General features: G+C 48.1%; 2 protein-coding genes and 2 pseudogenes across 3 annotated transcripts in view; all 4 read left to right on the top strand.

The window, feature by feature from the left end:
- LOC100067019 (equilibrative nucleobase transporter 1-like) overlaps positions 1-9617 on the top strand; it is an 18391-nt gene extending 8774 nt beyond the window's left edge. Inside the window, 7 exon segments of the mRNA XM_070229106.1 lie at positions 927-1066; positions 2212-2306; positions 3404-3562; positions 3791-3910; positions 7305-7491; positions 8154-8277; positions 9413-9617. Of these exon segments, the coding sequence (XP_070085207.1) occupies positions 927-1066; positions 2212-2306; positions 3404-3562; positions 3791-3910; positions 7305-7491; positions 8154-8277; positions 9413-9514 (927 nt within the window). The 3' untranslated portion in view covers positions 9515-9617.
- Positions 9618-31470: 21853 nt separating this feature from the next.
- LOC100629840 (bone marrow proteoglycan-like) lies at positions 31471-33956 on the top strand (annotated as a pseudogene).
- Positions 33957-37786: 3830 nt separating this feature from the next.
- LOC100066973 (proteoglycan 3-like) lies at positions 37787-42405 on the top strand (annotated as a pseudogene).
- Positions 42406-47896: 5491 nt separating this feature from the next.
- Positions 47897-58314, top strand: LOC100062827 (proteoglycan 3). 2 transcript variants are annotated; one of them, XM_070228674.1, is made up of 6 exons: positions 47897-48243; positions 54736-54869; positions 55319-55632; positions 56303-56434; positions 57265-57376; positions 58137-58314. In XM_070228674.1, exons 2-6 carry the CDS (start codon positions 54809-54811, stop codon positions 58193-58195), a joined length of 678 nt encoding a protein of 225 aa, XP_070084775.1. In that variant the 5' UTR covers positions 47897-48243; positions 54736-54808; the 3' UTR covers positions 58196-58314. The 2 variants fall into 2 exon arrangements, with proteins under 2 accessions (XP_070084775.1, XP_001504966.1); XM_001504916.3 differs by lacking the exon at positions 47897-48243 and adding an exon at positions 54298-54362.
- The last annotated feature ends 293 nt before the right edge of the window (positions 58315-58607 follow it).

The following is a 58607-nucleotide window of genomic DNA, read 5'->3' as shown; positions in this document are numbered from 1 at the left end:
TGTAAAATTTTGTTTGAACAAAAGGACTTTGCTGCCATTAAAAAAAAAAAGCACCATGCTGCAAGATGTCTGAGAAGCTTCACTTCACTAGGAGGCTCTATAAGGCTGTGGGGATGGATAATACGCTGCCTCCTCTGCTGCTGGTTGGGCCCTGGGGTGACAGGGAGGCTATGTGTGTACGAGGTGTAATTAATTAGCTTCCAGGGTGGAAGGCAACAGCCTGTACCAAGACTCATTCTTAGAAACTGGGGTTCCAGCTCCTGCTTCTTACCTGGACTTTTCTTGGGTGTGGTAAAATCTATAGAATAAAATTTACCATCTTAACCACTTTTAAGTGTATGGTTCAGCGGCATTAAGTTCATCATATTGTTAGGCAAGCAACACCACCATCCATCTCCAGATTGAAGTCTTTTCAATCTTGTGTAACTGAAATTCTGTCCCCATTAAACACTAACTCTCCAGTATCCCACCCCACCCAGCTCCTGGCAACCACCCTTCTACTTTCTGTTTCTGTGAATTTGGCTACTCTAGGGACCTCATCCAAATGGAATCATGTAGTAGTTATCCTTCTATAACTGGCTTATTTCACTTAGCATGATGTCCTCAAGGTTCATCCATGTGATAGCATGTGTCAGAATTTCCTTACCTTTTTTATTTTTGGTGAGGAAGATTGGCCCTGAGCTAACATCTGTTGCCATCTTCCACTTTTTGCTTAGGGAAGAGTGTCCCTGAGCTACCATCTATGCCAGTCTTCCTCTATTTTGTATGTGGGACGCCACAACAACATGGCTTCATGGGCAGTGTGCAGGTCTACGCCTGGGATCTGAACCCACGAACCCCAGGCTGCCAAAGCAGAGCATGTGAACTTAAGCACCATGCCACAGGCCTGGCCCACACACTGACTTTTTTCCCTCCTTTGTCTGCAGCTCCTTTATGAACAGGGCATCACCCTCAGGGCCTCCTTCCTCTTCTTCTCTGTCTTCAGTGTCTGGCATGTTGGGCACACTTTCCTCCTGCAGTCCCGGGGGCACATCCCCTACCTGCTGCCCCCCAACGACCGCTATGGGTAAGGACTATGATCTAGCGATTGTGGGCCAGAGCCCCCCATGTGACCTGGGATAGGAAGCAGGGGATGGGAGAGTCGTGGTCACAGTAGGGCAGAGGAAACCTGTCACAGGAGAGGAAGACCAGAATGGGTGTGTCAGTTGGCAATTGCTGCATAACAAACTACCCCAGAACTCAGTGGCCTGAAACCTTAAGCATTTATTTTTTTCCTGGGTCTGTGGGGAGCTGACAAATTCTACTGATCAGGGACAGACTCGGATGATCTTGACAGGGCTCATTCTTGCCTCTGATCATCTAGTGGGCAAGCTCTGGGCTGGCTTGTCTAGGATGACCTCACTCACACGAGTTTTTTTCTGGAGGTCATTGGGGGTAACAGGGATGTCTGGGACACCTGGCTCTCATCCTCTGGCAGGCTGGCTTGGGCTTGTCCATGTGGTGCTTCCAGGGTTCCAAGAGAGAGAGTGCAGAAATGCACAAGCTTTCTTAAAGTTCCGGGCTTTAATCGGCACAGCATCATTTCTGCTGCATTCTCTTGGCTGAGGCAGCTCACAAGGCCTGGTGCAGATGCAGGGGATGGGGAAATAGTCAGAGCTGCAAAATTCCATCGCAAAGAGTGGAGAACAGAGGAAGTGAAGAAATGTGACCCTTTTTGCAGCTCTTCCCCACAAGCAGTAGAGGGAGAGCTTTCATTTGCTGCTGACTTACTATCTGCCAGATCCCAAGTGCTCTCTGATTTCATCTCACCATGATCCTCTCAGATAGATAGCCTTATCTCCATTTTCCAAATGTTAAAAACTGGGGTCGGAAGTGTTATGTCTGAGCTGTATTGCCACAGCCAGCAAGAACAAGAGCTGGGATGTGAACTCAGCCTCTCCTACTCTGCCCACGCCTCCAGTAGTTCCCAAACTTTGCTGGGTATCAGAATCACAGGCTCACTCGGAGATGTTCAAAAAGTCTGGAAACCTGGCTGCCACTCCCAGACACTCTGATTTAACTGGTCTGGCTGTGACTTGGGCTTCGGGGTTGTTAAGAGGTGATTTCACTGTGCTGTGAAACGGGGGATCCCCTGCACTATTCCCTTCAGCATGAGACTCAGGCTCAGCTCACAGCCCTTGGGCTGGGCTGAGGGGACTTCTGTTTCCACAGCCTGTGCTCTGGGAGGGACAGCAGGGAGGAGGAGCAGAAGACAGTGGAGTCCAAAGAGCTGGAGGGACAGTCGGAGTTCGTTTCACCAAAGGAAGGTGAGCCCTGCTGGTGAACCCAGTTCCCTTCAGAACCTGGTCTTCGTGGAGGTCGACCTAGTCCCTCACCTCCAGAGCATCCCTAGAGACTCAATCAGGAAAGCTCAGGTGGAGAAAGGACCTGTGGGGTCTTCTCGACCCCCTCACTTTATAGAGGGTCCAGACAGGGGCAAGACTTTTGTTTCTTTTCTCCTTTCTGTCCCTCTCTTCTTTCTCTCATGTCATTATCACAGTACCCCCTGAATTCCATCTTCCATCATTTTCCTTCCTGTCCCCCGACTCTTCAGTCCTAAGTCTGCCTTATTTGTCCCCATTTCTGCAGGTCTCCTGGGTCTGCCCTCTCACTGTTCCATTTCCATCACCGCCTCTGTTGCCTCCTCATCTCTTGGGTCTTTGGTTACAAACATCACAAACCACTGCTGGCTGAGGTAGAAACAAGAACAGGATTCTGGGAAGCTCACGGAATCAAGAGAAAAATGAACTCTCCAGGCTCCAGGATGAGCAGGACCAGATTATGCCTGGGGGTCCCAGTCGAAAGTCACAGCCAGTCTGCCTCTCTAGGGAGAACGATCGGATTGGGCCACCCTGGCTGAGGAACAGAATGCTTAATTCACAGGCCCATCTGGACCAGGATGAAAAGGGCAGGGGAAGATTTCCAGAAGAAACCAGGATCCTGGTACCGAAAGAGAGGGGATGCAGAGCAGCTGAGACAACAGCTGTCAGCCCCTAACCCACATCTCATGTCTAACTTTCTCCTCTCCTTGTCTTTTTTTCACCATCCTGGCTGAGAAAGATCAGGAAAGTGTTAGTGCAGGAAGTGTCGGTGAAATCAAACTGTGAAAGACAGACCAGATTTCAGTCGATGAGAAGAACATGGAGAGGGTCATTCAAGGTGGTAGGGCCGGGATGACCAAGGCGTAGAGGTGAGCATGTGCCACTTGTGGGCAGCTGCGAGAGCACGCCGGATGAGTTCTGGGAGGTAAGAATAGCAGGTGAACGTGGACCTCGGAGTGTTCCATTAAGGCCTCGACACTGCTGTTCACCCTCATCCTCCACTTTCCTCGTAATTAATGCCCAGATCCTCCTTTCTCCATCAGAGTTCCCAGATCCAGGGCAGCAGAAGGAGCTCCGCTCTTTCTGGGGCTACGCTTTCTCTCGGCGCTTTGCCTGGCACCTGATGTGGCTGTCCATGATGCAATTGTGGCATTACATCTTTATCGGCACCCTCAACTCTCTGCTCGCCACCTTAGCCAAGGGCACTAGGTATGTGGCGGGGCTGGGAGGCATCCCATCTGTGCATCCCAGTTGGGGACTTGGAACCTTGAGTGGTGTGGGGTGCTAAGCCCAGTAGGGCTATGTGCTCCAGAGAAAGGTGTGAGCAGGGTTGTGGGGAGGATGGTCGGTCAGGGCAGGGTGGGAGGGTCCCCTCCTGTAAGGCAGTCCTGGAAATTTCTTATCTCTCAACCCTTCTCTGCCCTCTGCAGTCAGCATCTACACAACTGCCTTTGCCATCACTCAGTTCTTTGGAGTGCTCTGTGCCCCCTGGAATGGCCTGCTCATGGACCTGCTTAAACAGAGGTACCAGAAGAAAGCGAGCAAGACAGGTGAGACCTGGGCTCGGGATCATCAGGGAACCAGGAGAGGAGAGATCTTCATTTACCTGTCTGCCCATCTTCTCTTTTGTTCTTAATCTTTTTCTACTTGCATCCACCCGTCTATCCCTCCATTCCTCCATCCATCTATCCATCTGTCTGTCTAACCACTAGTCGCTGAGTGCCAATTATGGGCCAGACATAGATCAGATTCAACAATGGACAAGACAGATATGTCCTTGTTCTCAGTGTAGAGAGTGGAGAAAGGAAAGTAATTAGGCATTACAATCCAGGAAGGAAACCCACAGGGGGCTATGGGGACACAATAAGGGCACATAACCTGTTCCAGATGAGGATGAGATCGGTGTATGGTAAGGCTTCCTGGAGAAAGTGGCATCTAAGCTGAAACCTGAAGGATGAGTCAGAAGTGAGGAGATGAAGAGGAGGGCCCCGGGAGAGTGGCCCAAGAATACGGTGGGCTGAAGGTGGGGACAAGGTTGTGAAGGAGAGAGGGAAATGTTGAGGACTCCGAGGAATCCCTTAAAGTGATTCAAGGACTGGCCGGTGGTGTAGTGGTTAAGTTCAGCACTCTCTGTTCCGGTGGCCCAGGTTCGTGGGTTAGGATCCCAGGTGCAGACCTACACCACTCATCAGCCATGCTGCGGTGGCAACCCACATACAAAATAGAGGAAGATTGGCACAGATGTTAGCTCAGGGTGAATCTTCCTCAGCAAAAAAAAAAAAAAAAAAAGTAATTCAGGCTGGCCATGGTACAAAGGAGTATGGAAGGGGCTGGAGAGAGAGCCGTGAGAAGGGGCAGGCTATGTCCCATGCCGAGAATCTTTGACAAGCTCCTTGGACATAAGTCAAGGAACAGAGGGGTGCTGAAGTATTTTAACCTGCAGGGGTTGGGGATGAGGAGGGACAAAAGTAGAGAGTAACATTTCTCCTATGACTTTCATCTACACCCCTCCCTGACTCCCCTGCCCTGCTTCTCCTACCCTGCTGGAGTGTTCTACAGCAAATCTCAGTCATCAAACCATTTCATCTGTAAATACTTCAGGTTGTACCTCTAACGGATGAGCCCTCTTTTACTTGAATATCACCATAGTATCATTATCACATCTAAAAAAAACCCTCAATGATTTCTTAATATCATCTACTATGCACTCTGCTCAAACTTCCCTAATTGTCTCAAATATGTCTTTTTACAGTTAATTTGTTCAAATTAAGAGCCGCACAGTATATTTTGTTGATGTGCCTTTTATGTCTTTTTAAACGTATAAGCATCGTCTCCCACATGCTTTTTGTCCTTGTTTATTTGTTGAAGAAATGGGATGGTTTGTTCTGTCACATTTCCACATTTTGGATTTGGCATCCTTTTGGTGTGATTTAAAATGTTTCTCTGGCTATTTCCTGTAAACACACAGGTTGGAAGCTCAAGGAGCCTCAGTTTAATATTTTTGGCAAGAGTAATTCAGAGGTGGAGCTGTGGGCTTCCCAAGGGCTCCCGTCAGCAGGCCCCTGGTACCTATTGTCCTGTTCTTATCATGTTAAGATTGATCAATGGGCTCAGACTTTGTCAGTCTCATCCACTTATTATAAAGTTTCCCATCGACTGTGCACCTGATGATTGTAGCAGCCATTGATAATCAATGCCTAGACCCAGTATTTTATTAGGGTTGCAAACTGGTGATTTCCTATTTCCATCTTTCCTTCTGCTTTCAACAGCGAGAATTCCTTTAGAAAGAAAAACTTCCCCTTATTAACTATTTTGTTACCCTGGCATAAATGCTTGGTTTTTCTTCTTTTTACCAATTTTAAGAATAATGAATTGATGCCCTAGCAACCTCCAGGGGTGACTACTCATTATTTCTCTGTCAAAGTCTCATTTTAAATATACTTGATGTGTTTCAATCCATTTTCACCACGATTCCTTTTGATGTTCAAATCATCACATCTTTGGCCATTGGGAACTGTACCAATCCAGTATCTGTGTCCTTTAGACATCATCCCATTAGTTTTAGAGAGTGTCTTTAGTTTCTAGCACAATGAGATATTCACATCCATCTGATCAGGTATGTTTCCTATCCCAGACCTGAAACCAGACGTTTCTCCAAGTAACGCTGGGTCCCTTTAATGGGAAATGGTATTTAAAGACTGTAGTCTGCATGATGGCATTTCTAATTCTCCTGGGTTGTCATTGCTTTTGGGCTTTGGATAGAGTTAAAGCATACATAATTTTTTGGAAGAAAAAATACATCATGAATGCCTAATAATGATACTTTAATTCAAATTTTACTTCCTTAATTTTACATTCGTATCTCTTTTTCTCTTCCTCTGAAAATCTTGGTTCCTAACAATACTATACAGACACACACACGTATAGTATTTTAAAAGTATGTTTTATATATTATCAGTGGTTTTAGCAATGTTGATACTATTAATAAAAATACTGTGGCTGAATGCTGTGCCTCTCTGGCTCTGTCCTTCCATCCTTCCGTGCTTCCTTCCATTCTCCTCCTTAGCATATATCCCACAAGAGGATGTACAGTCAAATCACTGTTTTAAGAATCACCAACTTGACATAAAGTTGTGTTCATTGGCTTCATTTTGTTCCTGATTTTGGAGGGTTGCTTTGCTTGTTCTCTTCCTATTATTTTATTTTAATTGAATTTTTAAACATTTGTATATCAAACATTTACATTTTCCCAAAGCCAAAACCATGAAACAATATACATTCAAAGAAGCTTAGTTTTCCTCTCTGTTCCCTGCACCCTATTCGTTCCCTCTATCTTCAGGCAATGATTTTTTTCTTAAAGACAGACTACATAGACATAATTTCGCTCTCGGATAAAGGCCACATACTGCACGCCCTGTTCTGCAGTCTTCCTGCTGTGTGACTCTCTGTCCAGAAGATGCTCCCCAGCAGGGCCTTCTCCTCACTCCTCTCACGCTGCCTAGTTGTCCGTGACGGGGCTGCAGGACAGCCAAGACAGCTGTCCCTCCGGATGGCTGTTTGGATCGCCCCTGTCTTTTGTTAGTACCTGTCATGCTACACAGACTGCCTGGCTACAGCTTGCAGGGGCCAGAGCAGGTGGCCCTCTTAGGAGGCCATTGCAATCTGTGTAATTTGTGAGTGAGTGATGGTGATGAGGATGAGTTGGTGGGGATGGAGAAGAGTGGATACATTTGAATGATAATTGGGAGGTGGATCATCAACATTCATTGATGGACTGGAGATGGGGCATGTGGGAGAAAGAGGATTCGAGGATGACCCCCTGGGTTTCTGCCTGGAAAGTTAGATGGATGGTGGCTCCTCCCTTTACCCAGATCTCTCTTGCCTCCTTCCTGCCCTCCATTGCGCCCGCTTGCAGGCAGCCTCTCCTCTTCCCTTTTGGACCAGGTTTCTCAGCCTCGGCGGTGGCCCTTTGCTCCACGGTTCCTTGTCTGGCCCTGACGTCTCTGCTGTGCCTGGGCTTCGCCCTCTGTGCCTCAGTCCCTGTCCTCCCCCTCCAGTACGTCACCTTCATCCTGCAAGTGATCAGCCGCTCCTTCCTCTATGGGGGCAATGCTGCCTTCCTGACCCTTGCATAAGTGGGCTTGAGATGTGTTACATAATGGGGGACACACGGGGCAAAGGGAAGTGTGCTGGAGGTACAGAAATTGGGAGGTGAGGATGGGCCTGAGATGGTCAGGTGATGGTGACAGGGTCTGGGAGCAGGTGTAGAGGGTGGTGCCTGGAGGTGAGGCTGGCCGGAGGAGTAGAGCTTTCATGTACTTGAGCCTTCGTATCAGCTCTCCCTCTGCCTCTGTTCTCTACCTGGTGAACGCTTATTCACCCTCCGAGGCCCACTTCTGTTCCAACACTCCCAGGGAAGAGTTGGAAAGAAAGTGTTTTCCCTTATTTGTGCTCTGGACACTCTATTCTTGCTGCCTTTGATGGTGCACACATCATCTGGCATATAGTGATGTGTTTTTGTGTTCATCTTTTTCTTGCAACTTCCCTGGGGTGCAGCGTGTGTCTGGGTCCCTGCTGTTTTCCCACTGTCAAGCACAATAACTTCTCTGTGTTCTGTGGTTTGAAAGCCTGACCAAAGGCAAAGGGGAGAGGGCTGTGTGGTGTGGGTGGGTGAAGGCAGGCTGAGGACAGGGGAGTTGTGAACAAGTAGCTGACAAAGGCCCACCCAGATCAGGCCCTGCCTGGAGGGAGGGTCCCTGAGTCTCACTGGAACCCCATTTGTCTCTCTCCCAGTTTCCCTCCGGAGCACTTTGGGAAGATCTTTGGGCTAGTGATGGCCTTGTCAGCCATTGTGTCTCTGCTCCAGTTCCCCATCTTCACCTTCATCAAGGGCCCCCTCCAGAATGACCCGTTCTACGTGAGTATTGTGGGCCTCAGACCACCAAGGACATCCAGATCGGGGTGACTCAATGGGCACCCAGCAGAGGGCGCCCCAAATCTGGCTGAGGTATTTCCTGCAGGAACATTGCTGCACACGGGTACATCCTTGGTCTTGCTTCTCAAACTGGGCTCAGTGGGAGAACCCTGCCTTGTGCTGTGGGTACCTGAAACCACAGGGCTATCATGGGGTGGCTGCCCAGGGGGCCCATGTTCTTCAGAGATTTGGGGAGAAAATATTTTTTTATGTGTGTGGAGACAAGTAATCATATTCTGGAGGAGAACGCAAAATCCTCACAATGATTCATGAAAACCTAAGACTTCAAAGATATTTCCTGCTTGTGATGAGCACAGGCAGACCTTCGCCTCGGCCTTAGGGATGCAATGTGCATTGGATTCCACAGCTGATCTGAGTGGCAGGAGCTCTGTGCTCTCACCCCTGCATCCCCACACCACCAGGGATGCTCACCCCCCCAGCCCTGGGAGGTGGGTGTGACTCTCCAGCTGTTTGAGATAGAAGAAACAGAGGCTCAAAGATTTGGGTTGTGTGACTTCTATGTTCAGAAGCCCACAGCAAAGGAGCAGAAGTCCTTTGACTTTGAATTCAGTGTTCTGACCACTGCACAGCCCTTTAGCCTCATTTTAAAAAGATGAGCAAAGTGTAGAACAGGAGTTTAAATCAGTCATTGGGAGAAAAAAAAAAAAAGCCCTGAACTGAAAGACTGAGGAGAATTACTTTATTGTGATATTGGAGCACCCTAACTGAGTATTCGGAAGATATAATGTACTTGAGCCTTCGTATCAGCTCTCCCTCTGCCTCTGTTCTCTACCTGGTGAACGCTCTGGTCCCTCCGTCAGCTTCCTGTGTGACCCTGAGCTGGTCACTGAATGCCACCTGGGCCTCTCTTTCTTCATCCATGAAATGGGCACAATATCCCTCCCCACCTGGCTCCACAGGGCAGAATGAAAAGTAACGCAGAGTCCTTCCTCCAGGGCACCAGAGTGTCTGAGTGGAAAGTGGAAGATAAACTAGGCAGAATTCTGGTCCCCTCATTGGTCGTGGGCATTGCTCAGAGTTCCTGGACTTCACCTCCCTCCTTCCTGTCCCTCTCCAGGTGAACGTGATGCTGGTGCTCGTCAGTCTTCTGACGTTCATGCACCCCTTCCTGGTGTACCGAGAGTGCCAGCGGAAGGAAGGCTCCCCTGCAATTGCTTAGTTCGGGAGCCCTCTCTTTTCAGCTCTGCAGATGCTTTTGCTAATCTTCCTCTACCTTTGAGGACCTCGTATCCAGAAAGTCTTTGCTCATCAGGCTTCTTGTATTAAGCAGACATTCCTTTTTCTCAAAAAAAAAGAAGACACGTAACTGCTGGCTGAGACTTCTGATAGGCAGGAAAAGAATTTCAATGCCAAGCTGATTGATACCATACAGACCCAAAGCAAAATCTTGTGGAAGTTCTCCTTAGTCCCAGAGCAGGACGCACATGTCCTTGGCAGACCCTTGACCCGAAGGGAGGTGCCGTGCTGGGAGAGGAGATGTGTCACCTGCTTCTCTAGGCCTCTTTGGCCCTGAAGCCCATGTGTGCCTGGGCCCTGTACCGCCAGGTAAATTCCCAGGTGAAGGGTGAGGTTGTCATGGCCTCAGCTATGCCCCCTGGCATTTGGAGGTGGTGCCCAGCTCTCCCTCAAAGGCACAGCCTTGGTTAGAGAGTGGCAGCGACAAAGGCTTGGTTAGAGAGCCTTGGGAGAAAGAGGAGTGACGGGGTCGGGTGGGGAGGCCCCTGGACCTGAGATCCAGCTCTGCTACTGATGCTCGAGGCCCTTGAGCAGACCCTCCTCTGGGCTGAGCATCAGTTTTCCCATCTGTAAAATGAGAGGATTATGCAGCTGGAGGTCTTTCTGAAGCTAACATTCTAGAAGGTTTTAAGAGGAGTGGCAGAGAATCAGGCCACCCAGATAGCCTTGGGCACCAGCTGGCCTGCTCGACTGACGGATTTCTGACAAAGCCTCTTAGGGATGTTTTCCTCAACAAGAAAGTAGATGATGATTGACTTTGGGAATTATATAAAAATGTTCTTGGGTGAATAATTTTGCAGAACAATCATTTCTTTCTGCTTAAGGCAACTACTGTTTCACCACTTCAGGCCTGGGTGCTGTTGTGTGTTTGTGTGTGTGTGTTCCTGCCTCATGCCCCAGCTTCCTGGGGAGTGGACACAGGAGTGGAGTCGAGGAATCTGGCTTCAGCAACCTGATGTGGCAGCTGGACCCAGAGAGGGGTAGGAGCCTTCAGATTGGTATCCAGCTACCTGGTTCTAGGATGGGCTTGAGAAGCCCCTCCACCCCTGCACCCTCACCCCTTCCCAGGAGTCCCTTCCTTTGCCTCCTCTTCCTCTGTACCCCATCCTACTCCCACCACAATACTCCCCACCCCCAGCTGGAAGCACTAGATGGAATCAGAAGGGCCCCGGGTGAGTCTCAGTTCTGTCACCCAGCATCTGGGCAAGTCCCTTAACCATTCTGGATCACAACTTCCTCACCTGCAAAAAGCAATGAATCATTTCTATCCCTGAGGGCGACAGTGAGAATTTAAGGTAATTGCTACTGCCTAGCCCATGGTGGGAGCATGTGCACATTTGTTCCTTCATTTACTCATCACCAGAAAGGAAAGGGGTAGCAAGGAGGGAGAAGGGGAGGGACCTGGAGGGAGAGAGATTGTAGGTGGGTGAGATGGGACAATCTGGAATACACCAGGTGTTTTCTTCCACTTAGCCCGGAGAGGAGCCAGGAGAGGACAGTGAGGGGGAGGGGGCTGGCAGGCAGATTCATTCATCCAATCAGTCTGTCAATCAACAAATGTTTACGGAGCCTCTACAATGCATCAGGCACTGTCCTAGGGGCTGGGGACACAGAGATACACAAAGGGCTGAAACACAGCTCTTCTGTGAACAGCTGGAAGGGTAATTTCCAGGGGCCTGGGGACATCAGAGTGCTCATGAATGGCTTTCATCTTGTCTTGCTCCAAAACTTTCCACGGCTTCCTGCTGTCCATGGGGCAAAGCTCCGACTCCAGCCTGGCACTCACAGCTCTCAGCAATGTGATTCCAACCACTCCCCTACCTTCCTCACTCCCTTCACTTCCCACCTCCAGGAGGACAGAATTCCTTCTTGTGGACCAAGGTTCCTGGTCTCGGCGTCTGTGAGCACACCAGTTCCTCTGCGTGGTGGCTCCTCCCATCTCTGCTGGGGAAATTTGCCTGGTCTACTGGGGTCCTGTTCAAAATGCCATCTTCTCTAAAAATCTTTCCTTGGGCTCTCCAACAGCTCTCAGTTCTTGGCACTTGGTCACACCCTTTTTGGTGACTGGCACCTGCCTCCTTGCATGATGACCTCTCCTCACCTGGACAGCCAACTCCAGGAGGCGGCATATGGGTCTTACCTGGCTCAGTGACTAATGCATGCTTGCTGTCCATGTGGTGCTGGTTACGGCTCGTTGAATGAATGATCACTGAATGAGTGAATTCTTTCTTGTTCTGGCCTCAGTGCCAACTGGAGGGAGAGAGCAGAGCACATGGGGGTGGGATGGGGCAGTGGGAAGAACATGGACTAGGGGGCCAGGCCAATCCTTTTTTCATCCCGGCTCTGTCACTACTGTGACCTTGGATGGGCCACTTCACCTCTACATGTCAGTTTCTTTATCAGTATAAAGGGAGAAATAGACCTACCCTCTGGACTGTTGCAAGGGTGAGAAATTAGGTCAAGTGCCTAGCACATGGTAGGTACTCAACAGATGATAGCTATGATTGCAGTTAACATATTAAGTCAAAAAGGATGCCTAATGCCCATCAACTGGTGAATGGATAAATCAAATGTAGAATATTTATACAATGGCATATTATTTGGCAATGAAAAGGAATGAGGCATTGACACATGCTACGACGTGGATGAACCTTGAAAACAGTATGCTAAGTGAAAGATGCCAGTCGCTAGAGACTGCATACAGTGTCATTCCATTTATATGAAATGTCCAGATGAGGAAACTCTCTAGAAGCAGAAAGTAGATTAGTGATTGCCTAGAGCTGGGCAAGGTGGTAGTGAGTGCTAATGGGTAAGGGGTTCTTTTTAGTGTGATGAAAATTTTCTAAAATTGATAGTGATTGTACACCTCTGAATATACTAAAAGCCATTGAATTGTATACACTTCAAATGGGTGACTTGTATGTGACTGTATCTCCATAAAGCCGATACTAAAAAAGATGTCTGGAAAATTGCCTTAATTTTAATGGTATAGACAAGATCAATATATTTTCCTTGAGTTTTACTTGGAGAAATAGAATGGGATATTGAAAAATCATTGTGGTACATTTAAATACTTTGAATTTAAATCAGGATTACCATGTTTTTAGAAAAGTATCATTGGATTAAAAAAGATAAAAAATTGTGTTAAAAACTTCAAAAAAGGAAAAAGATGTCTGGATTCCTCAGCAAGTGCAGGAAACACTTGGATCTAGAGAGAGAGAAGCGCAGCTGTGTGCACAGCCGCCTCTTTCTGCCCCAAGAGCCCCTTGCTGCAACTTCTTCCTCAGATGGGACCAATTGCTCTTTTAAATGAGGAAGCAAGCAACAGGGGTTTCACAAGTTTTGGGTTCCTGGTGCAACCCTCCTCTCCAGCTCCAGCCTCAGCAGAGAGGAACTGGAGGCAAGTCTCCCCCTCCACAGGCCATGGTGCCAGACGGAGCCTCTCCTGGGGCAGAGGACACTTCCATGAGGAGCAGAGTGCCTGCCGTTTAAAGAACAGCTGGACAAGTAGAATAAAATAAACAACAGCTGACAGCCGGAATCAGGAACTCTGTGTGACAATCTCCTTTCACCCGCCACATTTTACAGATGAGGAGAGTTAGGCTCTGAGCGGCAAGTTATGTCCAAGAGCATCTGTCTGGAGCATTGTGGAGCTTGCGTTTAGACCCAGATTTGTCTGTCTCCTAAGGTCACGTTCATTTTAGGTGTTACCTTCTCTTTACATTCATTCTTACGTCAGAAACATGTGGTGGTTGTGAAAGAAGTCAGAAAAAAAAGAAGTGCATGAAAAACAAATATCGTTGTTAACTGCACTGCTCAGAAATGACCATGGTTAACACGTTGGTATGTACGCCTCTCGTCATGTGACTATGTGTGTGATAAGGGAAACGATCTCATAGACTTTTCTTTGTCATCAAATAGTCGTCCAAAACGTGGTTGTAAGTGGCTGCTTACAAGCCCATCTTAGGTCGATGTCACATTTTATTTATCCCCCAGCCACCCCGTCCTGGGGGCTCCCCTCACTCACATCTTGGGACATTGGGTCCACCCCATTCTGTTCCCCCTCTGCTGCCTCAGCTGGCGTCGGGGCTGCCTCCTGACAGGGAACTGTGTGCACAGCCTAGGTAAGCACACTGGAGAGTGTGCCTAATAAGAGAACTCAGGGGTCCAGATGTTGCCAGAGAGCCACCTTTGGAGCTTCTAGAGATGACGTCCATCCATTCATCATCATGTGTGAATCTGGTGCTAGCTGTTGTTCAGCCAAAGGTGTTGGCTGCCCGCTTCCCAGGTGCTGTCGACCCTCTTCTCTAAATTTAAAGCTTGGGGCAAAGACTCCAGTGGTTATTCCTGGAGCTCCTCTTCCTGCCAGACCCCCAGGGGATAGATGATCCCCAAATGTGCTGGGTGTGACTCCAGGGCACAGAGAGGATGCCTCCTCTAACATTCTTTGGAAAGGACACTGCATCCAGGTATCAAGGCACGGGCTCCGATCTGTCCATTCTTTGGCGATGACAATTTCCTGGGTGGGACACGTCTGACCCCTCCTGGGCACACTGCAACCCACATCTCTGTGCACAGCGGGGCTGACTTACTGGCAGGTTCATTAAATGCAGGACCACAGCTTGTGGTCTCACCAGCCCCCACTCCAGGGGTTTTGATTTTTTTTTCTAACCTCAAACATCTGCTTATCGGCCTCTCAGCATTCTGTTTCCTGAGTCCAGTGTTCCTTCCCAGGCCTGAAGGTGGACTCAAGCAGTAGGTGCATGAGAAAGGCTCTGGGCTTTGCAAGTGCTGACCAGCTGTGTGACCTTGAAGAAACCCTTAATCATGTGGAGCCTCAGTTTCCTGCCCTGTAATGGAGAAAATAAGTACCACGGGGACTTGTAGGGAGGACTAGAGAGAACATTTGGGAATAATAGGTGAGGCAGCTCGGGCTCTGCGGCTGGACTGTCCAAAACCAACCTCCAGCTCTTCCCCACACAAGGTCTGAGACTGAGATTCACGGTGCCTCAGTTTCCTCATCTGTAAAATGGGGATAACAGTAGGACTACATCATAGAGTTGTAAGGATTAAGTCAATCAGTGAACGTAAATCACTTCAAACAGGACGTACAAACCACCTGGCATGTGTGACTGTGGATGTTATCGGTACAATCTGAGATCCCCTGAGGGGAGGGCAGCACGAGGTGTGTCTACATTTCACTCCTGGTGGAGCCTGGAATGTCACCACCTGGTTCAGGACAGAAACCACTCTGCAGGCATCTGCCCAACCTGGTTTCTCCCTAACAAAACAGCCTAGATTCTCTTGTAGCCTTTAGAATGGGAACAATATGAAGGCAAAAAAAAAAAAGACTTTCTAGTTACCCCAAATCTTAAGCCAAAGTCAATGAAAAACATCAATCTTCATATCCAAGTTTTGTACTACTCTGTTTCTCCAGGAGTCAATGCGGAAAACCAATGAGCACAGAAATGGGAATCATCAGGGGCTGGGCTGTACATTCCTTCAGGAGCCAGGGGCTTGGGGTCACAGATGGCTGGGGCTGGGGAAGAGCACAGGCATGCAGCCCCGCGTCTCCTTCTCTCCTTCTCCAGCTGCTTGTCCTTGACCGAGTCATAGCCGCTCAGTTGCCTTTGTCTCCTCACCTGAAATGGGGGTATGGAGCCCACCTCAGAGAGTAGTAAGGATAAATGAGACTCCACATGAACAGCGCTTGGCCCTGGCACACAGTGGGTCCTCAATTAAGGGCAGCTATTAATTTTTATTATATATAAAAAATCACATTAAATCTCAAGGGCACCATTTACAAGTGAACTGGTTTAGTTTTCCTTACTTGGAATGCACCCACCCAACCCGCAGTTAACTCCTACAGTTCCTTCACCTCTCTGCTCAGACTTTCCTTCTGATCTGTTAACTAGAACAGAGTTTCTTCACACCAGGCACCTCTCCTGCATAGAGCTTGTCACAGTTGCAGTTTGACATAGGATGAAAAAGAGTTAATGTGTGTCTACCATTAGGCTGGGAACTGCATGTGGGCATTAACTGTATCTTTGTTTACCCACTGTATCCTCGGGGCTTTGCACCTTACCAGGCACAGAATGGAGGGTCAAGAAATACTGGATATATAAGGGACACGCACACACATACACACACACAGACAAACACACGCACACACACACACAGACACAGAGAGAGACACAAAGAGTGGGGCAGAAGGAAGGAGGGAGGGAGGAAGAGAAAGAAAGAAAAAAGGAGAGGGAGGGGGCCGGCCAGGTCGCGCAGTGGTTAAGTTCACAAGTTCTACGTCGCTGGCCCGGGGTTCGCCAGTTTGGATCTTGGGTGCGGGCAAGGCACCAGGGGGTAGGACAAGGCCACGTTGTGGAAGGCAACCCACATATAAAGTAGAGGAAGATGGGCACAGATGTTAGCTCAGGGCCAGTCTTCTTCAGTGAAAAGAGGAGGATTGGCAGCAGTTTGCTCAGGGCTAATCTTCCTCAAAAAAAAAAAAAAAGAAAGAAAGGAAAGAAAGAGGGAGAAAAGGGACTAAGGGAAGGAAAGAGGGAGGGAAGGATGAAAGGGAGGAGGGAAGAAAGGAAAGAGCCTCTTTAGCCCTCCACCACTCTGATATTTCTGTTCCCCTACTCACAGAGACTTGCTTGCAGAAACTGCAGGAAGACATGAGCCAGAAGGTGTAGGTGAGGGTTGGGATGTTTCTGGGGGTGTCATGTTGGGCAGGCATAGAAGGATGTATGGTTTGGGTCAGAATGCTGTCCTCTTAGAGCTGACCAAGAGAGCATGGCCTATATAGGAGGAAGACCCTGAGGTACCCAGCTCCTCTCCAGGAGTCTTCCTGGGGCCTGACAGCAGCTGCTTCCGGGATGGTGTGTGGCCAGCCTGGTGCTGAGCCCAGCAAACCTGAAAGCCCACTACAGCAATAACCACAGGCCAGCCCACCTTTCTTGTTCATTGCCGAATCTGTGAGTTGGCTTACATCCCTAGGCCCTCACTGCCTGGGCGCAAACCTTCCTTGCTGTGTCTGTGAGAGCCCCATGCCTGGGCTATTCCCACCAACTGAACATCCGATTCCAGCTCTGAGCTTCCAGCTGGGGAGAGCAGAGTTATAACTCCAGGTGCTTACGACTCGGTTCCTTAAGGGTGGAGCTGTGACTAGTCCCACGCAGTGATGAGTACGTAGAAGATGCTAATAAAACCTCTCCTCGTGGATGACAGATGAGTTAAAGTTCGTTTTCAAGCTCTGTCATTTGCTAGTTTGTGAAATTTGGACCATTGCTTAACCTTTCTGAGCCTCACTTTCTCTATGCCTAAAATAGGGATAATATTCAGGATTGTTTGTTGAAGATCTACCCTGTATCAGGCACTTAGTAGATTATTGCACAACCACCTTCGCAATTCATCCTCCCCAAAGCCTGAGTGAGGTTGTCATCCTTAACTCACAGATGGGCAAACGGAGACTGGGAGATAAGGTGTCTGCTGAAGTGGGCCAGCTCATGAGTGTCAGAGCCAGCAATGGAGCCAGGGTCTTTCCAATTCCAAGGAGCACCTTCTTCCTGCTTCCCATATCGTCATCTGTCCCACTAACTTACAGGGTTGCCGTGTGTGTCACTTACATTAGAGAATGACCTTCAGTGCTTTGTGCTAGTCATTTGCCACCACAGGCTGAGAGGCGTGAAGGGTAAGAGGGCAGGCTCCCATTCAAATCCTGGCTCTGACGCTTACCTGGAGAGTAACTTAACCACTCTGAGCTTCAGTGTTTTATCTTTAATTTATGGATAACAATGGTACTTGCCTCATAGAGTTGTTTAGAAGATTAAATGATACGGACAACTTAGCACATAAAAAATGCTTCCTAAATACTAGTTGCTGCTGTTGTTATTGTTATTAAAGTTCCTGCCTAAGATGTCATTTCAGGGAGCTTCTGCCCAGTTCAGTCTGTGACACTCTTCAACAAGAATTGCCTTTTGTCGTTTATTCACTCATTTGGCAGACATGAATTGTGCCCTGAGCATGTTTCTAGGAGTGTGGAGGTACCAGAGATACACAGGTGAGTATGCCTTGGTCCACCGAGGAAACGAAATCAGAAGAAAGCTGCAGTGAGATGGAACAGGGACTGGGGTAGAAATAAGCCCTGATTAGACTCTTTTCTACTTCTCTCTGGGAGAACCAGGGCAGGAGTCATAGAAGAGGCAGTCCTTGGCTGAGACATAGATGAAGAGAAGGAGTAAGCCCAGTGGTTATGGAAGAAAGGGCTTTCTGGGCAGATGAAATGATATGAGCAAAAGCATGCAGGCCTGAGAGCTCATGGCATGTCAGGGAAATAGCAGGGTGTTCAAAATGATTGGAGCACAATGTGTGTGTGTGTGTGTGTGTGTGTGTGTGTGTGTGTGTTTGGGAAGTTGAGGTGGTAGAGCAGGGGCTCTCAACTGGGGGAATTTTGCCCCTGAGGGGACGTTTGGCAATGTCTGGAAACATTTTTGATAGTCAGAATCTGGGAGGAAGTTGCTACTGGCATTTAGTGGGTAGAGGACAGGGATGCTGCTAAACATCCTACAATGCAGGGGAGGACCCATACAACAAAGAAGTATCCAGTCCAAAGTATCAATAGTGTCAAGCCTGAGGTACATAGGGGTCAGACCATGAAGAGAGTATCTGCCCAAGAGCAAGAAGAAGTAATTGAAAAGTGTTGGTGTGATTAGCTCTGGGTTTTAGACAGCTCATTTTGGCAGCAGGTGGACAACACATCAAAGGTGGGAGAAGGTGGTAATCCTGGAGGCATGGAAAGTAATTTGTGGGCCATTGAAATGATCTAGGTGAAAGATGGTCAGCCATTGATTAGGAGAGAGGCAGAGGAAATAGGGTTGGGGATGGGGGTAGACAAGGTGGGGAAGAGAGAGCACTGTGACTTATGGATGCATGGGTGATGGAGGAGGGCAGGTCAAGGATGGTCCCTGAGTCCTGGCTTGGGGATCTGGGTGCAAGGGGATGATTTCTCCTGAGAAAATGACCACCAGTAGAGGAGCAGGTTTGTGTAGGTGCACGTGAGTGTGTATGTGGGTGGTTTCAGTCTGACGCATGTTCAATTCTTAATGCTCGTGGAACATCCGGGTTGGGAAGCTTATTGCGTGGCTGTGTATGTGAGTCTGCAGCTGGGGACCAGACCTGGTGAGGAACAGGTCTGGAGCTGGAGTTTGGGAGTGATCAGCATATATTTGGTAGCTCGAGACATAGGGGCAGATGAAATAGTCCATGTTGGTTCTGCAGAGTTAGGAAAAAAGAGCACCGAGGGATGAGGTGATTACCAATATTTAAGTTTCCAGAAGAAGAAGGGGAGCCTAGCAGTCCCAAACTGGGAAGAAACAACCAGAAAAGTTGCTAAGAAAGGAGACAGCTTTTAAGAAGGAGGAAGTAAAGATGTATTGTGTATGACAGAGGTCAAGTAGGATAAGAAATGAAGAGTGTCTGTTGGGTTTGGCAAATGGTTTGCCAGTGGGGACCTTGGTAAGAGTAGTTTCTGTGGACCGAAGGGGTGGGCAGAAAGTAGATTACTACAGTGTGGGGAGTAAGAGGGGTTTGAGGAAGTGACCGCAAGTCTACACTGCTGGAGGAGCTGGGCTTTGGTGCAAAGCAGAGAAGCCACCTCATTCTTTGACTTACCCTCCAGGAAACACCAAATCATCCATATCTTGGCTTAAATTCCAGCAGTATCCCGGCCATGGTTGGGCCCCTAGAAGTGCTTCCCACCACTCCTTTGTCTCTCTTATCCTGTCTGTCAGTCCTCCAGAGCCCAGTCCAGGTAAGATCTCTTTAAGGAAACCCTCCCTGACTGCCCTTGCCCTTAATGTGACTCGGGTAGCACTGGAAGTTTGTATCTTCCTGTTTATATAGGTGCCATCCTTCTAGATTTCCACTCAATCCAGGGCCTTGTCTTACTGACTGACTAATAGGTTCGTTCTGTTTGCCATGCTTTATCAGCTACATGAAGCCTCCCTGAGACTAGAGACTACCTCTGAGTATTTGTGAATGAATGAATAAATGATTGAATGATCCAGAGCACACAGCCTGGCCCAGGATTGTGCCTATGGCAAGTGGAACTCAGAAAAATACCTGTAGAATCAAAATTAAGGGACTTAGACTCTGAGCTAAGCTCAACTGCACTTTCTCCAGGGGGTAAAGCTGAAGTTGATTAATGAGTTGATTAATTATTTCAACATATACTTGAAAAACTCTACCCAATGATCTGGGTAGAGTCCTAGGTAGTGAACAAAAAAGACGAGGTCTCTGTTCTCATGGATCTTTCTTCCTACTGAGGAGACAGACAATAAACAAGAAACTAATAAATAAGAAAGATGATATCATTGTGGTAAATGCTCTGAAGGAAATAAATGGGAAGATGTGGGACAAAGTAACTAGACACAAGTGTGGGATGAGTGGGCTTCTTTATTTAGAGAGTTCTCAAAGAAGGGTTGTCTGAAGAGGCAACCTTTGAGCTGAGACCTGACAGATGAGAAGGAGCTAGTACAAAAACTCTAGCTTGTCCAATGGAGCTGAAACCATTATGTTTGGGGTCACTCATACCAGTGAGGTTGGACAAGTAGACAAGAGCCAGCCACGAGGAGCCTTGCAGGCAGTGGTAATGAGTTTGGATTAATTGCTAGTGCAGAGGGAAGGCATTGAAGTATGGGAAGTATGGGGATGATGGGCTCTGGTGTGTGTTGTCAAACATGGCAGCTTGGGCTAGGGAGATGGCAGCAGAGGTCAAAGGAGTAGATGGACTGGGGATATATTGAAGGAAGACGGTGGTGCAAGGGGAGGCACTGACTGCAAAGACATATTCCTTCCAGCCTTGTGTGTATGAAGTCTCTGGGAGAGGAGGTGCCTGGAGGGGAAGGAGGTGCCTGGAGGGGAAGGAGGGTAATCTCACGGAGGGTGCAGGAAGAGCACTGAACTGGGATTCAGGACATCTGAGTCCAGTTCAGGGCACTTTCCACATCTGAGACATGGAGACTGGACTGGATCATCTCTAAGGGCCCTTCCAGCACCAGTATTGTTGGTCCATGTCAGTCACTGGAACATCGAAATGGGGAAGTGTCTGAGGAACTGTTGTTGAGGCTGATTTCACAGAGCAACGGTCCAGGTCTCTATCTCCTGGGCTGCTCACTCTTGGATGATCTCACTCCTTTCACCATGTCTTATCTGCCCCACAGGGATGTTGGCCAAGCCCAGTCAGCAGCCAGTCGATCAGCCCTGAGGGTCTGGTCCCTGAAGTCCATCATGCCTCTGAGGGAAGAACTTGGAACTAGAAGTGACTTCCCAGACTGGTATGGTCTGAAAGGAAGGGTGGTGGGACATCTGCCTTGAACAGAACTTCTCTTTTTCTCTGTCTGTGCTGCCTGATCTGCTATCCCTGGGATCTTTTCCAGGAAGTCCTCAAATCATTCCTCTGGGACACTCCTCCGTGTCAATCAGCCCTGCCCTTGCCCACCAACTGCACCAAATATCAGTTTCATCCTGGGAGGAAAATGGGCCTTGAGGGCTGTATTACTCTTCTATGCTGCATGACAAGTTGACACAAATTTAGTGACTTTAAAGAACATACCTTTATTAGCCCACAGTTCTATAGGTCAGAAGTGAGCACAGCATGGCCGGGTTTTCTGCTCAGGATCTCACAAGGCTAAAATGAAGGTGTTGGCTGGGCTGCGGTCTCGTCTAGAGTTCAGGGTCTTTTTTTAAGCTCACCTAGTTGTAGCAGAACTCTGCTCCTTGTAGTTGTAGGACTGGGGTCTCTGTTTCCCTGCTGGCTGTCAGATGGGGGGTGCTTTCAGGTCCTAGAGGCTGCCCACATTCCTTGTCACATGGCCCCCACCATTCTCAAAGCCAGCAGTGGAGAATCTCCCTCAAGTTGAGTCTCCCTCACGTTGTGAATCTCTGACTTCAGGAAGAGCTCAGTCCCTTTGAAGGGCTCCCCTGATTAGGCCAGACTCACCCTGAATAATCTCCCTTTCCTAAATTGGACTGTACCCTATAACATAACACAACCACAGGAGTAAACACACATCATATTGACAGTCCCAGGGATTGTGCAGCATGGGTACATGGGGGAGGGGAAGGATCTTGCAGGACATCTTAGAATTCCAACTATCTGAAGGGCCAAGCAGGACTTTTTTGATGAAGAAGGTTAGAGGTCATTCGTGGCAATGAACAAATTTGAGATGAGATTTGAGAACAAGCCATTCAGTAAATGTAGAGGTCCTTTTCCTTTTGGGAGCCCATAAAAGAATGTCATGGAATGTTTGGACCCTCACCCTAGGAACATCACATCATATGTTGTCCAATCATAGGATTGGAGAATCCGTGGCCCCTTGAACTCACTCATCACTTCCAGGTTGATAAACCCTGGGGCAGGGTGTGGGGAAGAATGCAGGTTAGCATGAGGGCTAAACAGTTTGATATTAGTATCTGGAGCTGCAGAGCTTTCTATCTTCAAGCTGCTCTGTGTTGGTCATGGGAAGGATGTAAACTTGTGCTCCTTGGTATTGGCCACCATAATCAAGGTGACCTCTACCCAGTGCTCTGTACACACACGTTGTACATGTTGTGCAGCAGCCCAACTTGTGCCGTGGGAGAGCCCTCAGTGCCAAGACTTCCCCTGGACAGGCTGCAGCAGAGCTACAGCAAGCTCCCCCATGAAGTCATAGTTGGAATGAGTCCCTGAGAATGAGATTAGGAAAGATCAAATGCAGGGGTGGTCTCTTGGGATCCTCCATAGGAATGCTGATATGGAAATGGGAAACCAAGTCTGATTAGGGAAATCCAGGTGCTATTGTAACTTTGGGGCCAGAAGATGGGAATCCTAAGACTTGGGATCTTGCAGTATTCACCTAACACTTCTTGGGGGAAGGGGCAGGTCTGAGACTGGAGTAGAGATGATGGGCATCAGGCCTCCTTGCTCAAAGTTACTGAACTCCAAGACCTCCAGCTTATTGTTCCAATTAAAAATCTAGGTCTACATTAAACACCCATAGCTCTGCTGTGGCCTAGAGGGGGCAAGTGAGATCCAGTGTGACTGCATGGGTGGGTGGTGACAATCTGGAGCCCCAGCGTGATTGCTGTTCAGTCCAGGGGGAAAATCTGCAGTCCCATGGTGGCCCCAGGGAGAGTCTCTCCTAGACCCTAGTGGAGAGGCCCCACTCACCAAGCACAAAGGCTGGGCGACCTAGGAGCAGAAGTGGCATGGCTGGGCGAGCTACCCATCAGCTGCATTAAACACCCTTGGCTCTGCTGTGGCCCAGAGTGGGCAAGTGAGATCCAGCAGGACCAGATGGCGACTGGGCTGTGAGTCAGGGCGAACCAGCTCCTGCCTACCATGAAAGCCCATAACACCACTGAAGTTCCCAAGGAGGGAGTATTTCTAGGTGGGTCTGAGGGACCAGACAGCAGCAACCCGAAGCCCCCATATGATTGTTGCCCCAGTTTACAGGAGATCCTACATGGCCATTGCAATCCCAAGGAGTGGCCCGGGCTTGGTCAGGAACAGCTGACAGGGAGCCTGGTCTGTGCAGATTACACGGCTGCCGCCCCTTCCCTCACAGAGGCAGCAAGTGAAAGCAGCCATCAAACTCTATCTCTTTGTTGAGGCAGAAATCCACACCATAAAGCAGTATGAAAAAATATACTAAGTCTCCAGAACAGAAGGAAAATGACAAGTACCAAGAAAACAATCCCAAAGACACGGAACTCTGTAACCTAAATGACAAAGAATCCAAAATAACCATCATTAAAAAGCTCAATGTTGGGCCGGCTCAGAGGTGCAGTGGGAAAGTTCGCACATTCTGCCTCGCCAGCCTGGGGTTTGCTCGTTTGGAGCCTGGGTGAGGACCTACACACTGCTTGTCAAGCCATGCTGTGGGGGGCCTCCCACATATAAAGTAGAGGAAGATGGGCATGGATGTTAGCTCAGAGTCAGTCTTCCTCAGCAAGAGGAGGAGGATTTGTAAAAGATGTTAGCTCAGGGCTAATCTTCCTCAAAAAAAAAAAATCTAAATGAGTAAAAAGAGAATAAGGATAGACAACTCAATGAGTTCAGGAGCTACATCACAAAAGAGCTTGGTACTATAAAGAAGAAACAATCAGAAATGTCGGAGATGAAAAACACGATGGAGGTGATTAAGAAGAATGTAGACTCCCCGATCAGTAGAGCTGATAATATGGAGGACTGAATTAGCAGTTTGGAGGATAGGAATATAGAAATACTACAGATAGAGGAGGATAGAGAACTAAGACTAAAAACAAATGAAGAAATTCTCCAAGAAATATCTGACTCAAATAGAAAATGCAACATAAGGATTATCAGTATCCCAGAGGGAGAAGAGAAGAAGAATGGAGCAGAAAGCTTGTTCAAAGAAATAATAGCTGAGAACTTCCAAATCTGGGGAAGGAGCTGGAAATCCATGTGACAGAAGCCAATAGATCTCTAAACATTATCAATGTAAAAATCCCAACCCAAAGGCAGATAGTAGTGAAGCTTGCAAAAGTCAACGATAAAGAGAAAATATTAAGGGCAGCAAAGAAGACAATAACCTACAGAGGAACCCCTATCAGGCTGTCAGTAGATATCTTACAGGCTAGGAGAGAGTCGAATGATATATTCAAAATTCTGAAAGACAAAAACTAGCAGCCAAGAACACTCTATGCAGTGAAAATATCCTTCAAATATGATGGAGAAATAAGAAATTTCCAAGATCAACAAAAGTTAAGGGAGTTCATTGCCACAAGATCCCCTCTATAAGAAATTCTCAGGAAGGCCCTCATACTTGAAAAAAAAAAGAGGAAAGGGGTTACCAAACCCTGACCAAAGGATATAAGTAGAAAGGCAAAATCAGAAAATCACAGCTATCCATCAGAACAGGTTAGCGAATGCTTAAGCATAACATTGAAGAGAAAGGGAAGGAAAACACCAAGAATAAATGTCATCCTGTCATTTTGATCACAAGCTCACAACACAAGAAGAAAAAAACATGTGACAATAACAACTTAGAAGGGGGAAAGGAAAGGGATGGAACTGGCTTAGTCTAAGGAAATAAGAGGCTATGAGAAAATGGACTATCTCATGTATGAGATGTTTTATACAAACCATATGGAAATCACTAAGCTAATGACTATAACAGAGACACAAATTAAAAATAAGAAGAAACGCAACATGGAAAACTACCTAATGAATTGGTAGTCGAAAATTCATGGGAGGAGAAACAAAGGAAACACAGAAGAACTGGAAAATGAGTGATAAAATGGCAGTATGAGGCCCCCATATTTAAATAATCTCTCTAAATGTAAGTGGATTGAATTCTTCAATCAAAGACACAGAGTGGCAGGATGGACTAAAGAACAACACCAAACAATATGCTGCCTCCAGGACACACGCCTCAGCCCCAAAGACAAACACAGGCTCAGAGTGAAGAGACGGAAGATGATACTCCAAGCTAATAGTGAACATAAGAAAGCAGGTGTCACCACACTTATATCAGGCAAAGTAGACTTCAAGGCAAAACAGGTAAAGAGAGACAAAGAGGGGCAGTTCATAATGATAAAAGGGACACTCCATTAAGAAGACATAACACTTGTAAATATGTATGCACCCAAAACAGGAACACCAAAGTACATAAAGCAACTATTACCAAAACTAAAAGGAGATATGAACAACAACACAATAATAGTAGGGGACCTCAACACCCTACTAACACCAATGGATAGATCATCCAGACAGAAAGTCAAGAAGGAAATTGTTGAAATAAATGGAAAACTAGACCAGAAGGACCTCATAGATATATGTAGAACACTCCATCCAAAAACAGCAGGTTACACATTCTTCTCAAGTGTGCATGGAACATTCTCAAAGACAGACCATACGTTGGGAAACAAAGCAAGCCTCAACAAATTCAAAAGGATTGAAACAATATGAAGCATCTTTTCTGACCATAATGCTATGAAACTAGAAATCAATTACAAGAATAAAGCTGGGCAAGGGGCAAAGATGTGGAGATTAAACAACACAATACTGAATGACCAATGGATCATTGAAGAAATAAGGAGAAATCAATTACCTGGAGACAAATGAAAATGAAAACACATCATACCATCTCATTTGGGGTGCAGCAAAAGTGGTCCTAAGAGCGAAAATCACTGCAATACAGGCTCACCTCAATAAACAAGAAAAGTCTCAAATAAGCAACCTCAAACCACACCTAACAGAATTAGAAACAGAACAAAGCCCAAAGTCAGTAGAAGGAGGGAAATAATAAAAATTAGAGCAGAAATAAATGAAATCGAAACAAAAAAGACAGTAGAAAGGATCAATGAAACAAAGAGCTGGTTCTTTGAGAAAATAAACAAAAATGAGAAACCTTTAGCCAGGCTCACTAAGAAAAAAAGACAGAGGACTCAAAAAATAAAATCAGAAATGAAAGAGGAGAAATGGACAAAAGATTAGGAGAATGCTATGAGAAACTATATGCCAACAAATTGGACAACCTAGAAGAAATGGACAAATTCCTCGACTCTTACAACCTCCCCAAACTGAATCAGGAATAAAGAGTATCTGAATAGACCAATCAAAAATAAAGAGATTGAAACAGTAATCAAAAACCTCCCCCAAAATAAAAGTCCACGACCGGGTGGCTTCTCTGCAGAATTCTACCAAACATTCAAAGAAGATTTAATACCTATCCTTCTCAAACTATTCCAGAAAATTGAGGAAGATGGAGCACTTTCTAACACATTCTACCAGGCCAACATCATCCTGATCCCAAAACCAGACAAGGACAATACAAAGAAGGAAAACGACAGGCCAATATCACTGATGAAAATAGATGCAAAAATCCTCAACAAAATATTGGCAAACCAAATACAGCAATACACTACAGAGATCATACACCACGAACAAGTGGGATTTATACCAGGGACACAGGGATGGTTCAACATCCGCAAGTCAATCAACGTGATACACCACACTAACAAATGAGGAACAAGAAGCACGTGATCATCTCAATAGTCCCAGAGAAAGCATTTGACAAGATCCAACAGCCATTTACGATAAAATCTCTCAATAAAATGGATAAGAGGGAAAGTACCTCAACATATTAAAGAACACATATGACAAACGCACAGCCAACATCACACTCAATGGGGGAAAACTGAAAGCACCCCTCTGAGAACAGGAACAAGACAAGGGTGCCCACTCTCACCACTCTTAATCAACATAGTCCTGGAGGTATTGGCCAGAGCAATTAGGCAGGAAAAAGAAATAAAAGGAATCCAAATAGGCAAGGAAGAAGTGAAACTCTCACTGCTTGCAGATGACATGATCTTATATATAGAAAACCTTAAGAAATCCATTGGAAAGCTACTAGAAGTAATTAACAATCACAGCAAGGTTGCAGGGTACAAAATCAACTTACGTAAATCAGTAGGATTTCTATAATATAAATATAATATAATATAAATATAAACTAACAGAAAGTGAACTCAAGAACACAATCCCATGCACAATCGCAATGAAAAGAATAAAATATCTCAGAATAAATTTAACCAAGGAAGTGAAAGACCTAAACAGTGAAAACTACAAGACTTTCCTTAACGAAATTGATGAAGACATAAAGAGATGGAAAGACATTTCATGCACATGGTTTGGAAGAATAAACATAGTTAAAATGTCCATACTACCTAAAGCAATCTACACACTCAACGCAATCCCAATCAGAATCCCAAGGACATTCTTCACAGAAATACAACAAAGAATCCTAAAATTCATATGGGGCAACAAAAGACCCTGAATTGCTAAAGCAATCCTGAGAAAAAAGAACAAAGCTGGAGGCGTCACAATCCCTCACTTCAAAATGTACTACAAAGCTATAGTAATCAAAAAAGCATGGTCCTGGTACAAAAACAGGCACACAGATCAATGGAACAGAATTGAAAGTCCAGAAATAAAACCACACATCTATGGACAGTTAATCTTCGACAAAGGAGCTGAGGGCATACAATGGAGAAAAGAAAGGCTCTTCAACAAATGGTGTAGGGAAAACTGAACAGCCACATGTAAAAGAATGAAAATGGACCATTCTTTTACGCCATTCACAAAAATAAACTCCAAATGGATCAAAGACCTAAAGGTAAAACCTGAAACCATAAGGATTCTAGAAGAAAATATAGGCAGTATACTCTTTGACGTCAGTCTTAAAAGGATCTTTTCGGACACCATGTCTTCTCAGACAAGGGAAACAATAGAAAGAATAAACAGTTGGAACTTCATCAGACTAAACAACTTCTACAAGGCGAGGGAAACCAGGATTGAAACAAAAACACAATCCACCAACTGGAAAAAAAATATTTTCAAATCATATATCTGACAAAGGGTTAATCTCCATAATACATAAAGAATTCACACAACTCAACAACAAAAAATCAAATAACGTGATCAAAAAACGGGCAGGAGCTACGAACAGACATTTCTCCAAAGAAGATATACAGATGACTAATAGGCACATGCAAAGATGCTCATCATCACTGATCAGGGAAATGCAAATCAAAACTACACTAAGATATCACCTTATACCTATTAGAATGGCTAAAATAATCCAAACAAAAGATAAGTGTTGGAGATGTTGTGGAGACAAAGGAACCCTCATACACTGCTGGTGGGAATGCAAATTGGTGCATCCAGTATGGAAAACACTATGGAGATTTCTCAAAAAATTAAAAATAGGAATACCATATGACCCAGCCATCCTACTACTGGGTATCTATTAAAGAACTTGAAATCAGGAATTCAAAGAGATGAATGCACCCCTATGTTCATCGCAGCATTATTCACAATAGCCAAGATGTGGAAGCAACATAAGTGCCCATTGACTGATGACTGGATAAAGAAGATATGATATATACATACAATGGGATACTACTCAGCCATGAAAAAGGATAAAATAGTCCCATTCACAACAACATGGATGGACCTTGAGGGTATTATGTTATGTGAAATAAGCCAGATAAAGAAAGACAAACTCTGTATGACTCTACTCATATGTGTAAGATAAACAAACATATGGACAAAGAGAACAGATTAGTGTTTACCAGGGGAAAGAGGGGTGATGGGTGGGCACAAAGGGTGAAGTGGTGCACCTATAAGATGGCTGACAAATAAGAATGTACAACTGAAATTTCACAAGGTTGTAAACTATCTAACCTCAATTAAAAACAATTTAGGTGTACTAAAACACACTGTAGCTTATGATACAAGGAGAGAACGCGCTGATCAGAGGGCCCAGGCAAGTGGGCCCCTTGTTGGCATAGGTCAACTTAAATTAAGTTATTGGGACCAGATATAGACATTGGTCTCTTGAGAGTTTGATTAATGTAGGTCAGCCCCAAAGACCTTGATCACTTCTGCCTATTAATATGAGTAGCTGTCATTTGTTGAGCAATAACTAAATGTCAGTTCCTGCATCGCTCAGGGATGTTAGTGGCAGGCAAAAAAAAACTCTCCCTGGTTGATCTGAGTAGAAAAACGAGTTTGTTAAAAGGAAGTGAGGTAGCTAATAAAAGTGCAGGAAGGGCTACAGAAGCAGACTTGGGGCCAAAACCAGGACACAGGACAGGTCTGGGGAGGACCCCCCTGCCGCTGCTATAATTCAGACCCCGTGGCTGGGACCACATGGACTCTGGATCGATCTTCTAACATTATGGCCACTGCAGTGCCAGGAATGTGATATTGCCATTGCCACAACCAGAGAGAGGTCTTCGTGGCCCCCACTTTTTGGTCATTAGGTCCAGATTCAAAGGCTTGAATGAATGCTTCTGTTTAATAGAGTCGAGCCATATCCCTTAGCTGTAAAGGAGGCTGGGAACCTATTTGGCTCTTTCATCTTCAATAGTGAGAGGCCCGCTCCCCACCAAGATCCATAGGAGGAGGAGTTCCAGAAACCTCAGGAAGGTGGTAAGGTAGTCAGGCAGCTCACAGTATGTCCACTACACACTGACTACCTAGTAAAGTAGGTACTGTTATCCCCACTTGATAAACTATGATATGAAGTACAGAGAGGGGAAGGAACTTGTCCAGGGCCACACAGCTAGTAAGTGATAGATCCTAGATTCAAACCTGGACTGTCAGACTCCAGAACACACACCCTCAGCATTGCTCCATACCTCCACTGGATGTTCAGGAAATGGAATTTCCAGGGTCACTAAGCTGTGGCTTTCAGATTGTGGATTGTGTGACCTAAAGGAGACTTTCCTTGGGGTAGAGGTGCCTGAGTGGCCAACTGGCCTCCAAGAATCAGCTCCATCTTGTCATTGACTGCAGTAGCTCTATCCAACACGCAAAGTGGCCCTGCAAGCAGGGCTTAGGGCGGGGAGTAAGCAGGAGCCAGCTCAAAGCTTCTGTCTGGTTTCTTGTTGAGTCATTCCCTTGACTTCTGCTTTGATCTCCTTAAGTCAGTGGATACAGAGGAAGGATATTTCCATTCCTTGGCTTAAGATGGGATGTATTCTTCCCTGTTTTTCCCAGTCCTTTCCAATCTGTACACTGTTAGCATCAGTTATGAAGGAAAGGACACTGTCCTGTGCATGTGCCAAGGTCGCCCCACCTCCACACCTTTGCTCATGTTGCTCCTTCTGCCTGGAATGCCCTTGTTTCCTTTCTTTCTATTCACTTCCAATCCATCCAGCTGGGAGTCAGCTCCTTGTTGCCGTGGAAACTTTCATTTCTACAAACTGTAAAGCAATACACAACTTTGTAAAAGTGTTCTTACTTATAGGTGCTTTTCTTCCCAAAGGAGAGTCTCCAAAGACTGAAATTGATCAAATGATACTTTTAGTTTTAATAGATATTGGCAGATTCATTTCCAAAATGTCTGTGGCAGTTCACATTCCCACCAGTAAAGCAGGAGAGCTGTGCATTTTGGACAAGCTTCCAAGGAGATTCTGAAATGCAGTACAGGATAGGAACCACTGGCTCCGAGTGGTCTCAGAATGGCCTCCAATTTCCTGAAAAGGCTGACAGGAGAGAAGCTGGAAGGCAATGAGTGGGCTCCCCAGGGAAGTGAAGAAATGCAGGGTTCTTATCAGTACTCTCACATCCCTCAGGCTGTGGCAAAACTTTCTTCCTCCGGGGAACTTCCTCCAAGGCCACTATATAAAATGTCACTGTGGGAGGAAGCATCAGAAGGTCTGAGATTGGGAACTACTCAGGACCCAGGAACACTTCTTGGTAGGTAAGTGCTTTCTGGTGTAGTGGAACTGGTTCCAGGTAAATGTTCAATCTCCCAGGACACATCTGGCCTGAACTGGGAGGTTCTGGAGGGTTGGCTGGCACTGTGTGCAGCTGTCAGGTTGCATGGGTGTCAGCAGGGACAGGAATTCTTATCCTCTACCTTTCACATTCCATCTGAGGTATGCCAAAGCTCTCCTTGTCTGGGGAAGGCAGCGATGCACATGTGGCTTCTTGAGCTTTGAGGAGGCAACCCACTTTCTAAGTGCTGTATACTCCTAGGAAGGCCAATAATCATTGTTTCCGGATCCTCTTTGTTTCATAGACTGTGAGGGTCCATTGAGTACAAAAAGTAAAAGTAATAATTCCCTTATTCACACTCAGGTCCACAGCAAAGCCAACCTTGGCTGTCCCTCATGGTCTGCTTCATTCTATTCTAGCATCCTGGAGCCTCAGGGGCTGGGCTCAGCATTAGCTTTTCTGGTCCATCTTGACTTCTACTCATGCCTACTCTTTCTCCACCTCACTCCCAAGGTCCCCTAATGGTGTGGCTGTGATGTGTGTGTGTTTGTGACAAACTGTGTTCTCCATTTCAGGACAAAGTCAAGATGAAACTCCCCCTACTTCTGGCTCTTCTGTTTGGGGGCAGTTTCAGCCCTTCCTCTAAGTAAGTCTCTTTGGTTTTCAGTCTTTCTTTCTCTCCTTTGCTCCTTTCTACATTACACAAAGTGAGAGTCACAAAGTCACCTCCTCCTCTGGCTATCCCCTATTTCAGGATCTCTGCCTTTAGAGGAGCAGGGTCTCTAGAGCCTGGAGTTAAAGGGACACTTCAGGGCATCTGTATATCTGCAGTCTTGGTTATAGTATGATATTCTCAGTTTTGTCCTTTCTTCATAATGTTAACGATGATCACAATAATGACTTCCTTTTACTTTGAGCTCACTGAGTGCACTGTGCTAAACATTTTCTATGCATCATCTCCTTTAATCCTCATATCATCCCCACGAGCTCCCCTTGGGAGCTTGCCCATTTGTACACACATATCACAAATAAAGTAAAGCTAGTAGACCATGGAATCGGTACGCAAACCTACAACCCCTTGATGCTAAGACCTTGCTCTTAACACCATGACCTCATGTGGGAGGCTGGGTTCTCCTCAGGGAACCTTGTTTCAAGTTTCTCTCTTTCCAAGGCTGAGCCCTTAGATGCCTAGGGCAAGGTGGGAAATGTCCATGGTTCCGTGGAGGAACAGACAGAGATGTGAAGGAGGAGCATTTGGCCTTTCTCTCTGCCAGGGACTGAAACATCCAACTTCGAGAGCCCCTTGGGAGATGACACCCTGCCTCAGGATAGGGATATCCCAGAACGTGGGGCAATGGAGGCTCCTAAGGAGGGACTGACGCTGCTGGAGGGAGAGGAGGAGGGGGACTCTGGAAGTGAAGATGCCCGTGAGGAAGAGGGGCTTGTCAAGTCTGTCTCAGCCCTAGAAGAGGTGGACAAAGACATTCAGTGCCCTAAGGAAGAGGATACAATCACACTGGGAGGCATCCCTGGATGCAAGACCTGCCGCCTTACACTGGTGCCGACAGCCATGGAATATAATCAAGCTCAGGTAAGTGGCCTGTAGCTGAGTCTGAGGCCTGGGGTGGGGAGGAGGGTATGGAGGGGATGTCTCTGGCCTTTGTGTCACTGGTTATTTGCCTCACTGAGGACCCTGGGGGTGTCAGCATGGGCTGAGGCCCTCAGAGGTGTTAGAGGTGGGTAAGGTGGTTAAGAGTTGTGGATCATGTGGAAACAGAAGTTATGTTTTGATCTCCAGTCTTCAAATGGCTGTGGGGTTGGGGTGGGGAGTGGGGGAATGAATTGTGGAGACTTTGAGACCCAGGGTTGAGGTTGTGTGAATTCCTGTGGGAGGGGCGCTTCATTTTCTTCTTTTGTCCTGGCTTGCAGTATACTTGCTACCGGGGCTTCCTCGTCTCCATCCATAGCTTCACCTCTAACTACCGGATCCAGCGATTAGCCAGAAGTGTCAACCAGGGTCAAATCTGGATTGGAGGTGCAGCCAGAGGCTCGGTAAGACCAGTCCCAGCTCTAAGGGAGCCCCTCCTGACCCAAGTCAGCGCACAACTTATTGCAGATTTCTTTATGCTTCTGCTCTATGATCCCCTGAAGAACTGGGGATAAACGGACACCTGGGCAAGACATCAAAGGGGCTGCCTAAGTATTGGGAAGAGGCAAGGATTTAGAACGAGGAGGTTTGGGTTCAAGTTCTGCTCAGCCTCTGACTGTTTCTATGACTTGGGCAGGAATGTGAGCCTGGTTCCTCATTTCTAGGATGGGGTTGAAACTCCTGTCCCACCTCTTGTTAGGGCCAGAAGGATGAATGCATCACAGGGATGCATAGAATGTGATGGTGATGATTACTGTGGATCAACATTTCGGTTGACCAGAACAGTGTCCATCATGGTCCAATAGTCAAGGAACATACCTGGCAGACAGCAGGAAGACCAGACAGGAAAAGTGCCAGCTCTGCCTACCTGTCTTCCTTTTGCTTCATGCTCCAACCCACCTTCTCCCTCCTCTATCCTCTAGGGTAGCTGCAGGAGCTTTTACTGGTTGGATGGCAGTGCCTGGAATTTTTGGTTCTGGGCTCACGGCGAGCCTTCGGCCTCTGGTGGCAACTGTGTATCCATGTATACCCAAGGTGAGGTGGGAGTGGGAATGAAATCTGAAAAGGCCCGGGGAGGTGGGATGGGCTCCTAGAGGAGTTTCGAGGAAGAGCTGGACCCTTCAAGGGAGACGCCTCCTGAATCTACAGACTTCATCTCCACTGAAGTGTGGGGTGGGGTGGGGAGTGAAGACTCCTGGGGCTGAGTCAGGGGAAACAAGAGGCTGAAGGCCCCTTCTGGTTCTGCCTTCACAGGAGGTCGCTGGAGACTATCTCAGTGTGACGTGGTCCTCCCCTTTGTCTGTTCCCACTGAGTGGGACCCAGTCAAGACTTTAGAGCTGCCCCCTCCTAAGACACTGCCTCCTTTCCCCTGCCTGCCTCCGCTCCCTTCACCCTCAGCAGTAAAATTGCCTTCCTGAAATTGATTTATTTTTCCTCTGATCATTGATCCACTCGGCTTAGCCCCACTCATGAACTTTCTGTCCTACAATGACTCCCTACTCCACTGTCTGTCATGAAAGGGACTAGAAGTTATCGCTCTCGTGGAGCATGAAACATGGGATCGGGTCAGTGGGGCTGTCCTGGAGACAGAGGAATGGGCTCAGCTAGCTCTTTTCATACAACACCAAATTACCGGGCACCTAGGTACAGGTTCTGCCAGGACCCCATCCACCTCTCTTGAATCTTTCACGGTGGACCCTCAATGTCCTGGCCTCTCTCTCCTACAGACTGTGGTTACCTTAACGTGCTAAGAAATTAACATGTCCCAGCCACAGCCGACAACTCTCAGGAGTGGATATCTGAGCACCCCAGTCCCTCAGGTGGAATAATTCTAAGGCATGTCCTGGGTACCATTTCCCAGGGGAATGAACTTCCAGTTACACGCTGAGGTAGCTGTCTTTACAACAGACATTTTATTGTGAATTCTTCTCTTCCCTACTAGTGCCCTAGCACCTCTCAAATAAATTTGCACACAAATTACTGTTGGGGAATACACAGTTGTTTATAATATAAGCACAGCAATAGCTACAAATTGTTACCACATTGTACACCTACAAATTTCCCCCTACTGTGGCAGGCATCTTACAGAGATGACCTTGTGTGATCAATAATTATTATCCCACCTTACAGAGCCAGGCTCAGAGAAGGGATGACCTGTTAAGAGATTTTCCCAAGGCTGAATACCCAGATGTGAGCAAGGCTGTTATTTTACTAACTGCTCCAGAGCATGTTGCTTTAACCATTATGACTCTCTGGCCAGAGGCGTTGGCTGCTCCCCCCTCCAGGACATGATCCTATGGGGATGGAGCACAGTGGGGGCTGGGGGCGGGGGGAGCGGGCAGGATGGACTCCCTTAATCTTGGGTTCATCTTGGGGCATAGGACTCCAACCTAGCTGAGGTGAGGGTGTCCCAATCAGAGATGATGAAGGAAGGCATTCTGGATCCTCTCTCCACTCTCCAGCTGGGAGGCAAGCAGAAAGTAAGGGGTCAATGTCCTGAAGCCCCTTTCCTCCAGGACCCCTGAAATCCAGAGAATTACAGATGGGATCAAGGTCATAGAGAGATGCCAATCAAGACCTTTAATTTTTGGAGTATGACCCAGATAGGAGAATCTACTTGCTTAAGTTTGCACAGTAAATTGAGACAGAGATAGAAATCAAACAGGTCCATTGTGATATTGTAATTGTACCATGATAGTCTGTTGATTTCAAAGATGCTGGAATTCTGAAACACTGTTATGGATTCAGCTCTGTGCTGGATACTGTGGAGGATGCAGCTGAAGTAGAATTTTCACTCCTTGCCCTCACGGACTTTATATTCTGGTGTGGGAAGGCATTACTTCCCTCTATTCCTATATTAATAAAAATAGTAACAAAATCTCCCAGTTATTAAGCATTTACTAGGTGCCAGGCTCTGTGCTAAGCAGTAGGTGGATTTTGGGTTGTCCCTCACAAATCTCTCCTGTTGGGGGCGTGTGTTGTGACAGAAGTGTGACTTCCAGTCCATGGAGATCCCCTTTGGGGGATTAATGTCCAGAAGGGGCATGAAGGAGACGTCTGGGTTCCCGGTAACGTTCTGTATCTTGTTGTGGGCACAGTTATGTGGAAGCATTCACTCTGTAAAACTTCCCTGAGCAGTGTACCATACTTGACAAAATGCGTGTTATACATCCACAAAAAATGTTGTATAAAAATGAATGAGTGAAATAAGGGCACTGGCTTTACATTTCAAAATATGGGTTTCTGTGTCTATTTTCTTTCTCCAACAAGATATTAACTAAGCTCTGTGAAAGGAAGATGGTGTGTTTACAATGAAACCTGTGGAGCTCCTCACACCGTATGAAGTGCAGAGCCAAATCTATTCTCAGAGCTTGTATGTCGATTAGGGTCACAGTTGTAGCCCTGCTTTCCTGACAAGGGCTGCTCCCAACACCATCTGACAGGGTCAGTTCTGAGAGCTGTACTGAAGCTGATCTCATTAGAGGTCGGTTCTGGCATCAGCCTCAGTTTACGGATGAGAAAACTGAGACACAGAGGGCTGACTCTGGGACCTGTGATTTCATTATACATCACACAACACTGCCTCTCAAGATGGCAAGACACACCCTCTGCACAATGTGGGGGTGGACAGACTCTCGGGAGGCAGAGTGTGAAAACCCTATGAACATAAATGCAAACAGTATGCCAGAGACTTGGAACTTGACGGATGTTTAAAATGTTGGCACCATTGGCTAGAGTGTCTGGAGGTAACACATTTAGGTGTGTCAAAAATAACGAGGACTTGGGAGTCAGACAGAGCAGGGTCAACATGCCACTTCTTTTGAGTAGTGTGGACTGGGGCAAGTCATTCAACCTCTCTGAGCTTTTGTAGTAGATATACAGGCTAGAGATGGCAACACCAGATTGTAGGATGATTTTAGTGACTAATTTAGTAGGATAATGGATGTAAAAGCCTTAATGAGGCATAATATGTGGTCCATGGTAGACCTTTAAAAATGTTATTTCCAGTTATAAATTAGATAGGCATCACTATGGCGACTGAGCAAGTCATTGGAATGACTTTTCCCAGGGTTCATAAGCAAAGAAAACTGGGTCAATGCAGAGGAGGAGCAGGCTGTGGAGAAGGGAGGTGAGTGAGAGCAGGCAGAGGGAAGGCGGTCGTGAGTGCATAAGGAGCCTGTCTCTGGTTTAGAACTGTCTCTGACTTGCTGTGTGATCTTGGGCACCTGTTTAAGGGCTCTGAGATGTTGTTTCGTCATCTGTGAAACATGTACGTTGAAATGAAACGATGCGTGCAAAGCTTGTCGTGGTGCTGGTTCATGAGTGTAGTTGACTTTATTGGACAACCCAACCGCTGAGTGAAATGATGCTCCTGGCCTGGGCCCAGGAGGCGGGAGAGCAATGGGGAGGAGGTCTAGTCCTCTATCCCCTCCTCCACTAAGAGGTCTGAAGTTTGAAACCCAGAGACCAGGGTTTGGGGGCCCTGGAATTGGCCAATCCCCCCAGTCAGCTGGATAAGCTGAGGGTCTGGTCCGTTGGGTTGGGGAGATAACAGCCAAGACGGTTACTCTGCAATCAGGCCCAGAGTGACCTCTCTGATACTTCTCCATTTGTAGGTCCCTTGGGAGAGCAGAGGAGAGGAAGGAATCCAGGCCTTTTCACCCTCTGAGTTACCTGTTCCTGGTTCCCTGTGAACTGGGGGACTGGGCTGGAATCTGAGGAAAACCAGGAGGTCACAGAGTTGAGTCCTCCATCCCAAAAAGTCTGCTAGCTCTTAGCAGTGATATCCAGCAAAGTCACTGCTTAGCACTTGCTAGTCTCTCCTTGGACTGCACTGAATTTGGCTGGAGCTTGGTTGATGGAAGTTTTGATGTTTTTGCATTTAATTTGACTTTTAAGAAAGATTTCATTGAAACACTGTTTGCCTTGACTACTGAATTCTGTAGTGTTCCCTCAAAATTGCACTCGAGACAAATGCATCACTCACTTCCCCCTAGTCCTGACCCTGTGGTGATAGATGGCTGGACAGAGATGGAGAGTGGGAGGGGTGGGGAGGTGGTCCACCAATGTCTGAGTGACTCTGCATGAAGCTTTCCATTAAAGCTGTTGCCGCCTTGCCAGAAGATACGACCTGAGGTTGGACAAAATGGCATATTCTAGATCAGTGATACTCAACTCACACATTAAAGGTGAGAAAGGGAGGGAGAGGGAGAAGGAGAGTGAGGAAAGGAGGGAGGGAGGGGGAGACAGAGAGACAGAGGTTGTACAGACAAAAAGACTTAGAAATCCCGGTTCAAGCACTTGCAGTGAAATCTTAACCAGTCACTTTCCCTCTTTGAATCTCACTTTTCATGTCTGTGAAGTAGGGATAGTCATACATTTTCAAGGGAATGAGATGAAAGTGAAGATTCAGGGAGGCGATGCATATAAAGGACTTGTTCTAGATAAGGGCCAAGGGGGGCTGAGGCTCCCTTCACCTCCTCCCTCCTCCTTTCATGGTCTCCCGGATCCCTGGATTCTCCACTCCATTTTTTGGGATATTGACCAAAGGGAGGCTGCTCCTGGGGTTAAGGAGTATTGCTCAGGCCGGGGCCCTTTAGGGGCACTAATAATAAGTTTGCCTCGACAATAGACATCTGGGGTCTTCTCAAGCACACCGGGGTGGATGGGTACCCACATATGGCAGTAGACCCCAGGAGGCAGGTCCCAGTAGAGAGCAGAGCAGAGGGGGGAGAGGATTGAGCAAACTCCTGATCAGCTCCATTGCCCCACACCCCACCCTGAGTCTCTTCCCACTTCCCCAAAAGCCCAGTATAAGGGTTGCCTCTGGGGCCCAGCAGCCAGAGACTCTGAGCAGAGCCTCAGACTCAGGAGGTGAGTGCTCCCCTGGCTGCCCATGGAGGAGGGGTCCAGGGCTTGGGAGGAAGCAGGACCCTATCTGGCAAACACCTCAGAGGTCTGTCCTTCGGACCATAATGGCTACTCTCCTTCCCTCTTCTTCTCCACTGTCAGTGAAATTGGCCCTGGTCCTGAGCAGACCTGTTCTTACAGGGTCTGGGCTAAGTGTTGTTCCAGTGAGCAGTGATGGAGTTCTCAGGAAAAAAGGGACTTTTCACCTTGAGCCGACACCCCCACGTCCTTTCCCCGATTCTCCAATCAGGGTCTGTTAATTGGACGAGAAGCAAGGTCTCTAGTTTGCCCTTTAATAAACCAGTTAAACAAACTCTTCTTCTTTGCCCTGTGCCAGGGGCTGTGCAGACATACTGGACATCCCAGGGAGGCAAGGTGGAGCTGTGTCCCTGTCACAAGACTGAGTAGATATGAAATGCCCTCTGCTCCTGCCCCTTCTCCTGCTGGGGACAGTTGCTGCTTTTCATATGTGTAAGTCCTCCCCTTCTCTTCTCGTCTATGTTTCTCTTTTCTCCTCTTTTCTGCACCAGTTTTGCACTCGTGCACCGAAGACACAGCCTCCCCTCTTCACTTGACCCAGCTCATCTCTGTTAAGATTTCTCCTGGACTCACAACTGTGACCTTTACTTTCTATCAGGGCTCCTTCACAAAGAAAAACCACCCACTTGTGTAGGAGAAGGGCTTCTCACAGGTGCTTCCTCCCACCCCCAAAATACACACCTGTGGTGTCAGCCAGAAGTCAGGTTCTCATACATTTGTGCAGATGACCCAAGAATTCGTGCCTCACGCAACACCTCAGAGATCCTTCCAGTCTTGGCGCCAGGTGGCGTTCATAGGAAGGCTTGAGGTGGATGAGAGCTGCCAATGGTCCTGGATGAAAGGGCTCCCCACTCCCCAACTGAAGGCAAGGTACCTCTTCTTCCCAGAGAATCATGACCCCCATTTGGACATCCGAGAGACACATGCAGACCTGATCCAGGATGTGGAAGGTTCAGGGGAGTAGGAGGGAGAGTTGGCCCTGACAGATGAGGTGATTCAGTCAGAAGGAGAGGAGGCTGAGGCTTCCACCAATCAAGACACCTTTGAGGATGAGCAGGCCATGGAGTCGGACCAAGCTGCCCTAGGTGAAGACTTTCAGTGCCCCAGGGAAGAGGAAACAATTGAATTGTCTGGCCATCCTGGGTGCAAGACCTGCCGGTACCGCTTGGTGCGAACTCCTAGGAGGTTTAAACAAGCTCAGGTGAGTGGCAGGAATGCTACTGTGGAGGACCTGGGGGAGAAGAAGAGAGTGGATTCAGCCTTCCGTTCCATACTCATTTAGACTAGTGGTTATCAAAGCCTAATGTGCACCAGAATCTCCTAGTGAGATGAAATCTGTAAAAAAAAAAAAGAGATTTCTGAGCCCCTTACCCCAAATTCCTGATCTAGCAAGTCTTAGGTGGGGCCGAAGAGTTTGCATTCATACCACATTCCCAGGTGATGATGATATTGTTGCCTGGAGACTGCACTTTGAGAACCACTTATTTGGACAAAAGGCTTTGGTATTAGATAGACCTGTGTTCAATCCTGGCTCTGCCTGTCAGTGGCTGTGTTACCTGGGCAAGTCACTTCATCTTTCAGAGCTTCAGTATCTTCATTTGTAAAATGGAGATATATAGTTCCAAGCTCCTAGACTTCTGGTGAAGTTTCCATGAGATAATACATGGAAAGTATTTAGAATAGTCCCTGGGTCATTGTAAACTCTCAATAAATGGGGGCTATAATGATTCTGAGTATTATTATTATTTCCTGCAAGAAGTTGCTGACAGCAGTAAAAGGAGCAAGCAATGAGATTGAGGGGGGCAAGTAGGTCCTGATTTATGAACTGAAAAGGGATGTAGGGCTCTCTCCTGGAGACTCACGGACTTGAGTAAAAGGAGAGTGAATTCTTTAAACCACCTCTTCTTGTCTCTGCAGAATGTCTGCATGAGGTGCTACCAAGGCAATCTTGTCTCCATACACAGCTCCAGCTTAAACTATTGCCTCCAGTGCTCAATCAGGGGTATCAACTAAGGCCAGGTCTGGATTGGAGGCATCTTGAGAGGCTGGGTAAGTGAGGGGCCAACTCCCAGGTACAAGAGGCTCTTTCTGCTCACCTCGAGGGTACACCTTCTGGCCTCGAGTCTTATCCAAACAGCTGAGGTGACCTTAGGCAGGTGGTGATGAGCTGGAGCTGGCTTGTACTGGCTCAGGAGAACCAGTGATTAGGCAGACCTCTTCTCAACTCCATGTTGAGTGACTTCATGCTTGTAGCTTGAAATCTCCCATGGTGGATGAATTTACACTAAGGAAATTGGCAACCGCTACAAGTCCCTCTGCCTTCTCACCTTCCCCCAGAGCTGGTTGTTAAAGACCAGCACACCCCTGGCGTCACAAGATAGGTTCCATGCCCTTCTTGGTCACTTACAAGCTGAACGACTTCCTTGAGCCTCACTTGCCCCATGTCAAAAATGGAGTCCTCCTTCTGTTAGAGTGGTTCTGGGATTGTGGATGAATAAGTGCCATCACATTTGCTACTCAAAGGTGGTCCATGAAGCAGTAGTATCATCATCCCTTGGTAGCTTGCTTGAAATGCACAATCTTGGGCCGCACCCCAGACCTCCTGAATCAGAACCTGCATTTCAACAAGATCTCCAGGAGATTTGTATACACAATGAAGTTTGAGAAGCCTACTCTGTGTGATGATGCCATTGCCTGCACTCAGGGATGGATCTCTAGGGTATCTGGCTTCTAGCCGGGTGAACAGTGAGAAGAGATTATACATATAGTGAGTGTCCAGAAAGGGATGCTTGGTGCCCAGTGGGCATTCTCTGGAGCCCGTGATTGTCTCTGTCTTCCTGGATTTCTGCCCTCTGATGCAGCCTATCCCTTCTCTAGCGCTGGTGCAGGAGATTTCGCTGGACTGATTTGAGCCGCTGGAATTTTAGCTACTGGGCCTCAGGGCAACCTAGAAATGGGAGAGGCCGCTGCGTGGCTCTATGCACCAGAGGTGAGGGGAACTGAGCACCAGGGCAAGGGGATTGGGGGTCAAGGTGAACTCTTACATAGTGTCCTTTTGAGCTGTCTCAACACTCCTCCCCAAACTCACACCCTCCCCCCAACCGGACAGCCAACTTCCTCTCTGTGAGAAGGGCTGAGATGTAGGGAAGGATTCCTCAAAGCAAAACCAGGTGATGGGGTACCCTGTGTGGGGGTTAGATGCGGGCTTTCCATCCTACGGCCTGGGTGGGGGTCCTTTCCCTCTTCTGATATCAGGGTGACAGATGAGACTAGCAGATGTGAATTTAAAGGTGGATGAGGGACTAAGGACAGATGTGGGAATTAGGGAAGGCTGACAGACAGTTCTCCAGCTTCCAACAGCATGGATGAGGGATGTGAGGGAGCTTAGTACAATGGCTAAGACCATACGCGTTGGAGTAAGACTGCTGTGGTTCACATCCTGGCTCTGCCACTGGTCGGCTGAGACACAGGCAAATTATTACCCCCACTAAGCCTCAGTTTCCTCATCTGAGAAATGGGGATGAGCTAGCACCCATCTCTTGGAGTCATTGTGAAGATAAAAGCACTCAATCACCCTGCTTCCTTCGCTGTGGGAGCTCAAGAAACGTGAGCTGGTAGGGATGTGTAGGCAACATATGGCTGACTGATCACAGCCACAGCAGGCAAGGGAGGGTATGAAGTGCCTGAGGAGGGAAGGAGTGGGGCACAAGCCACACTCAGATGGGCAGCTGACCTCACTGTGCTCTCTACTGCCAGGGGGTCACCAGCGAGGCAATCCTTGCAGCAGGCGTCTGCCCTTCATCTGTTCCTCCTGAGCCGTTGGCACAGAGACCCTGCCTTGAAGTCTCCTGCCTTCACAGCTTCCCGTCTACCCCCTGGACACTGGGCTCGTCCCCCTGTCTCTCCTGGAAATAAAACTAGACATCCCACAGCATTTCCTGACTCTTTTCTTCGCTGCTCCCTTTGGAGGAATCCCTGGAGTTGGAAACGCCTGGAAACCATCACTCCCACAGGGTGGGGCTTTGAGGAAAGTAAAAGGTGGTGGAGTAGGGCTCCCAGTAGGGGGTGGGTGGGGGTGCTGAGGTGTTGGGCTACAGCGCCACCTGGGGGCGGAGCATGGACTCCGGAGGACCCTTCTCAGCCCTGGCTTCGGGATTCCCACCCCTCCACCCCAGGCTCTGGGGGAAGATCCCATTTGCTGGGGGGTGGGGAACTGGCCCTCCTGTTTTGTTTGGGTTCACTATGCAGGGTGGGGTAGGGTGAGAGTGGGGCGGCTTTCCAAAATGGAGCTGATCTTGCTGATTCAAGGATTGGGGTGGAGCAGTGAGATGCCATCTGGATAAGCACGTGGGAGGGAGGAGAAAGTAGTTTTGTCTGGGGGCAGCCTGTTCCTCTAGTCCTCTGTCTTGTTGGCCTCAGATACTGACCCCTGCTTTCCATTCTTCCAGCCACTGTGAGTGAATTGAAAGGCCCCAACTTCTTCTGAGATCTGTTCCGCACTACATTCCCAGGAGGGTGGCTTCCTTCCCTCTCCCCTATCCGCAGCCTACCTCCATAAAGACGACACGTTCTCAGGAGGCAGGTGCCACCCACCAGGAGGGCCTTGGGGCCAGTCATGGTATCTGGTAGCCCCTGGCTCCCATGCTGTGTCTACAGCCCCAGGCCTCAGCTTCTCTCCCTCACCCCGTGTTCTCTGACCCAGGGGACATTGACAGAGAGCACTGTTGCTGCTCTTTACTTTGTTCGAGGCAGGATGCCGGCTCCCGGTAGGATCTTGATGAAGCAGAAGTTCAGACCTGAGACTGGGTATTAAGAGGGCAGACAGCCTTGGGTTGTGGGGAGAGAAAGAGGGGGGCGCTCTGAGACAGAAATACTTCTTTGGGTGTCATTCTACATGGGGCACAGGCAGAAGGTACAAATATTTCTGCAGATGCACGTGCATGTGCGTGTATATGTATTTGGGTGTGTAAGCGAGTCACTCTTTTTATACCTGTGTGTATCTGTGTATGTGTGAATCTGTATATGTAAATGTGTGTAAATCTTTGAGTCAGTGTGTATTTGTGTGTTGTTTGAGGGTGTACATTTTGTACATCTCTGTGTGTTAACGGATAGGCTTGTGTGTCTGTGGACACCTATGAACCTCTGGACCGTAAGATGCCTGAATCTGTGTGTGCACGCACATGTGTACTTGTGTGTCTTTGGCCAGTATGTTTTGGGGTGTGTATACATGTTAGTGTGTGTCTGAGCACACCTGTGTACAGGTCTACGTTTGTGTGTGAACACGTGTGTGCCTGTCGAGGCATTTGATGGGATGTGGAGTGTCAGGAACTAAAAGAACAGTCTCCCAGATGCGCTTTCTTATAAAGCTTCTGGAGGTGGTGGAACAGGACAGGGCGGAGAACCCCAGGGGACGCGGGTGGCGAAGAAGCAGCAGGGCTGAGTTCCCTGAATATGAGCGGTCCTCTGACAACCGGACCACGGGTCTTGGGCTTGCCATGAATCTCACCAATGCTGGACCTCAGGGACTGCTTCTGGTGAAGAGGCCTGTCCTCCACAGAGGGGTGTGTCCCTCAGCCTTGGTTGCAGTTTGTGTCAGGAAGCTGCTAATCACAGCATGTCAGTCTCCCCAAGGGCTTGGAACGGGGGCTGCCTGAGGGTCAGGCCCCCACCCAGGTCCCTGCATTGCATACTGCAACAAGCGAATTCTTTTTCGTGTATGTGTGAAGAAGATTCACCCTGAGCTCACATCTATGCTAATCTTCCTCCCCTTTGTATGTGGGATGCCTCCACAGCATGGCCCATAAGTGGAGTAGGTCCACACCCGGAATCCTAACCTGCAAATCACAGGCCACTGAAGCAGAGTGTGTGGAACTTTCACCACTGAGACACAGGGCCGACCCTGCAACAGGGTAATTCTTGACACTCTGCTTCTGAAAGAACAGTAGAATCTGGCTTTCAGGGGTGGGAGGGATAGGCAGTAAAGGAAGCTCTACATAGGGAGCTCTGGGACTGGTATTTCGGCTGAATGGCAAGTCCCCATTTAATTCATAGGTGGGGAATCGATTCTAGGCCATCCTGGTATCCCAATATCCTGCCAGCAACAACGGGAGGTACAGGGAGGGCAGGGAGAGGAAGGGGCTTAGACGTCTCCAGATTGAAGCTTGCTTGAGGCAGACAAGGGTAGATAAGGTGTCCCTCAAATATCTAGCACTATCTGTTACTGGGTCGACTTCAACCACTATATATTCATTCCTTTGGTTGTTTAAGGACTTTCAGTCTTGAACAGCCTTTGATTAAAAAGCAAATACTCTTAGGAGAAGAAACTCCAAGGGCCTTATCTCTTAATACCTCTGGGAAGTTGATGGTTACTTGCCGAGAACGAGGTTTTGTGAAAAGGAACGCAGAAGGCAAGGATGTGTGTCACTGTCAGTGGGCATGGGGAGAGGGCGGTTGTGGAGAAGAGAAGCCATTGAAAAGGAGATAAAGAAGCAGAGAGTGCAATGTACACCATTTTTTCTTGCTGGGCACCGAGGTAGTCAGTGTTTCCTGGTATTCCTTGCATAAGTTGGGCTCTGCAGCATGCTACTGGGTGTGGCCAATGCAATGTGGGAGGAAATGATGTAAGTCTCTTCCTGGCCTTTAAATGACCCCCTATGATCTTCCCGTTCTCACTGTCCTTGCCACAGGGATCTGGGGGTCCCCGTGTCCCTGAAGGCATAGCTACCTGATGGAAAGGGCTGTCTGACCTGCTGTGTGTAGTAAACCTTGAGATTTCGCAGCCCACTTGTTACTGCACCAGAACCTGGTTTAACCCAACACATATAGAAAAGAAGGTGCCCAGGAATGTCCCAATTTTTCCCGGACAGACATAGCACAGAAGTCAGGATCCGAGCCACCAGAGTCACAAAGCTCTGGGTCTGAGTACCTGTTCTACATTTCAAATTTTTTAGCCTTACTAAGCCTCAGTTTCTCTTCAATAAAATAAAGTTGAGTTAGACAACATCTGTAATGCATTTAGCCCACACTCTGGCAATGGCAGGTTGTCACTAAATGTTGGCTTTTGTGCAGAGTCATTAAGGAAGCAGTGTAGTGGTAGGAATGAGCATGGGTTCCAGTTTGAATTTCCATGTATTGCACATTTCTTCTTCTATGAAATAGGATTAATAACAAACCACAGCAAGCTCACCAGGGTTGGTGTGCGGGTCCATGTGATTATGTTGGTGACTGTGCTGAGGACACCAGGATGTAGGAGAGACAAGTTAGTATTTTATCAGTACTGATGCCAACCCGAAGTCTAGTACACAGAAGCGCTAACTTAGTTCAGCTGTGGGAGGACAGTGTCAGGCTCACACCCACGGGTTCAGGCCAGGAGGGGCTGATGCACCCACAGAAGGACCAGCCCAGTGTGGGGAAGGGGAGAGCTGGGGGAGAGGGCCCCTCCAGGACACCGCTGCCTCCATCTCCTCCTCAGAGAACGTCCTCAGCCCCAGCCCAGGCTCCTGAGAGCTGGATTCACCGGGAATGCCTGTGGGCCTCCTGGTTGGAGAATGTAGTGCTGTCTTCATTGATGTGTCTGCTGAGATGTGCCTTATGTTTGGGAATCGTACCCCTTCTCTCCCTGCAGTGGGAGATCATTGGTGTTGGGCCTTTGCAAGTGCCCACTGCTTGATCGTCCCAAACTACTCCCAAAGCTGCCCACACCCCTTTTCTCTGCACCTTCCTTAGAGGGGCCAGCCCTCATCTACAGTTAACTTCATTTCTGCTAAGTCCTCATGATCATGCCCACACTCCAACTTTCCTGCAGGCACATTTACTGTGAAGCTAATGAAACGTACTTCAGGGTTAAAATGTCTGTGACAATTCACATTCCCACCAATAAAGCAGGAGAATCATGCATTTTGGACAAGCTCCCAAGGAGAGTCTGAAACTAAGTACAGGATAGGATCCACTGTCTCTGAGACATCTCAGAACGGCCCCCCAGGTTCCTGAAAGGGGTGACAGGAGAGAAGCCGGAGGGTAATGAGTGGTCTCCCCAGGGACGTGAAGAAATGAAGGGTTCTTATCAGCCCTCCCACCTCCCTCAATCTGTGGCAAACCTTCCTTCCTCTGGGGAACTTCCTCCAAAGTCCCTATATAAAATGTCACTGTGGGATGGACAGAAGGAAGATCTGGGATTTGGGAATTCCTCAGGACCCAGGAAGACTTCTGGGCAGGTAAGTGCTTTCTGGTGTAGTGGAACTTATTCCAAGTAAATGTTCATCTCGTGGGACACATCTGGCCTGGGTCGGGAGGTTCTGGAGGGCTGGCTGGGATTGTGTGTGGCTGTCAGGTTGCATAGGTGTCAGCAGACAGGAATTCTCATCTTCTACCTTTCACATTCCTTCTGAGGTATGCGAGAGCTCCTGTTGTCTGAGGAAGGCAGAGATGCACATGTGGCTTTTTGAGCTTTGAGGAGGGAACCCATTTTGTAAGTGATGTGTGGCCTAGGAAGGCCAATAATCATTGTTTCTGGATTCTCTTTGTTTCATAGACTGTGAGGGGCTTATTAAGTACAAAACAAAAATAATATTCCCTTCTTCACATTCAGGTTCACAGGAAAGCCAACCTTGTCTGTCCCTCATGGTCTGCTTCATTCTATTCAGAAAGAAGTGCTAGCATCCTGGAGAATCAAAGGCTGGGCTCAGCATTAGCTTTTCTGGCCCATCCTGGCTTCTGTTCATGCCTGCTGTTTCTTTACCTCACTCCGAATGTCCCCTAAGGGTGTGGCTGTAGGGTGTGTGTGTGTGTGTGTGTGTGTGTGTGTGTGTGTTTGACAAACTATGTTCCCCATTGCAGGAAAAAGCCAAGATGAAACTTTCCCTATTTCTGGCTGTTGTATTTCGGGCAGTTTCAGCTCTTCATCTGGGTAAGTCTCCTTAGTCTTCAGTCTTTCTTTCTCTTCTGCTCCTTTCTAAAGTATATAGGGTCAGAGTCACAAGCCATCTCTTTTGCTGGCCATCCTCTATTGCAAGATGTCTGCATTTAAAGGAACAGAGACTGTAGAACCTGGAGTTAGAGGGACTTCTCAGGGCATCTGTATATCTGCAGCCTCATTTATACTATGACATTCTCCATTTTGTCCTTTATAGATAATGCCCATGATGATCACCATAATGACTTTCTTTTACTTTGAGCTCACCTAGTGTACTGTGCTAAGCATTTTGTATGCATTATCTCCTTTAATCCTCATAGCATCCCCATTAGGAATGTAATATTGTATACCCATATTGCAAATGAAATAAAGCTAGTAGATGATGGAATCAGTACCAAAACCCACAATGGCCTGATGCTAAGTCCTTGATCTTCACCCCATGACCTCATGTGGGAGGCTAGGTTATCCTCATGGAGGCTTGGTTCTAGGTTCCTCTGTTTCCAAGGCTGAGCATTCTGATGGCTAGGGCAAGGAGGGAACTGTCCATGGTTCTGGAGTGAACGGGAAAAGATGTGAGGGGGTGCAGTTGGACTTTCTCTCTACCGAGGACTGAAACATCCAACTTTGAGAGCCCCTTGGGAGATGAGATCCTGCCTTACGATGGGGAGATGCCAGAACACGGGACAATGGAGGCTCCTATGGAGGGACTGACCTTGCTGGAGGAAGAGGAGGAGGGAGGCTCTGGAGGTGAAGATGCCCCTGAGGAAGAGGGGGCTGTCAAATCAGTCTCAGCCCTAGAAGAGGTGGACAAGGACTTTCAGTGCCCTAAGGAAGAGGATACAGTCAAACAGGTGGGCATCCCTGGATGTAAGACCTGCTGCTTTGTTGGGTGGTGAGAGCCATGATGTTTAGTCAAGCTCAGGTGAGTGGGCTGTGGCTGAGGCTGAGTCCAGGGGTGGAGAGGAAGGCAGGGAGGGGTTGTCCCCAGCCTCTGAGTCACTGTTTATTTTCCTCACTGAGGACCCTGGGGGTGTCAGCAGGGTCTCAGGCTCGCAGAGGTGTTAGACGTGGGTAAGAGGGCGTAAAAGGTGAGGGTCAAGTGGAAACAGTAGTTACATTTTGATCTCTAGTCTTCAAATGGCTTTCTGATTGGCTTGGTGAGTGGGGGAATGAATTGTGGAGACTTCAAGATCCAGGACTAACATCACGTGTATTCCTCAGGAGGGGCACCCCACTTTTCCTCTTTTATCCTGCCTTGCAGTGTACTTGGCAGAGGTGCTACAGGGGCAAACTCGTCTCCATCCATAACCTCATCTTTCCCTACCACATCCAGTGCTCAGCCAGAAGTGTCAGCCAGGGTCAAGTCTGGATTTGAGGCATGAGCACAGGCTTGGTAAGAGGGGTCCCAGAGCTAAATGGGGAGCCCCTTCTGACCCAAGCCAGTGCTCAACTTGCTGCAGATTTCTTTGTGCTTCTGCTCTCTGATCCTCTGAACCACTGGGGAGAGTTGGACACCTGGGCATGATAGTAAGGTGGCTGCCTAGGCATCGGGAAGAGCCAAGGCTTTAGATGAGTAGGTTTGGGTTCAAGTTCTGCTCAGCCTCTGACTGTCTGTATGGCTTGGGCAGGACTATGAGCCTGGGTCCTCATCTCTAGAATGGGGTTGAAACTCCTGTCCCACCTCTTGTCAGGGCCAGAAGGATGAGTGTGTCACGAGGATGCATAGAATGTAATGGTGCTGATCACTGTGGATCAACATTTTGGTTGACCAGGACTGTGTCCATGATGATCCAGCAGAGAAGGCAAATGCCCAGCAGGCAGCAGGAGGATCAGACAGGGACAGTTCCAGCTCTACCTACCTGCTTTCCCTTTGCCTTATGCTCCAAGGCCACCTTCTCCCTTTCTCTCTCCTCTAGGGCAGCTGCTGGCACTTTTACTGGGGTGATGGCAGTGCCTGGAAGATTTGGTACTGGGCTCTCAGCCAGCCCCTGGCCTCTGGTGGCAGCTGTGTGTCCATGTGGAACCGAGGTGATGTGGAAGTGGGAATGAAAGATGACAAGGCAGGGGAAGTGGGAGGGGCTTATGGAGGTGGTGCTAGGAAGACGTGGACCCTCCAAGGGAGAGGCCTTCTGGATCTTCAAACTTCATTTTCAGTGAGTTATGCGGTGGGGAGGGGGAAAGACCCTCCATGAGCTAAGTCAGTGGAAACAAGAGGCTGAAGGCCCCTTCTTGTTCTGCCTTCACAGAAGGTGGCTGGAGATTACCTCATTGCAAGGCGTTCCTTCTGTGTGTCTGTTCCTACTTAGCAGGACCCAGTCCGGAGTTCAGAGCCGCCCCCTCCTTGGGCCCTGCCTCCCCTCCCATGCCTGCAGCCCCTTCCTCCACCACCCAGGAATAAAATTATTTTCCTGAAACTGATTTCTGGTTCCTCTGATCATTGATCCACTCTGCTTAGCCTCAATCTTGAACTTGCTGCCCTACGATGGCTCTACTGTCTTTCATGAAAGGGGCCAGAAGTTATTACTGTCAAGGAGGATGAAACGTGGGGTGGGGTCTGTGGGGCAGTCTTGGAGACAGAGGAATGGGCTCAGCTAGCTCTTTTCATAGAATGCCCAGTTACTGGGTGCCGGTGTACAGATCCTGGCAGGACCCCACCAATCTCTCTTGAATCTTTCATGATGGACCATCAATGTCCTGGCCTCTCCTACAGACTGTGGTTGCCTTAATGTGCTAGAAAATTAGCACGTCCCAGGAACAGCCGACAACTCTCAGGAGTGGGTGTATGAGCACCTCAGTCCCTTGCCCCTCAGGTGGAACAATTTTAAGGCATGTCCTGGGCACCGTTTCACAGTGGAATTAACTTCATTACCCAGGGAGGTGGCTGTCTTTACAACACATATTTTCTTGTGAATTATTCTCTTCGCTACTAGTGCCCTTGCACCTCCCAAATAAATTGGCACACAAGTCCTTGTCTCAGGGTCTTCTCCTTGGGAAACCCAATATCAGACAACCTGCTCTATGGTCAACTCTGTATAAGGCCTGGGAATATGTTAGGACACTTTTTGGGAAGATACAGTTATTTATAATATAAGCACAACAATATCCACTACTTTTTGCCACTTATTACACACTCACAAAGTACTCCCTACTGTGGCAGGCACTATACAGAGATGACCTTGTGTGATCAACAATTATTATCCCATCTTACAGAGCCAGGCTCAGAGAAGGGATGACCTGTTAAAAGATTTGCCCAAGGCTGAATACCCAAATGCCAGCAAGCCTGTGGTTTTACTATCTGCTTCAGATCATGGTCCTTTAACCATTATGATTCTCTGGTTGGAGGCGTTTCCTGCTCTCCCCTCCAGGAGACGATCCTATGGGGATGGAGCACAGTCGGGGGGAGGGGGTGGGATGGACTCCCTTATCCTTGGGTTCATCTTGGAGCATAGGACTCCAACCTAGCTGGGGTGAGGGTGTCCCAATCAGAGATGAGGAAGGAAGGCATTCTGGATCCTCTCTCCACTCTCCAGCTGGCAAGCAAGCAGAAAGTAAGGGGTCAGTGTCCTGAAGCCCCTTTCCTCCAGGACCCCTGAAATCCAGAGAATTACAGATGGGACCAAGGTCATAGAGAGAGGCCAATCAAGACCTTTCATTTTTGAGTATGGCCCAGATAGGAGAAGCTACTTGCTCAGATTTGCACAGTAAGTTGAGAAACAGATAGAAATCAAACAGGTCCATTGTGATATTGTAATTGTACCACAATAGTCTGTGGATTTTAAAGATGATGGAATTCTGAAACACTGTTATGGATTCAGCCCTGTGCTGGGCACTGTGGAAGACGCCGCTGAAATAGTATTTTCACTCTTTGCCCTTACGGACTTTATATCCTGGTGTGGGAAGGCATTACTTCCCTCTATTCCTATATTAATAAAAAGAGTAACAAAATCTCCCGTTTATTAAGCATTTACTAGGTGACAGGCTCTGTGCTAGGCGGTAGGTGGATTTTGTGTTGTCCCTCATAAATCTCTTCTGTTGGGGGCGTGTGTTGTGACAGAAGTGTGACTTCCAGTCCATGGAGATCCCCTTTGGGGGATTAATGTCCAGAAGGGGCATGAAGGAGACATCTGGGTTCCGGGTAACGTTCTGTATCTTGTTGTGGGCACAGTTATGTGGAAGCATTCACTCTGTAAAACTTCCCTGAGCAGTGTACCATACTTGACAAAATGCATGTTATACATCCACAAAAAAATGTTGTAAAACATGAAAATAATGACATAAGGGCACTGGCTTTACATTTCAAAATACAGGTTTCTGTGTGTACTTTTCCTCTCCAACAAGATATTAACTAAGCTCTGTGAAAGGAAGATGGTGTGTTTACAATGGAATCTGTGGAGTTCCTCACATCGTGCAAAGCGCAGAGCTCAAGCAACACTCAGGGCTTGTGTGTTGATCAGGGTCACAGTTCTAGCCCTGGTTTCCTGACAAGGGTCACTCCCAACACCATCCGACAGGGTCAGTTCTGAGAGCTGTACTGAAGCTGATCTCATTAGAGGTAGGTTCTGGCATTAGCCTCAGTTTACGGATGAGAAAACTGAGACACAGAGGGCTGACTCTGGGACTTGTGATTTCATTATACACCACACAACACTGCCTCTCAAGATGGCAAGACACACCCTCTGCACAATGTGGGGGTGGACAGACTCTCGGGAGGCAGAGTTTGAAAACCCTATGAACATAAATGCAAACAGTAAGCCAGAGACTTGGAAGTTGATGGATGTTGAAAATGTTGTCACCATTGGCTAGAGTGTCTGGAGGTAACAAATTTGGGTGTGTCCAAAAAAGCGAGGACTTGGGAGTCAGACAGAGCAGGGTCAACATGCCACTTCTTATGAGTTGTGTGAGCTAATGGATGGACATCACTGTGGTCACTGAGGAAGTCATTGGAATGTCTTTTCCCAGGGCCTGTATGCAAAGAAAACTGGGTTAATGCAGAGGAGGGGCCGGCTGTGGAGAAGGTAGGTGAGTGAGAGAAGGCAGAGGGAAGGCAGTCAGGAGTGCAAAAGGAGCCTGTCTCTGGTTTAGAACTGTCTCTCACTTGCTGTGTGATCTTCAGCACCTTGTTTAAGTGCTTTGAGATGTCGTTTTCTCATCTGTGAAACAGGGATGTTGAAATGAAACCTCATGTGCAAAGCTTGTTGTGGTGCTGGTTCACGAGAGTAGTTGACCCTATTGGTCAACCCAACCACTCAGTGAAATGATGCCCCTGGCCTCGGCCCCAGGAGGGGGGAGAACAATGAGGAGGAGGTCTAGTCCTCTGTCCCCTCCTCCACTAAGAGATCTGAAGTTTGAAACCCAGAGACCAGGGTTTGGGGGCCCTGGAATTGGCCAATCCCCCTAGTCAGGTAGATAAGCTGAGGGTCTGGTCCGTTGGGTGGGGAGATAACAGCCAAGACGGTTACTCTGCAATCAGGCCCAGAAGTGACCTCTGTGATACTTCTCCATTTGTAGGTCCCCTGGGAGAGCAGAGGAGAGGAAGGAATTCAGGCCTTTTCACCCTCTGAGTTACCTGTTCCTGGTGCCCTGAGAACTGGGGGACTTGGCTGGAATCTGAGGAAAACCAGGAGGTCACAGAGTTGAGTCCTCCACCCCAACAAGTCCACCAGCTCTTGGCAGTGATATCCAGCATAGTCACCGCTTAGCACTTGCTAGTCTCTCCTTGGACTGCACTGAATTTGGCTGGAGTTTGGTTGATGGAAGTTTTGATATTTTTGCATTTAATTTGACTTTTAAGAAAGATGGCATTGAAATATTGTTTGCCTTGACTTCTGCATCCTTAAATCTTGCTTCACTCACTTGTCCCTAGTCCTGACACTGTGGTAATACATGGCTGGCGGGAGGTGGACGGTGGGGTGGGGTGGGGAGGGTGGTCACCAATGTCTGAATGATTCTGCATGAGGCTTTCCATTGGAGCTGTTGCCTCCTTGCTGGAAAGACATGACCTGAGGTTGGAAAAAATGGCATATTCTAGATCAGTGGTCCTCAACTGGGGTCATTTTGCTCTGCAGAGGACATCTGAAAATATGCAGAGAGCTTGTTGATAATCATGACTTGGAGAGGTGTTATTGGGTTCTAGTCAGTAGACACTGGAGATGCTGCTAAACTTCTTACAATGCACAGGACAGCTCCCCACAACATAGAAATACTCCTAATCGTAAGAGTGCAAAGGTTGAGCATCTTGATCTAGATCCTCAATGCAGAAGAAAGAGCATAGGTTTTTCAAGCATTAAAGTTGAGAAAGGGAGGGAGAGGGAGAAGGAGAGTGAGGAAAGGAGGCAGGGAGGGGGAGACAGAGAGACAGAGGTTGTAGAGACAAAAAAACTTCAAAATCCCAGTTCACCCACATGCAGTGAAATCTTGGCCAGTCACTTTCCCTCTTTGAATCTCACTTTTCATGTCTGTGAAGTAGGGATAATCATATGTCCTCATGGGAATGAGATGAAAGTGAAGATTCAGGGACGTGATGCATATAAAGTACTCGTTCTAGATAAGGGCCAAGGGGGACTGAGGCTCCCTTCACCTCCTACCTCCTCCTCTCATGGCCTCCCGGATCCCTGGATTCTCCACTCCATTTGTTGGGATATGACCAAAGACAGGCTGCTCCTGGGATTAATGAGTATTGTTCAGACTGAGGCCCTTTAGGGGCAATAATAACAACTTTGCCTTGACAATATACATCTGGGGTCTTCTCAAGCACACCAGGGTAGATGGCAGTAGACCCCAGGAGGCAGGTCCCTGCAGTCACAGTAGAGAGCAGGGCTCAGGGGGGAGAGGATTGAGCAAACTCCTGATCAGCTCCATTGCCCCACACCCCACCCTGAGTCTCTTCCCACTTCCCCAAAAGCCCAGTATAAGGGTTGCCTCTGGGGCCCAGCAGCCAGAGACACTGAGAGAAGAGCCTCAGACTCAGGAGGTGAGTGCTCCCCTGGCTGCCCATGGAGGAGGGGTCCAGGGCTTGGGAGGAAGCAGGACCCTATCTGGCAAACACCTCAGAGGTCTGTCCTTCGGACCATAATGGCTACTCTCCTTCCCTCTTCTTCTCCACTGTCAGTGAAATTGGCCCTGGCCCTGAGCAGACCTGTTCCTCCAGGGTCTGGGCTGAGTGTTGTTCCAGCGAGCAGTGATGGAGTTCTCAGGAAAAAAGGGACTTTTCACCTTGAGCCGACACCCCCACGTCCTTTCCCCGATTCTCCAATCAGGGTCTGTTAATTGGACGAGAAGCAAGGTCTCCAGTTTGCTCTTTAATAAACCAGTTAAACAAACTCTTCTTCTTTGCCCTGTGCCAGGGGCTGTGCAGACATACTGGACATCCCAGGGAGGCAAGGTGGAGCTGTGTCCCTGTCACAAGACTGAGTAGATATGAAATGCCCTCTGCGCCTGCCCCTTCTCCTGCTGGGGACAGTTGCTGCTCTTCATCTGAGTAAGTCCTCCCCTTCTCTTCTCATCTATGTTTCTCTTTTCTCCTCTTTTCTGCACCTTTTTTGCACTTGTGGGGCCAAGACCACAGCCTCCCCTCTTCACTTGACCTAGCTCATCTCTGTTAAGATTTCTCCTGGACTCACAACTGTGATCTGAACTTTCTATCAGGGCTCCTTCACAAGGAAAAACCACCCACTTGTGAAGGTGAAGGGCTTCTCACAGGTGCTTCCTCCCACCCCCAAAATACACACCTGTGGTGTCAGCCAGAAGTCAGGTTCTCATACATATGTGCATATGACCCAAGAGTTCTTGCCTCACCCAACACCTCGGAGATCCTTCCAGTCTTGTTGCCAGGTGGCGTCCTTAATAAGGCTTGAGTGGGATCAGAGCTGTCCACGGCACTGGAAGAGGGGAGAACTCATCTGATGGTAAGTTACCTCTTCTTCCCAGAGAATGATGACCCCCATTTGGACATCCGAGAGACACAGGCAGACCTGACCCAGGATGTGGAAGGTTCAGGGGAGCAGGAGGGAGAGTTGGCCCTGACAGCGGAGGTGATCCAGTCAGAAGGAGAGGAGGCTAAGGCTTCCACCAATCAAGACACCTTTGAGGATGAGCAGTCCATGGAGTCGGACCCAGCAGCCCTAGCTGAACAGTTGCAGTGCCCCAGGGAAGAGGAAACAGTACAATTATGTGGCCATCCTGGGTGCAATAATGTCAACTACCTTTTGGTGCGGAGCCCCATGGACTTTAGACAAGCTCAGGTGAGTGGCAGGAAAGCTACTGTGCAGGACCAATGGGAGAAGAAGAGAGTAGATCCAACCTTCTGTTCCATATCCATCTAGACTAGTGGTTCTCGAAGCCAAAATACAGATTTCTGGGCCCCTTCCCCAAAATTTCTGATTTAGCAAGTCTGTGACGGAGCCTAACAGTTTGCATTTATACCACATTCCCAGGTGATGATCATATTGTTGCCTGGAGACTGCACTTTGAGAACCACTGATTTGGACGAAAGCCTTTGGTATTAGATAGACCTGTGTTCAATCCTGGCTCTGCCTGTCAGTGGCTGTGTTACCTGCGCAAGTCACTTCACCTTTCAGAGCTTCAGTATCTTCATTTGTAAAATGGAGATATATAGTTCCAAGCTCCTAGACTTCTGGTGAAGTTTCAATGAGATAATACATGGAAAGTATTTAGAATAATCCCCGGGTCACTGTAAACTCTCAATAAATGGGGGCTATAATGATTCTGAGTATTATTACCACTTCCTACAAGAAGTTCCTGACAACAGAAAATGGAGCAAGCAATGAGACTGAGGGCGGCAAGTAGGTCCCTGATTTCTGAAATGTAAAGGGATGGAGGGATCTCTGCTGGAGACTCATGGACTTGAGAAAAACCAGAGTGAATTCTCTACCCCACCTCTTCTCTCTGCAGAATGTCTGCAGGAGGTGCTACCGAGGCAATCTTGTCTCCATACACAGCTCCAGTTTAAACTATCGCATCCAGATCTCGATCACGGGGATCAACGAAGGCCAGGTCTGGATTGGAGGCTTCTTGAAGGACTGGGTAAGTGAGGGGCCAAATCCCAGGTACAGGAAGTTTTTCATGATCACCTTGAGGGTACACCTGCTGGCCTCAAATCTTATCCCAGCAGCTGAGGTGACCTTAGGCAGGTGGTGATGAGCTGGAGCTGGCTTGCACTGGCTCAGGAGAACCACTGATTATGCACGTTTCTTCCCAACTACATGTTCAGTGACTTCACGCTTGTAGCTTGAGATCTCCCATGGTGGATGAATTTACCCCAAGGAAATTGGCAACCGCCACAAGTCCCTCTGCTTTCTTACTTTCCCCCAGAGCTGGTTGTTAAAGACTTACCAGCACACCACTGGCGTCACGAGGTAGGTTCCATGCCCATCTTGGTCACTTACAAGCTGAATGACTTCCTTGAGCCTCAGATTCCTCATCTCTAATGAGGTCCTTCTTCTGTTAGAGTGCTTCTGGGATTGTGGATGAATAAGTGCCATCACATTTGCTACTCAAGGGTGGTCCATGAAGCAGTAGTATCAGCATCCCTTGGTAGCTTGCTTGAAATGCACAATCTTGGGCCGCACCCCAGACCTCCTGAATCAGAATCTGCATTTCAACAAGATGCCCAGGAGATTTGTATACACAATGAAGTTTGAGAAGCCTACTCTGTGTGATGATGCCATTGCCTGCACTCAGGGATGGATCTCTAGGGTATCTGGCTTCTAGCTGGGTGAACAGTGAGAAGAGATTATATATGTAGTGAATGTCCAGAAAGGGATACTTTGTGCTCAGTGAGCATTCTCTGGAGCCCCTGAATCTCTCTGTCTTCCTGGATTTCTGCCCTATGATGCAGCTTATCCCTTCTCTAGTTCCAGTACAAGAGATTCTTCTGGACTGATGGGAGCACCTGGGATTATAGTTACTGGGCCCCAGGGGAGCCTGGATATGGGAGAGGCGACTGTGTTGCTGTAAGCAGCAGAGGTGAGGGGGACTGGGAAATGGGAAGGGGGGCAATGTGGACTTTTACATACTATCCGTTTGAGCTGTCTCAACACACTTCCCGAAACTCACACCCTCCCCACAATTGGAGAGCCAACGTCCTCTCTGTGAGAAGGGCTGAGATTTAGGGAAGGATTCCTCAAAGCAAAACCAGGTGATGGGGTGCCCAGTGTGGGGGCTAGATGTGGGCTTTCCATCTTATGGCCTGGGGGGTGGTCCTTTCCCTCTTCTGATATGAGGGCGACAGATGAGAGTAGCAGATGTGAATTTAAGGGTGGATGAGGGACTAAGGAAAGATGTGGGAATTAGGGAAGGCTGACAGACTGTTCTCCAGCTTCCAACAGCATGGATGACAGATGTGAGGGAGCTTAGTACAATGGCTTAGACCGTAGGCGCTGGAGTAAGACTGCTCCGGTTCACATCCCGGCTCTGCCACTGGCCAGTAGAGACACAGGCAAGTTATTACCCCCACTAAGCCTCAGTGTCCTCATCTGGGAAATGGGGATGAGCTAGCACCCATCTCTTGGAGTCATTGTGAAGATGAAAGCACTTAATCACCCTGCCTCCTTCGCTGTGGGAGCTCAAGAAACGTTAACTGGTAGGGATGTGTAGGCAACATATGGCTGACTGATCACAGCCACAGCAGGCAAGGGAGGGTATGAGGTGCCTGAGGAGGGAAGGAGCGGGGCACAAGCCACACTCAGATGGGCAGCTGACCTCACTGTGCTCTCTCTACTGCCAGGGGGTCACTGGCGAAGAGCTCCTTGCAGCAGGTGTCTGCCCTTCATCTGCTCCTTCTAAGCCATTGGCACGGAGACCCTGCCTTGAAGCCTCCTGCCTTCACAGCTTCCCGTCTGTCCCCTGGACACTGGGCTGGTCCCCTTTTCCCTCCTGGATATAAAATCAGACTTCCCACAGCATCTCCTGACTCATTTCTTCACTGCTCACTTCAGAGGAATCCCCGGGGTTGGAAACGCCCGGAAACGCTCACTCTTGCAGGGTGGGGCTTTGAGGAAAGTAAAAGGTGGTGGAGGTGGGGTGGGTAGTGGAGGTGGTGTGGGTGGGGGTGCTGAGGTGTTCGGCTGCAGCGCCACCTGGGGGCGGAGCATGAACTCTGGAGGACCCTGGCTTCGGGTTTCCCACCCCTCCCCCCCAGGCTCTGGGGAAAGATCCCATTCGGTGGGGGCTGGGAAACTGGCCCTCCTGCTTTGTT

This window comes from Equus caballus, chromosome 12 (genome assembly GCF_041296265.1).
Source record: "Equus caballus isolate H_3958 breed thoroughbred chromosome 12, TB-T2T, whole genome shotgun sequence".
In the NCBI taxonomy this organism is placed as follows: domain Eukaryota; kingdom Metazoa; phylum Chordata; class Mammalia; order Perissodactyla; family Equidae; genus Equus; species Equus caballus.
The sequence above is the reverse complement of the archived record's forward strand: the minus strand, read 5'-3'. Positions and strand labels throughout refer to the sequence as shown.

Bases quoted from the DNA above. Each gene is read 5' to 3' on its own strand.
- LOC100062827 (XM_070228674.1), top strand. From the start codon at position 54,809: ATGAAATGCCCTCTGCGCCTGCCCCTTCTCCTGCTGGGGACAGTTGCT. The intron at 55,633-56,302 runs GTGAGTGGCAGG...TTCTCTCTGCAG, and splicing joins TGGACTTTAGACAAGCTCAG to AATGTCTGCAGGAGGTGCTA. The intron at 57,377-58,136 runs GTGAGGGGGACT...CTCTACTGCCAG, and splicing joins TGTTGCTGTAAGCAGCAGAG to GGGGTCACTGGCGAAGAGCT.